This window comes from Grampus griseus (genome assembly GCF_964374135.1).
Source record: "Grampus griseus genome assembly, chromosome: 5".
Taxonomy (NCBI): domain Eukaryota; kingdom Metazoa; phylum Chordata; class Mammalia; order Artiodactyla; family Delphinidae; genus Grampus; species Grampus griseus.
In genome coordinates, this window is record NC_138998.1 from 83,637,996 (window position 1) to 83,710,084 (window position 72,089).

A 72,089-nucleotide genomic window follows, 5' to 3' on the forward strand; every position below is an offset into this window, starting at 1 on the left:
AAACTCAAAGGCTTCAGGGGCAGGTGGGTATTATGAAAGTCGGAAGCATCCTAGTGTAAAACAACAGAGGAGAAAACTGCGGCCAAAATACATAGTGCATACTCCATCTAAAAAGTATTTGCGTTCGTTTTACATAAAAGTGTGCTGGCTAAACCCAAGTTTAATGTGGCCGGGTATAATGTGGCCACCAGTTTTCAACCTCTATGCTTCTATTAATTCAGTATCCTAGCCTGAGGCCCAAGCACTGATGCTTTCCAAAGAATCTTAGAATTCATAAAATTATGGACAATGGAAACTGGAAATGATCTTAGAATTTATTTATTTCAACTTCATCTTTCCAAGTAAGGGAACCAAAACCCAAAGGTTGATAAACCAACCAAAGGGTATACAGCAAGCATGTAGCATAGTCAAGACAAAACTCTAGTCTCCAACTCTGATGATTTTTCAGCTGCTTGCCATCACTTTTCCTATGTGTTAGTAACATTAATGCTTCATGTTTGCTTAACATAAATATCACTATAAAGATTTATCACAGTGATATTAATAACAGTAAAAGGCTCAAGTGATAGAGGCTGGATTAAAATGTTATGTCAATGCAATAAAAGGGAATTTAGTCATTTAAGATAATGATAATGTAAAATGTGTACAAATATTATTCACAATTATTTTACATGATAAACAATGACTACAAAATTAAGGTTTCAACTACGTAAAAGTATGTGGGCATGTGGACAAGGACAAGAATGAAATTTGCAAAATGAAAATTAGAGTTGCATGATTATTGTCATTCTTTTAAAAATCATTTTAATGCTGTTATAATATTCCTTATAGCATTTTAGAATATTCTTTTTAACATGGGGGTTCATTTTAATCTCAAAGGTAGCCAGTTACCACTTCCTACCTTCTTTCTTGTTAGCAAAAACTCGTATTTTGTTCAGTTATCCAGGCTTTTCCCTTGTGACTAAAGAGAATGTCCTGATAAATCTGTCAATAGCAGTGTTTCCATTCCCTTTGTTAGTGATTGGCCCAAGCATGGGCATATGATATAAATCTGGCAAGTGAAATGTAAAAGAATTTGGTGTGGAACTACTTGGAATGGGTTTCCTAATCTTAAAAGCAGGTCTCTTTTTCCACTTCTGGATGTTGTTGTGAGAATATGAACACCTGGAGCTGCTGCAGCCATTTTGTGACCATGAGGCAAGCCAGCCTAAGGACAAGACCTATAAGCTGAGATTGGCAGAGCAGAAAGATAGAAATGATCCCTAATGAATTAATGTGAAGTCACCTACCTCTGTACATCTTCTGTGTGATAATCAACTCCTTATCATTTAATTCAGTTGAGAAGTTTTCCTGTTGTTTGCCAAAGCCCCAGCCAATAATAAACTTAATTCTCCCCTTGTATTTTGGGAAGCATAGTGGGATACCTTTGTGGAGGGGGGGCATACCCCATATTTTCTTCTCTTTTTCTCTTCCTAAGGCATAGGCAGCATGACTAAATTGAAATTCTCTGGTGTCTCATTTCAGGGGTGTGATCGAGATGGATATAAGCACAATTCTTGTGCCTGAACTACCAGTTATGGTTCTACTAAGCACCCTAATATGACCAGGAACTGATGACAATCAGTACTTTAATATGACATCTTTAAACCATACGAGAGTTGAAACCAGTGTGAGAGAGAAATCCTCTCTTAAGGGAAAATAAGATAAGAAAGAGGAGGAAATGAGCATTTCTAGGAATAGGAATGCCAGTCCAATAAATCTGAGTTTTTAAAACTTCCCCCAAGAGTTCTAGTGACACCAAATACCCTTGTTTGGATGCTTGTATTTGTCCTTTTTCAAACCAGCTACTTTGTAATAATCTGTCATTTTTCTTTACTCTGGGAGTGACCGTATTTCAATCAGGGCAGTGCAGCAGGATATCTGGACATCAATGACAAGCTTGCAAAGGGGCTGTGGAGGGGACAAAAGCTACCACTGTATGCAAGATCATTGTCATTAACATACAAAGTTCTACAACTCCTGTCTGCTGGGGAGAACTGAACTTCTGAGGATTCAAAAATGTAACCCACAGAGAATGGACTGCAGATATACCTTATACATGCTGAGAATCTTGAAAAGTCAGGTATGAAGATAAAGGAGCTCCTTTGTGCTCTAGGGCAGGGATCAAACTATTATAAAGGCACTTACCCAAGAGAGGCTTACTCAAGCCTCAATTTATGGCAACAATAATAATAGTCTATTTTTAATCTGAGAGAACATTTCCTCTTGGGAAATCCTAAAGCGTTTAAAACTTTTTCTTTTTTTTTTACAAAATAAACATATATTTTTCATCTATATTTAGGGATTTGCCAAAAAAAAAAGGCATAACCTATTCTATAATAGAATGTTGTCAACTATGAAAAAGTTAAAGAACCTCTACTATCCCTCCATCTTATTCCCCCTATTGTCCCTCACCCCTTAATGTAAGAGTTGAAACATGCCTCACCCAGTCTAGAGCTTCTAGCTCTCTTTTGGGCTCCCAGATTCCTACTTTCTTAGCCATCTCTACTTCTGTCATAACATTTCTCGTACTTCTCCCTCATCTCTCACCCCACACACATACAGCCTCCTGATTTCCAGGGGAGCAGTAACAACAAATGGAAAATAAATAATACATTGTTCATGTCGTGTCTGTAACTCTATCTCTTTTCCAGGCTTTTTCTTTACACTAGTGCTTCTCAAACTTTAATGAATAACCTGGGCATCTTGTTAAGATGCAGATTCTAGACTCAGCAAGTCTGGGGTGGTACCCAAGATTCTCCATTTCTAACAACTTCCAAAGCGAAACTGTGGCTGCTGCTCCTGGTCCATGGCCCATACTTTGAGTAACACAGTTTTATAAAATCAGCTACATAAACAGCATCTGAGATTCAAACAAAACACACTAAATAATTAAATGGCAATTGCTTCAGAATGGGATTTGACAGAATTTGAGATGTGCTCTTCTGAACACTAAATGTGACAAGTTCTAGAAAGATTGAATCTACCTGTTGCTATACAATATAATTATTTGCTTAAAACAGTATCAAACATTTATTGTGCTAATGAATCTGAAATCTGGGCAGAGCTTTGCAGAGACGGCTTGTCTCTGTTCCACATGGCATCAACTGGGACAGCTCAATTGGAGATTGGAGGAGCCACTTACAAAATGACTTACTCTTAGGTTTGGCAAGTTGATGCTGGCTTTCAGCTGGAAGCTCACCCAGGGCTGTGGGGCAAACTGTCTTGGTTTCTCTCCATGTGGATCCCTGCAGGGGTTGCTTGGGCTTTCTCAAAGCATGGGGACTGAGTTCCAAGAACAAGTGTCCCAAAAGAACAAAATGGAAGTATGTGGCATTTTTATGGCCTGACCTCGAAAATCACATAGCATCACTTCTGCCATACTCTATTAGTCGAGGGAGTTACAAAGGCCTACCAGGTTCAAGGAGAGAGACATACACTCTACTCTTGATGGTGGAGTGGCAAGGTTCTAGAAGAGCATGAAAAATGGGAGATGTAACTGTGGTCATCTTTGGGAGATACAATCTGCCACACTCAACAACCCAAAGTCCTTTTTGAATAAATGATAAATTAATTAAGATATAGATTTCTCTAATTCCATCCCATCTCCATTCCCTTTTATATGTAATTTGGGGAAGAAGAAAAGAAATAGAATATTGGGGGAGAAAATGAGAAAAAGGTAAAAGAATAAAAGATTATCTGATGGAGAGTAGGAAAAAACAGGAAGAAAATAGGTGGAAAAGTGAAGATGAAAGTATAAAAAGCAAGTAAGATAGATGCAAGCACACAGAAAAGTTGATATAAATATGAAGACAGATATCACTTATTTACTTCCTTCCCTACCCTTACTCTGCTACCTGTAAAAGAGTGGAGTGGGTACTAATCTGATTGGTTGGGAACCTTCCACTGTAACTTGGTACCATTCTCTGGTAAAAAAGAAGAAAGGTTCGAGCCCAGTACTAGACAATAAAAAATGAACTGACCTATTTTTCTCTTTCATACATTTATTACAGCAGCAGAGTGAATTCAAACATAAAACCTAGGGCTTTCTCATCTATGGCAAGACCACCGTGTCTTTGGTGAGGAATGGGGGCTGGAATTAGGAAGATGCCATCATACTACCTGGACCCCTTACTGCATTTGCCAAATTACCTTTGCACTCTACAACTTGAGGTCTGATTCTAGTGAAAAACATACCAAAGGGCTATTCTTTGATGGTATTTATGTAATTTATTATCGTCATGCGAAGTGAGAGAGTAACACTGACATATATACACTACCAAATGTAAAATAGATAGCTAGTGGGAAGCAGCCGCATAGCACAGGGAGATCAGCTTGATGCTTTGTGACAACCTAGAGGGGCGGGATAAGGAGGGTGGGAGGGAGGGAGATGCAAGAGGGAAGAGATATGGGGATATATGTATAGCTGATTCACTTTGTTGTACAGCAGAAACTAACACAACATTGTAAAGCAATTATACTCCAATAAAGACGTAAAAAAAAAAAATTGGGGGGCTTCCCTGGTGACGCAGCGGTTGAGCGTCCGCCTGCCGATGCAGGGGACACGGGTTCGTGCCCCGGTCCAGGAAGATCCCACATGCCGCGGAGCGGCTGGGCCCGTGAGCCATGGCTGCTGAGCCTGCATGTTCGGAGCCTGTGCTCCGCAACGGGAGAGGCCACAACAGTGAGAGCCCTGAAAATTGGCTCCCTACCCTGCCTCATTTGGTCTCCACACTGTCCTGCTGAGTGTGAGCTCTGTGGTGGCTTAAAGTGATGTGAGAAAGTCATGTTGCCCTCAGTGGTTGGTGCTGAAGGCAAGCTTCCTGTGATGAAACCGAAGAACTGCTACCCTGGAGCAGCATTTCAAAGACTAGAGGGGAATATTTCTACCACAGACTTCACGCCAATATCCTTTCAAACAAAACCACTGAGCATGCCTGTGTATCAGACACCCACCACCTCTTAACTCTTGCTCTAAACCTCCCAGTTCAGGTTCAGAATATGAAGACTTCCCTGAGGAAGCACTGTTGACTGCAACATAAGATGTTCCAGTCATGCTACTGAGACGGGTTCCTGGAAGGAAAATGAGAATGATCTATATTTTTCTTGGTTTCTGCCCAAGCTTATCGGTTTTGTAGGCGTCCTGGAGTCCTTCCCAGAAGGCAGGTCTCCAAATCTTCAACGCCAATCACGAATAAGAGTTCTGTTTACTTAAAAGATTGAAACTTGTTCAGTGTTATATGAATGGAAAGTGCCAGATTAAAAGGAGCAATTGCTGACTGTCATCTACACTGAAGTCCTGAGAGAAAGGACCCCCTTATTCACCGCCCACTTTCCGTTCCCTAAGGCAGTCAGGGAATCTACTAGGGAGACAGTTCAGTCAAGACTGAGTTGAGTGCCTAGATGGGTGACTTGGGGCATGTCGGTTATTTTCCCTCTTTATCTTCCTTTGAAACTTGCCAAAGAAAGACATTACAAAAATGCTGAGGAAAATTCTGCCAGCAACATTTATAGCTGCTCTGTGAGGATACACCATGTACTCTCAACACAGAAAGTTGAGAAATGTGACCTTTCCTGCTACATTCATGCATTATCAGGACAGCATTATTATCAGATATGATATCATCAAATGTTAAAGAAGGGCTTCCCTGGTGGCGCAGTGGTTGAGCGTCCGCCTGCCGATGCAGGGGACACGGGTTCGTGCCCCGGTCCGGGAAGATCCCACATGCCGCGGAGCGGCTGGGCCCGTGAGCCATGGCCGCTGAGCCCGCACGTCCGGAGCCTGTGCTCCGCAACGGGAGAGGCCACAACAGTGAGAGGCCCATGTACCGCAAAAAAAAAAAAAAAATGTTAAAGAAAATAAACATAGGATACTCAAAGTGGAACCATGATGCTGAAAATGAGCAAGAAGACCCTGAGCTCCTTAATATGATTCTGCTAAATTCTACTCGTACATTCTCTGCTGTCACATATCAGACATGCCACACCTGACAGTGCATATTCTCTTGGTCCCCAAATCCAAGGGAAGAAGAGCCTAGAGGTTTACATTCAAGCTGGAAATTCCAGTTTTAGGGCATATTCGATGTATTTATGCCACATAACAGTACATTTATGCCCCATAAATCATGAGCAACCTTGGATATGGCACCTAACCTTCCTAAACTTCTGTATTAGTTTGCTAGGGTTTATGTAACAAAATACTACAGTTTGGATGGCTTAAACAACATAAATTAATTTTCCCACACTTCTCGGGGCTAGAAGTCCAAGATCAACTTGTTGACAGGTTTGGTTTCTCCTGAGGACTCTCTTCTTGGCTTGCAGAGGGCTGCCTTCTTGCTGTGTTCTCATGTGGCCTTTTCTCTGTGTGTGTCTCCCTGGTGTCTCCCCCTCTTCTTATAAGGACACCAGTCAGATTGTATTAGGGCACACCGTAATGGCCTCATTTTTACTTAATCACCTCTTTAAAGACCTTATTTCCAAACATAGTCACATTCTGAGATTATGGATTTGGGGAGGATACAATTCAATCCATAACAGCCTCTGTAAAAATGGGCATCATGAGAATTTATGTAAGATGCAGTTGGGAGCATGAATTAGAAAATGCCTTATAAACTATAAGTCACCATAGCATTATTGTATCATTGATATCATCATTTTTGTCATCATAATTATTATTCTCTATGACATATTGTCAGTCTCCTGGGAAATCTAAATTTTCCATCTTTGGAAGAATTGTAGCATAGCAGTTAAGAGAACATGCTCCAGAATTAATTGCTGTCAAATCCAAACCCTGGCTCTACTACTTGTTAGCCGTGTGACCTTCAGAAATTAGTTTAACCTCTCTAAGCCTCAATTTCCCTATTTATAAACTAGGAATGGAAAAGCAGTACCTACCTTTTAGGGTTGTTGAAAAGATTAAAAGAGAGAATGCATTAAAATGACTGGCTACTAGTACATGCTCAATAAATGATGGCTGTTATTAATAGCAATATTTAGACCTTGTTTTTGCTGCCTTTCTCAGCCAGCAGAGGTCTCTGTCATAGTTGAACTGGGACTAGCTTCCCCATGACAGTCTGGACTGCAGCTGCCAAACATATCCACTGTTGGCAGAAAAAGTAGTAAAAGCATTACAACCCTTTCTGAAGGAAGGAAAAGAAATCGAAAACAAGAACGTAGGGAATAGTTAGGATTCCATGGTTAAATGTTATATGAACAGGTGACAATGAATTAAGATTGTTTAAGTTCTAGTGCTGCTTCAGAAACTGACTTTCACTGACTGCCCTTCATGGCATCTCCCTTTAGCCCGTTCTAAAGTTGAGTTTTAAAAAATTACTCACATATACCTCAGAAGAGCAGTTAGAACGAATTGGCAAATGTTATTGTAAAGTTCTCTGAAAACAAGGAGTGCCACTAAATAAACATTTAACATTTCTCACAGTATTAAACTTATTTCAACTTTATCACCAGTTATTCTTCATGCCTCAGTTTTGCTTCTGCTGTAATATATTTCCTTTAACCTTCTTCTCCAAGACAGGCTTACACCTCCAAGTTCAATTATTCTGTCAATTGTGTTTTAAAGTGTACTGATTTCTATTAACCACTTGTGGTATCAATTTGTTGATCTGCTCATTCTTCTGAACCAATCATCTTTACACCCACCAAAAGCTGGAATGACAATTAAACTAAGGAAGGTGAGAATTATTCAAGAGAAATTAAAGCATAGAAGTAAAGACAGTGGGAAAACTGAGATTCAAAAGAGCACTGAGGGGAAAATACACATATACTAAAAAGCATAGCACAAAGCACATAGAGGCACAGAGGGAAAAGAGAAGAGAGAGGTGGAAAACGGATCCTGCTACACCTCTCTTTCAGCACCAAGGACAGAGCGTCTGAAGGGCTGACCCAAGCAACGTTCAGTTTAGGGTCCCTCCCAAATTCTCTAGAGAAAATGATGCATTCGAAAGCAGCTATGAAACATGCAGTAAGGTCTAATAGGGAAGCTGGAAGAGCAGCACACAAGTGATTTCACCTGAGAGGCAAAAATGGGTGATTTTCTTTCTGTTCATTTCCACAGTTTCTGTGTCTTGGGAAAGGCAAAGTTTGCTTTGCTTGGGCATGTCTGCTGTTAGTAAATGGCTGCAGGAGCTGAGGTGCTAAACCCCACAGTCTCCAGAAATCAGAAGAAATTTTCAGGGTAAGTAGTTTTTCTTTTCGTTTCTAGTTTAATACACAGTGTTTTCCTGAGAGGTTATTTAAGCAGTTTGGGGTTCTGTGGTTCTCTGAGAACATGCATTAAAACTCTGTACCCTCTCTTATTTAAAAACCTGAACCCCTGAGGAAACTGTTTTCATTTTCTTCTCATTTTTGGGGCAGTAGAAACCTGTTCTCTTTCTCTTTTTTTTTCCCCCAAATTAGATCCTCATGGGCTCTAGAAGCTATATCAAGGCAGAATTAAAAGATGGAAAATAAAAAGCTGTTACTATTCCTGAGATTTTTATGGAAGTTGATTGTTTTCCTCTTAAGGGTTTTACTTAATTGGAAGGGTCTGTTATTTTAAATTCCCCAATTCAGCACCCTGGTAATCCAGGGCTGAGGGTTTGGAGAGGCACTGTTTTCAATGGTCTATTTTAAGTCAGGCTGTTTCCAAGTCAGAATCCAATTATTCCCAACAGAGATATGCAGTACTTGAGATGATAATTGTGTATATTTTCTTTACTGATGGCGTATGACTTTGAGGGTATTGTTGTTGTTTAATTGTAGGACTTTCATTACTTACTGTAGCTCATTGGGTCAACGGAAGTTGTTGCAATTAGTCATTTTTCCAGTTCATGCCTTTAGTTTAATCAAATACTACCAAAATGAATGCACAAACATTCATTTCTAAACACATTCTGCATGCCTGTTTGCACTTTACAGGTGAAGCAAAGGGTTGCTTACTGACACTAAAAGGTCAGTAAAATGTCTGTCCATGGGTAGGAGTGAAGAATCGCTGCTTGACATAGCATTGGATCTCGTAGCCAAAGAGAAGCAGATACCATATGAGAAAGATTCTTACTCAGACACATGTTTATTTATAGTTGAACATTTTCAAGGGTCTGCTTGGCTAGCAGTGTGCAGGGATGTTGGGCATAGAAAACACTGACAGTATCCGAATGCATGCCTGATATTAAAGAATCTATACAGAAGCCTGCTTATTATGGAATATGAATTTAAACAAATACAAAGTAGCTTTTACCGAATACTAAATTCATTTTCTAATGTATTGAAGTTTGTCATCAATTAACATTTGCTTATTGATTGATTGACTAATCCATTGAGTTCCCCATTTTATCTCTGAATAGAATGGTAGGATGTTCAGACATTAGAATTTGTGATGGAAAGTAGGGATGTTCTGCTTTACTGGGAAAGTTTAATGAAGAAAAACTATATTACCTCAGCTACTGGATCTCAGTAACCAGATATGTTTTTTCTCTGTACATTTACCAACAATGTAGATGTGCCCAAATATATAAATAGGCTAGGTATTTCAATGCACTCGTGAATTTTCAGTAGGAAAATAAACTAGACAGCAATTTTCAAGAATAAGGTGCCATAGAAATGCTAAAGACTACCTCTAATAATAATGACAATGTAACTCCCACTGTTTCTATGTGCAGTGTGCACCTGCATTGACTTCACTGAGCTTGGTCTGGTCATGTGAACAAGATACTCTGAAAAGGCGAGATTTTAAAATTAGCCCCCAGGGCTTCCCTGGTGGCGCAGTGGTTGAGAGTCCGCCTGCCGATGCAGGGGACACGGGTTCGTGCCCCGGTCCGGGAAGATCCCACATGCCGCGGAGCGGCTGGGCCCGTGAGCCATGGCCGCTGAGCCTGCGCGTCCGGAGCCTGTGCTCCGCAACGGGAGAGGCCACAACAGTGAGAGGTCCGCGTACCGAAAAAAAAAAAAAAATTAGCCCCCATTTCAGGCTTGTCTCCTTCACCTGAATAATGGGGAAGTTAAGAACATGGAGCTCTGGAAACAGACAGATCTTGGGTTGAATCAGCTCCATAATTACTGGTGTATGACCTCAGCAAGATACTTAACCTTTCTGTTACTTTCTTCAACTGCAAAAATGGGGATAATAATAATAATAAGCACCTATTTCCTTCATCAGGTTGTTGTGAGGTTTAAATAAGATAATGCTTATAAAATGTTAGCTATAATTATTAATTTTTTCAGGCAATATAGCAAGTTTGCATAGAAGTCCCAAGCCAGAAAAGCTCTGGAGACTAGAGATCAGGATGTAACTGAGTGAAAGTTTAGAGGTTGCAAAAGACAGAGATCTATGATATAAGTAGTTGGTCTTGTGACCCTGCTATCAAGGCATTTTGTTCTGGGTTCAGGAAAAACCATTTCTATCTGGAAATGACTGCCCACATCACCTTCCACCCCCAGCACAGACACATTAAATAAGTCACAAGTTTTGGATTTAGGGAGACACAAGATGAAAGCTAGGCTCAACATAGCCCCCTACACATTGTGTAATCTTAAGAAAGTTACTGAGTCTCAATTTTTTGACCTATAAAAGGAAGATATCAATATCCACCTTCAGGGTTACTATAAATATTAAAACGAGGTAATATCTGTACAGTACTAGTGCCCGGCACACAGTAGCAGCCAGAAGTGGTAGTGAATATTGTCTTTAGAAGGAGGTTGAGAACTCAAGATGTTTCTGTTTTTCTTGTTTGTTTTTTGCTTAACTTGATAGCCTTGAGAAAAGAGAACAAACAATTAAAACCCTGTAAATCTTAATAAATAACTTCTTAACAAACTCAATGGGAGCCTGGTATGGAACCAGGAGCCCAGACGAGACAACCTACAGATAGATGTTCCAGGCAGACTGTGGTTCCACACTGAGGGACTGAATATCATCAAATCAGGATGTATGTCATAGCTGATGGGGGCCTGACCATGCTCTGTCCCTCTGTTTTTTAAAGTAGATTATTCACTCACTCTAAGAGATGCTAGAATAAACTATAAAGACTGTGTAAGAAATTCAAAGGCTCGTTAAAATTTGTAAGTAGTATTATATATAATGATTCTTAAAAGAGTAAGACCACCGATAATCTTCTAGTCCTTGCCTTCTCCACTTTCTCACCTCCATCCACTCTTAACTAACACTCTTTGCTGAGGTCATCAGTAATCTCCCAATTTCCAAGTCCATTAGACACTCTGCAATTGTAGTTTATTTGACCAATGCACCTATTCCCACTTGCCCTTAAACAATAAAAGCTACAATATTTTAAGTGCAACGTGCCAGACATTATGTTAGAGCCACGAATCTCAATGGGGAGAGCAATTTTGCTCCACAAGGGACATTTGACAATGTCGGAGACTTTTTTCACTGTCACAGCTGGGGCGAGGGGAAGTGCTGCTGGCATCTAGTGAATAGATGTCAGGGATGTTGCTAAAAATCCTACAATGCAGATGACAGCACCCCCTGCCCCAAGAAAGAATTATCCAGCCCCAGTTGTCAACAGCGCCAAGACTTTACGTATATAATTTTAGTTGACTGCACAATAACCCTATAGATGGGTATGATTATCCTGATTTTGCTGATGAGGAAACCAGGCTATCATTATGAATTACTTAGAGAGTGATTGTCAAGTTAATGAATTCTCCAGGCTCTTTACTTCTCCTACCTGAGACCAGTTTACTATCTGATAGCATATCTATCGAAAGGAGAAAGAAAGGAGAAAACCCAGCCCAGTTCTGTGTTATATAAGCAATGCTGGTTAAAAAAATTTTTTTTTTAATCTAAGGAGGGAGGAAGTTGAAACAATGAAGCTGAAAAGTGGGGAGTAATCTAGCATCTCACTCATTTTCTGCTTTCACACCCACAACTCATCAGGAACTGCCTGGGCAACCAAGGCTTACCCCCACCTGCTGCTCTAAAGAATCTACGAGCAGAGACAGTGCAATGCAAAAAATAAGTAAATCAGAAACTCATGCAATGGTGATTACAACGTCAGGCTCAGAATTGATTTTCAGAGTTGAGGGTTTCCTTTCATATAGTTTAGTCATTGACACTTAGCTGTACTATTTTTAAGTAGCTGTCAAACCTCGGCAGAGTAAAATGTCCAGCAAGATGGTAACAAATATCCCAAGGTTTAATGCCTCCCTCCTACCTGACAGGGAAGATGAGGCTAAGACATCATAAGCCAACTACAGACCCTAGGAAAGAGTGATTTCTGGCCATTGATTTCCAACGTGGCCCAGTTGCAGAAGGAAAGGCGTTCTGGGCCTGAGCCTGCCTCGAAGGTGAAAATATCCTTGAACAATCAGAAAGCTTTGTGTTTTTCCAGAAGCTCTTGGCAGCAACAGTGCTATCTCCAGGGTAGTGGCTGCCCTTCTCTGAATAATGAGAAAATTATAATTATTATCAAAAATTATTATTATGCTTTAAAATATATTTAGTGCAAACAGTGTGCCAAGATAAAGAACGATTTTTTTTTAAACAATTCTCTGAATTCATTCCAAATCACTCGCCCCTTACAATTATTTGTTCATTTTAACACTTTCACATTCCAGGCTGAAACATTCAAAATAGCATACAAAATGACAGCCAGGATTAAGCCAATCTCCTAATCAAAGGAGAGCAGCAGTTAGCAGAATTGAGAGCAAATCCTGGCCACCAAGCCAGCCTCTACCTCTGCCACAAGCCTAGAGCAAGAGTTCCCATGGAGGCCCATATACTCCATGTCTAAATATTTTAGTTATAATTAACAAACACCATTGAATGAAGTGTTTACTCCTCCTGCCTTGATAAAGGCGCCTTCTTAACAATCTGGAAGGCCAGATCTGAATTTAGGGTTCCTGGGCCTTAAGAGTTCCACACAAAATGTGAGAGGGCAGGAGAAGCTGCCCCACCCAACCTCCTGTCCCAGGGACTCTGTCCTCTTCTCTCCACACCTTGGGCTACATCCAAGCTATTCATCTGAGCTCCTCCAAACAGCTACCCCTGGAGCCATGGGTCCCACACACACATGCCACAGTCTTCCTTCAGGGTGACACATCCAAAATGAGGCTGGTGCTCCCCTAGAAATAGGCTCCAAGCAGTTTGGGCAGAGAATCCTGAGACCTTGGTACGAAGAGAATGGTCTAGAATGGGAGTGTGGACTCGATGGATCTTCTCCTTGGTGCCATGGGAGAGCACGACCTCATCCTCTAGGAAGGATACGACCAGATGGGGTCCAACGTGGAGCCCTCGGAAGCACAGCGCCCAGGGCAGGAGTCACTCTTACCCAAGTCTCAGGGTCCTACCATAGGCTATAAGCCTTGTGCTTCCCCCAGCATGTGGCTTTGATGCACTGCTACCCTTGGCACAAAGTCATTTCCACATTTTTCTTCAGGAAACAATGACTTTTGTCCCCCACAGACATGCACAAACCTGGCTTTAAGAGCCCAGAGTCTCTTCTGGCCCCAACAGGTTGGTGTCATGGGGGCAACCAATGGGCTCTGTTGCTTTTCCCACGCTATGTCCAAAGTCCCCACGGTTGGAGGATTGGCTTTTCCCAGTGGGCTAGTGATGTGACAGTTGCTATGGCTTTCAGATGTCAAAGGAGGGCGTTGGAAGGCCTGCGTGCCAGTTCTGCCGCTAAGAAGCTGTGACTTAAGATTTGTTAATCATCTCTCTGGGTCTCAGTTTCCCTGTTTGAATAGTGAGGGCATTGGACTAGGTCAGAGATTGAAAACTGATGATGCGTGGGTCATTGGCCCATGGATGTGGGATTTTGGGGTGAAGGGAGATGGGAGACTTCATAAGGCTTAAATATTTTTTAAATTAGTAATGAGTCTTTAAAAATTAGGAGGTTTCAGGAATTCCCTGGTGGTCCAGTGGTTAGGACTTGGCACTTTCACTGCCATGGCCTGGGTTCAATCCCTGGTCGGGGAACTAAGATCCCACAAGCCACATGGTGCAGCCACAAAAAAAAAATTAGGAGGTTTCAAATAAAGTTCGGTACATGGATTTTCCCTAAATATAAAAACCACTGTACTTCCTCTAAACCCCATTATTCTTGAGATTTTCTCCCACAGCCCAGTCTCCCAAACCCACCATGTCCTGCTACATAAGACCCAAGAGAGAGGATGGGAGATTGAAGGAAGTGAAGGGAGGCATGGGAAAGGCAAATGCGGGCAAGAGAGACAGGGAGGGAGGAGACAAGGAGAGGGGCTGGGAAGCTAAGAGAAACAGACCAATCAGAGAAAAAGAGCTAAGACTTGAATAGCTTTCTAGGTGTCAGGCATGACTGTCAACATCTTCCACATGTAATAGCTCATTTCATCTTCACAAAATCCCTGTGGGACGAGCTCCATTATTTCCCCCATTTTACAGAGGAGGAAACTGAAGCTCAGAGAGGTGAAGTTACATGCCCAAGACCCCAGAGTTTGGAAGTGGTAGAGCTGGGATTCTAATGCTGCAACAGCTCCCCATCTCACTCAGAGTCCAAGCACGGTTCTTTCAATGGCCCAGCACGACCTCTCAACCTCACACCCTTCCACTCTGCCCCTGCCTCACCCGGCTCTTTCCACTGGTCTCCCTGCTGTCCCTTCCACCTGCCAGCCGCCCTGCCGCCCTGCCTTCGTACCTGCCATTCCTCCTGCTTGGCTATCAGCACAGTGGGCTTCCTCAGGTCCTCCAGTTCGTGACTCAACTGTCACCACCTCCACGAGGGCTTCCTGCTTACCTAAGTACTCACACACACACCATCCTCACCCTGTCCTCACCCCCTTCCCTACTTTTTTGTTCTCCAAAATACATGTCATCATCGAACATACCACATCTTGGATTTATCTTGTTTATTACTGCCTTCTCTGGAATGGAGGCTTCATGAGGGCAGGGATTTTTTTCTATTTTTTTCATTGCTGTATATCCAGGGCTTAGAATAGTGCCCAGCATATAGAAAGTGCTCACCAAAATATGTATCGAATCAAAAAATGTACCCAAAGCAGCCAAGCTCCAAAGAGTCTGACTTGACCAACATTGTTTTCTATCTCCTCTCAGTAAACGTGTCGGGGTCCCTCCTCTCCCTCCGGGCTATGGCGCCTCTCAGCCAGCTGGGGGGCCACATCAACACCACGTGTGCGGCGGAGAACTCCACCGGGGCCAGCCGGGCCCGCCCACATGCCTACTACGCCCTCTCCTACTGCGTGCTCATCCTGGCCATCATCTTTGGAAATGGTCTGGTGTGTGTGGCCGTGCTGAAGGAAAGGGCCCTGAAGACCACCACCAACTATCTGGTGGTGAGCCTGGCCGTGGCAGACCTGCTGGTGGCCACCTTGGTGATGCCCTGGGTGGTGTACCTGGAGGTGAGTAGGTCGCAAGTGCAAGCTGCCCATGTGACCGTGCTTGTCTTTGTCTTCCGTGAGCTCCTGGCATCTGGGGTCAGAATGCTCCCTGCCATGATCCAGGGTCTAGGGAGGGAAGGACAGCTCCTGCCATTCGCCCTTTCATGAGGGACCTGAAGGTCCTGAGAGCATCATTATTCCAGCATCACTTGCCCACGTCAGAACCAGGGAGCTGGGAATGATTCTCTCCCCAGGCCTCCAGCATCCAGGTGACTGGACTTGAGTGATGGGACTTGTCCTAGAAATGCACAGGCTTACTCTCTGTGCCAGTCATGTTGCAAAGATACGGGGGCTGGGGTGGGAGCAGTCCAGTGGCCATCCTCATCAGTGTTTCAATGTATATAGGGGTGACGACGTGCAGGAGGCATGTAGGGGCAGAGGAATTAATTTTTAAAAAAGCAATTTTCTTTTTTAACTGAATGAGAGGAAAAGAGAGCAGGAACAGTCTGCAGATAGATCAGACTTCTGATGGTTCAGTTGCCCTCGGACTCAGCATTTTCCTCCTGGGTACCAGCTCTCCGCAGACTCCGCTTCCAAAGGAAAAGACCAAATTTATATTTTTGGTGCCTCCCTCACCAGTTAGATAATGCAGCAGACCCTGGAGAATTCTGCCGGAGAGAAACATTTCTTAAATTTGAAAGTATTTTCATTTGAAAGTGCAAAACAGAGTCAGGAGGTGATCAAGACAAAACATCCATTTGCTAACAAGGAAATCAGGGTGCCTACACCTGTTCAAGAAACAGATATTCCTACCAGGAAAACATGCAATTACTAAAGAGTTTTTTTTAAACCCTTAATATCCTATTAATATTTCTCCTCTGCACTGTGTATCATTCTAAAAAGGTATCCAATGAAGGCTCAAAATGATGCCATGATTAAGAGAAATTAAAATTCATCAAATTAATATCTCAGTTAATATTAATAGTGAAGATGACAGTTAATTAAGTATGACATATCACAGGAGAACAAAAACCTCGAACATAGACTGCTTAGGCGAGTAACCATATTAAAGAATGACTGGGAACTAAAATTAGACTTATGATCTCAATGGGGAGACATTAAGGAAAGAAATCAAGGAGATAGAAAAGGAAAGGAAAAGAATAAAAACAACTAGGCTGATTGGGATAGATTTAAAGCCTAAAGGAATACTCAGAGAAAAAAATATGCGTTAATTTTTCCCAGTTAGGATTATCTTGATGTCAAAGGGTCTTGTAATTATCTTGACCTTTCTGTCAACCCAATTAGGCCGAGACATCCTTGAAGTCAGAAGCTATGTCTTTGTTCTTTTTTTCCCTGTAGTCCAAACATACTACCTGGCACATAATATGTACTAAATAAATATTTGATGTATGAATGATTAAATGAATCTGGTCTGCAATGTATGCATTAGATGGGCCATTCCTGCTTATATCATCTGCAGCTACATCTATTGTTACAATGAACTATTTGCTTTTATTTTATTTTTTAATAAGGATACTGAAAAGGAGTTAGAAGTATATGATATTTCTGTTCAAGAGTGAGGCAGACTTTAGGTGCTACAAGCCAGTGTGGATGGATGAGTCAATGATTCAGAACATCACCACACCCTCCTCAAAAGTGTTTCTGTCCATCCCTATACATTACAAGGACTCTTATGTCTGCCAGAGGATGAATGTCAGAAAGAAAGGCAGGAAGAGAACCTTCACTCTGATAAGCATTTTAATGGCCTCTGAAATAAAACCAGGCTTTTGGTGTCTGTGCACTCAGGGTACTCATTTGCTGTCCATTTGTGATTGCTTCCAGGACTCTGAATGGATTATATTGGAAAACCTCTGTAGATACGGGTATAGGAGATGGACACTGTGACCTTCTCACACTAGATACCCCTGGCATCCCCTTCTAGCCACACCTGCCAGTATGGGTGGTACGCTCGCTCTACTGCTGAGCATAGAGGAGCAACTGAGCAACAGAGGGCCAGCATGAAATCTTGCAAAAGGCCTTAGTGGACTCTCTGCAGGTTGTATCTATGGGTTTTCCCCTGTGAGAAGAGCTCTGCTGGAGCTCTTGTCTTCCCTCATTAAAACCAAGATGCCCTCTGTCCAACAGGTTATTTATAACAGGTAGGTGTTCAGTAATCAAGAGTATGGTCACATAAGTTTAAAATCATACAAAAAAGGTGTGGGGGAGCAGAGACATCTCTCCACTGGGAAATGGGCTTTGTGACCTCTTTTTGGTCCTACCCACTTGCTTCAAGGCTCCAGTAATTGCAGCTTAGTATCTCTACGTCACTTTCCCCAACAGTCAACTAAGGGTCTGTCTCAATAAAAGACAGAATATGACGTTAGGTAGCCATCATTAACAGACAACCAGTTAAGATAATAGAAGGCTCTATTCCAAAGGATCAGGTCTCCCTATCCCACCCCAGTCTGTATATTTCCCTTAGTCTTAAATGCCTGCCTGCTTTCTGTGGACCTCAGAAGTAGACTGGGTGCTTTAACGAGAGAAAAGAGCACTTTGAGCTCTTAAAGTGATCGTGAATATATAAATTCACATGTCTCAGAGAAGAGCAAAAAGTGTTACTCTCACTAACTTGTCCTAATGATGAGTAGCTGGTCTAGTAATTAGAAGATCATACCAAAGAGCTCCCTTGAAAAGAGGAAAGGATGCAGTGTTGACCACAGAGACTGCTGGAGGTTTGAGGGCACCCAGGAGGACAGAACAAACATAAGAACACCATGAGGGGGCCAAATTAGCTGTCAAGTTCCCAGCTTCCTGTGCTTTGATTTGAATCTATCCATCTTGTTTGAAGGGAATATTGGCTCACATTGGCCAGACCCCTTCCTTCAGAGGAAAACTGGCTCATCATGACAGACACCAGTATATACGAGTTATGATGTTTTGACTGTAAATATTGGAAAATTTGACTCACTGTGGCTTAAACAAATAGGAGTTCCTTTTCTCACATAAACAGAATTCTGGAGGAAGGAGTTCTGTTGGTATTGGTTCAGCTGCTTCAGGTGTCATCAAGGACCAGACTCCCATTCTTTCTGTTCATCATCCTTGGCAAACTCACTTCCTCATGCTACTCACAAGAGGGCTGCCATAGCCCCAGGCATCACGGCCATACTCAAAAATAGGATGGGTGAGGACGGCAGAAAAAGAAAAAGTAAATAAAAGCCCTTTCCTTGGAGTGGCTTGAAGCATCTCCCTAAGGAACTGCATTTGGCTACACCTGGAACATAAGGCCACTTTTAGATGCAAGGGAGGATAGAAAAGGAAAAGTGAAAATGTGGGTTTTATTAAAAAAGATGTGGGGGTGATGTAGGCAATAAAATGTCATATAACTTTGTGCTTCTTCTGGAATTCACTGGGATGAATGTTATTCTGATGCAAGGTTGTGCTGTGAGAAAGACTCAGAATTGGGAGTCAGAAGGCGTGGAGTTAAATGAATAAAATGAAAGTGACAGCTACACTTTCCCAACCTCACAAGGTTGATTTAGGCTCAACTGTCATCAACTGAAAAAAATGCTTCGATAACTAAAAAGTGTGATCTATAAATATCTCAGTTTAGACAATTTTATTGTTAAGTAAAAGAAACCTTAACTCCGATTGACTTAAACAATGAACAGAATGCATTGGCTCTCATACCAGCAAGTTTAAAAGTCCTGTGGGGACTTCCCTGGTGACGCAGTGGTTGAGAGTCCGCCTGCCGATGCAGGGGACGCGGGTTCGTGCCCTGGTCCAGGAAGATCCCACGTGCCGCAGAGCGGCTGGGCCCGTGAGCCATGGCCACTGAGCCTGCGCGCCCGGAGCCTGTGCTCTGCAACGGGAGAGGCCGCAACGGTGAGAGGCCCGCATACCACAAAAAAAAAAAGTCCTGTGGTAGGGTGGGCTGCAGGCACAATTTGAACAGGGCTCCAGTTCCATTTCTCTACAGTTCTCTCAGCTCTGTCTTCTTCCATATACTGACCTTATCCACAGGCAAAGGGTAAGCTGTAGACCTCACATGTGTCCACCACACCATTCACAGCAAAAGAGAAAATCCAGGTCCCAGAATTTCTAGTAGAAGTGTCAAGATGTACTTGGATTGGACTGGCTTATGGCACACGATTTTCTCTGAACTAATCACTGAATAGAATAGTCAGTTTAGCATAGGTTATGTGTACCTTCCATAGACCACATCAACTGCTCAGGAATCTCAGGGATTCCCAGTGGAATCCAAGGACTATTGGAAAGAGGAGAGAAGACAGTCAGCAAGTATGCACCACAGTGGCCTTCGCTGGTACCATTCTCATCATGAAGGTACACAGAAGACTGGGCCTGGACAATATATTAAAAGGGACTAGCGGGGGCCCGTCACTGACCTTCTTCAGTTTCCTCAGTCCTCAGGCCTAGCAGAGAAGTTGAGGACAAGAGCCATGCAGGTGACCTCAGAGTAAATTATATTCCAGAGAGCCCTGGTCTGGCCATCTCTGTAATTCAGTTTGCAGCATTTTCATGAAAACTCTTTTCTGTTCTGTACCAAAGAGTTCTATCTCAGATTGGCTCTCAAGTTTTTAATTTCCTGCTCTAGAAGCTGCAATCTGTTTGGAGCTCCCTCTCTAAGCACCAACATTCCATTTTGTTCCACTTGGTTAAGCACCTTTTGTGATGTTTAATACACTTGTATCAGGGCAGAAAGGCAGCGTAAGCAACCAGGGGGACATTTAGAATACTAAAGTCAGAGTACTTGGGTCCCAGTGTGGACTGGAGAAAAGATTTGAGGGTTAGGGAATATAAACAAGCAAAAGAGTGCCAAGTGGGTTCAGGCAGGGAAACTCGCCATAGAGAGCCTGATCGAAGGTCAGAGAATGATGGCAGGAAGAAGCAGTGCTGTTTTGGGAGACAGGTGCCTTTGGACTCGTAATGATGTTGATTATTAGAAATAAAGACTGTTTTAAGAAGAATTTTACCATTGTTCAAAAAACCCCAGATGATAGCAATTTAAAAGCTCCCTACTGGAAAACAAAAGCAGGGGGTTCTCACAGTCTCTTCACCAAAGTCTGGATTTTTCTGGAAGTCATAGACTGTGAAAGCTGGAAGGGCTTGGAGAGTATTTCTGCCGTCATTTCTAAAGTATGATCCAACCTCAAGAAATTTCTGGCCACATCCCAGTGACCGGGATTCTCTGTGGGCATGGGCCTCAGGGTCTGCACTTTAAAAGAGCTCCTCCATGACTCTCATGAACCTAAACTTTGAGCTAAACCTTTATGATGGGGAGCTGCTTGTTCAAAATACAGACTGATGGGTGTACCCCAGATCTACCAAACCGGAACTTCTAGGGGTGGTCCTGAAAGTCTATAGCAACTGTAACAAGTCCTTAGTCCCAGGCCCATTCCCACCCCAGCTGATTTGTGCAGCCAGCTGGCCATCTGCTACAAACTGACAGGTAGGAACCACTAAACTGTAAAAACCCCATTTCACAGATGAGGAAATTGGGATTCAGAGAAGTGAAAAATCCTTATTTAGTACCCTATTTTGTCCCACAGCAATCCCCTCCTGCAAAAAAAAAAAAAAAGAAAAGGAGGAAGGAAGGAAGGAAGGAGGGAGGGAGGGAGGGAGGGAGGGAGGAAGAAAAAAAAGGATTTCAAATGTGGCAAACAAAAATGGAATGAAGAGGTTAATTAGAGAAGTAATTCCATCTTTGCTCCTTGGATATCTCCCACAAACAACTAAAAATCCATCCCTTAGAAAAGGAGTTCTTAACCTGAGGAGTCCATCAACTTGGATATAAATAAAATTACTTCTTTATTTTCACTAAACCGAAATTAAGCACTTCCTTCAATTATGAATGTCAGCATCAACCCACAGCAGAAGAAATCCTTAGCGTCCCCGGTGGAAATCACAGATATTTATATTTTCAAATCGCATTACAGTTTTTGCAGACCCCTAATACCATTTACACTCATCAGTGCTTCGAAACTACTAGGTCTTGTCATTTAGTGCATTCTTAAAGAATCACATATTTTTTTAAAAAAAACTTTGGTAACTATATTTTGATATAATCACTATCCTTTGTGATCCACTGTATTTTATTTCATGCATTTAAAAACATTCTTCTGAGAAGGAACTATGAGGCCAAAGGCATCCAAGGGATAAAGAATGCTTAAGGGGCTCTAGGGACAACCATTTCTTTCTTTCTTTTTTTTTTTTTTTTTTTTTTTTTTTTTGTGGTACATGGGCCTCTCACTGCTGTGGCCTCTCCCGTTGCGGAGCACAGGCTCCGGATGCGCAGGCTCAGCTGGCTCACGGGCCCAGCCGCTCCGCGGCACGTGGGATCCTCCCAGACCGGGGCACGAACCCATGTCCCCTGCATCGGCAGGCAGACTCTCAACCACTGCGCCACCAGGGAAGCCCTCTTTCTTTTTTAATATATATATATTTTTTAAATTTACTAAAGTACAGTTGATTTACAATTTGTGTTCATTTCTGCTGTACAGCAAAGTGACTCAGATATAGATATAGATATAGATATAGATATAGATATAGATATCGATATCTATATATATATTCTTTAGGGACAAAGTCATGCCCCCACACCCCCTAGAGCCAGCATTTCCCAACCCTCCCAGGCAGCAAAAATCACTGGAGGGACATTATTCTGAGTAGGGCCTAAGAATCATTTTAACAAGAGCCTCAGGTGATTTGGGAACTGCTGCCTTATCAGAAAATTTGGGAAATGCTGCCTTAGGCTGTGTCTGTTGAAAATCAATAGCCAACTTCAGTACCTGAAGACACTCTTGCTTCTCCCACCTTCTGTATTGCCAAAGGGAGTTAGTTATATTCATTAGCAAGTGAGAGTAACACCATCTGACCGCTGTTTAATTCCAAAGTGAGTTTTATTCATTAAAATTTAGGAAGAAGGTAGAATCATGTTTCTAAAAAGCCTTAAATCAATCAGATTTTTTTTTTTTTGCTTTGCTTTGCTTCTCCTTTAATTTCAAAAATCACTTTACCTTTCATGTTCTCCCAATACTCTGTAGTACTCATCTCACTGTCAGCACTTATCATACTGTATCATAGTTATTTTCTTAGCGTCCATCTCCTGGGCCCTCAGTTCATCCCTTCCCATTCACACATGACTCCCCCTAACACACAGATACTATATTCTGAGGCCCTGGGAACAAAAACAGGTTTAATTCATTTCAGTACACCCACCCCAGCAAGGTATCAGCCCTATAATGGGCCCTCAGTGAACACCGGCTATGTGGGTGGGTAGACGGACCAATGCCAACTCTTCTCCCTCCTATGATATGAGAATGGAGTTAAACTGTACACTTCCCAGAAGCAGCGTGTCGGGGTGCTGACCTCTGAGAGGCAAAACAGAGTAATGGTTGATATTAAGGGTTTGAAATTCCAGCTACTTTTTTTTTTTTTTTTTTTTTTTTTTGCTGTACATGGGCCTCTCACTGTTGTGGCCTCTCCCGTTGCAGAGCACAGGCTCCGGACGCGCAGGCTCAGCAGCCATGGCTCACAGGCCCAGCCGCTCCGCGGCATGTGGGATCTTCCCGGACAGGGGCACTAACCCGTGTCCCCTGCATCGGCAGGTGGACTCTCAACCACTGCGCCACCAGGGAAGCCCCCAGCTACTTTTACTAGCTATGTGTCCTTAGGCAAATTATTCAACCCCTCTCAGACTCCATTTCTTTATCTATAAATTGGAAAGAACATTTACCTCATTTGGTTGCTGTAATAGTTACTTAGCATGTTCTTGGCCCTTTCAGCTCTTTATTGATCTTTCACTATTATTTACTTGGCTGGAGGACTTAAGTGTTTCCATTACACATCCCACCAATTAGGGAAAACCAAGTGATGGCACCTTAGCGAGAATTACTTAAATTAGCTAATCAGGTTGTTTTCTTCTTGACACTTAGCTGAGATCAAGGAGTGAATGGGGATTTTGCTGGCAGAGTTGGAGACAGGATGAGAGGAGAGCCAGAATGGGGTAGCACAGTGGGGGCCTGGAAGCCAGAGGGCAGCTTGAGGGCTTTGGTCCTTAGGGGCTCAAGGAACCAGGGACCAAAGAAATCTGCCAGGTACATACTTTCACTAGGCCCCAAAGTCAGTAGCCCCCACTGTTTTGCGCTGTTTTTCTACAACCCTGGGATACAAGCAATCAGAAGGGGGCGTCTCATTCCCTAGAAGGGGGTTGATGCGGTCTGTCACACAAAAATCCTTGATGGTACAAGGTTTTCTCCTTCTCCCTTGTGGCCACCCACTTCCATCCCTTTCCAACAGCTGCCCCTTCCTCGCCTGACACCCCCATACCGCAGGTGTGTAACAACCTACATTCCAGTGCCCCACCTGCCTCTATAGCCATGCCTCTCTGGGCAAGGTACTGAACCTCCCCAAGCTTTAGTTTCTTTCTCTGCAATGAAGATAACAGTAGTCCTCTCTCACAGGACCATAATCAGCAATAGAGGCCATGTATGTAAAGTTCAGACATCGGTAATTATTAGTATTAACACAGATTATGTCATTCCTTCTGTCAGAATATACTTGCAGGCTGGGCATTGCTCTAGGAGCCTGGATGCAGCAGCAAACAAGTAAAAGTCCCTGCTCCTATCAGGTTGACTAAGTTGCAGTCATTTAATCTCCTATCAAATAAGTGTATAATTTGTCTTCAAAAAGCTTTAAGAGCATATACAGTTTTAAAAAATTCAGGTATCAAGTTATCAGAATCAATGTTTCAAAGTTAGAGAACTTTCTGGAATGGGTCATATGGGTTGGTGACACACATAGATTGAGTTCTCAATAAATGTTAGCTTGTATTAATGATATTAGGATCTCATGATGATCTCTAGTTACTTTATTTAAGAATGGCTTGCTTCTCCAGTTCTCTTCAAGAACAGGGCCTGAAGATCTTTTTTAAAAACCTCTTAAAACACGTAACAGGGCTTCCCTGGTGGTGCAATGGTTAAGAATCTGCCTGCCGATGCAGGGGACACAGGTTTGAGCCCTGGGCTGGTAAGACCCCACATGCCTCAGAGCAACTAAGCCCGTGCGCCACAACTACTGAGCCTGCGCTCTAGAGCCCGTAAGCCATGACTACTGAAGCCCGCACGCCTAGAGCCTGTGCTCCACAACAAGAGAAGCCACTGCAATGAGAAGCCCACACACTCGCAACGAAGAGTAGCCTCTGCTCACCGCAACCAGAGAAAGCCCACGCGCAGCAATGAAGACCCAACACCGTCAAAAATAAATAAATAAATTTTTTAAAAAAATTTAAAGCATATAACATACCCTCCTCCAATGAACTAAGTATTAGGAGTTTCACAGTACTTGTTTTATGAATGAATGAATGGACAAATGAGCAAACAAATGAACGAACAAACAGGACATCCAGCAAGCCTGCAGTTTTCTATTGTTCTAATGATCCTCTCTCACCTACACCGTCCCCCAACATATGTACACAAACAGGCATTCACAATTTTGCAAAAAAAAAAGTGGTTTTCCCCAATTTAAGACGTAAATTGCATAGTAAACAAATGTTAAAAGAGATTTAGTATACAAATTTCACCTTTTGCAAGAAGCTTTTACAGCATACAACTGTCCTATGGATTGAGCAAAACCATCTTCTATTATCCTGGTTCCTCTTATTGTGTTATGACTATACATGTCCCTTTAAAAAAGTTTTCATTCTCAGAATTCCTTTAAAATTCATATTAAGCTTTTATTTACATAGAGCCAAATGGTTGGACTAAAAGAGAGAAAGTAAATCCACAACTAAATGAACAAAAATGATGACTTCAACCCTAATTTGAACTTTTCATTGTTGCTTTTAAACAAAATATTTTCGGTCAGAGTTTCTCATAGTAGAGCTTGGAAATGACCAAATATAGGGAAAAGATCAAATGCTGAAAAGGAAATAAATCTAAGGGGAAAGAAATTAGTAGGGAAGGGGAAAGAGAGCGAGCCTTTCAGGAACTTGCATTAGTGCCATAAAACAATGATGTATAGTCAAGTGGCCTGGTGATATAACCAGCATCTTGGATGAGAAAAATTAGACAGAGGGCCAACAGCATCTTCAGGCACTATTTTTTGTAGCTTTTTTCCTTGAGAACCTACTTCAGAGGCTACTGTACCTATGTTTCACTCCCTTTTCTCTTGAATAGCCATTGGGCCTGCCCAGCAGAGATAACATGAACACCCAGCTATAGCCTGGGGTACAAACCTTCACAGGTTTCCCCTTGAGAACCATGGTGCCCAAGAATGGCAGCCCCAAGGGCAGGAAGCTGACAAATGCACAAAAGCCTCGGGGGCCCCAAGAGTGGCATTTGTGGATGAAAGTGATAATCTCCCTAGCATATCTCTCTGGCTCAATTAGGTAATGTAAAAAAATTTTTAAAGAAAATAGAAATGTGCTAGAATATCACTTAAATTACCTAAATTCCTGACTTACTTATAAGTGTTACTCGGAGGAGTTATGGAGCTTGGAACACGTGTAAATGCGTGAGGTCAGAACCATCCTCAGTGATTCCATGGATAGTAAAGAGGATCTGGGCCCCTTTCCAATGCCCTGGACACACCTTCCCCCTGACCTCTTGGTGAGTGGGACCATGGTGACGAAGGCAGGCACACCAGCACGAATTTATTTTACATAGGCTCTTATAGATGTTGTTAAAGCTTCAAAACCGGAAGCCAGACAGATTTTCATTTTGGAGGTAAGTTTGATGAAAAATGTGTTCTCAGTTTATTTCCTGGTATATGGTGAGCTCTCCACTGGGGGGAGGGCTTCAGAGAGGCAGTTTTGGCACGGTGCACACATCTGGCAGTCACCCAAGTTCTTTTACTCCCAGCTGTGCATCTATGGGCGTATCACTTAACCACGATGACCTTTAGTTGCCTCCTGAGTTTGAACCAGATCAGCAATTCACAGACCTTGGTGTGATGGGAGACAGGGGGATTTATTTATTTAAAAACGAAGATTCATGGGCCCCAGATCCAGAGACTGTGGCTCAGGAGGTCTAAGGAAGGGTTCAGAAATCTACATCTTTAATGAGCACCCCGCTGTGGACCACACTTTGAGAAATGCTGGACTAATTGATTTGGAAGATCCCTTCCAGCACTAACATGGATTTGTCCTTTCTTGGGCGACCAGTCTTGGGCAGCCTGACAGTCCCTCGATGCCTACCTACCCTTGGTAATGATGTTGTACCAACAGGGTGGGCATGTCTGCATCTGTGCAGGGCAGCCTAGGGAAGGTGGTAGAGTCGAGTGGGTTGCTGTCTCTTCGCTGGGGGGAAATACTGACATCCTTGTCTCTGACACCCAGGTGACAGGCGGAGTCTGGAATTTCAGCCGAGTTTGCTGTGATGTTTTCGTCACTCTGGATGTCATGATGTGTACAGCCAGCATCCTGAACCTCTGTGCCATCAGCATCGACAGGTAAGGCTGGGCTTCCCTTCCAGACTTAGGAGAGAGGTGGCCTAGGTCAGGTGGTGGGGGAAACCACCTAGGGAAGCTGCTCTTGCTATATTCAAGGCACAGGCTTTGCATCTGATGGCACTGGGGTCACTGCCATGTACAACTTAACTCTGGGACATTTTCTTTTCTCTCTTTTTCTTTTAAGCGATGGTTTGTAGGTGAGAGGAAACTCCTGTGACAGGAGAGAAATAACTATCCTATAAGCTTTCCTTTCCCCCAGAGGATTCTGGTTTTGCTTTTCCACCACCCTTGGGGCTTTTGTGATTCCTAATTTTTTGTGGGGAGAAAAGGTGAGGGGGACAAAGAGGTGAGATGAGCTGACACAGTTAGGAGAGACTGTTCCTGTTGTTATTGTGTTTTGGTAAAGGGAGGGAGATAGAGCAGGGGCAAAAGACAGAGAGGGGAGAGAAAAGCTTGGGAGCTTGGGAGTACCTGTGAGGAGGGAGAGAGGAGTGGAGAATGGTAATTTTAGAAGATGTGGCTGTGCCCTATTTATTTATTTCCTTCATAGAGTTTAAGAAAAACAAGTAAAGAACAATGTTTTTTAGAATTGCCTTTTGGTTGCTGGAGTGGAGTTCTGGGATTTTGACTAGAGCCTTTGTGTGTTCCACCAGAGTAACATCATTCTCTATCCCTAAGAGTGTACCGCCTCGGCTCTGGGGACCTCTGTTCCTCTCTTCCCCTCTCTTTCAGTTTCCTCTCCTCTTCCCCTTTCCCCTCCCTGAGTCTTAGATCTGCCATGGCTCCAAGGACATCTGCCATGGCTTTCCAAGGACACTGAGCGCCCTGGGGAAAGGAAGTCGCTTTCGAGCTTATGGCCCCTGTTGCCAGTCAAGAGCCTCCAATCTAGGGCTTCCCTGGTGGCGCAGTTGTTGAGAGTCCGCCTGCCGATGCAGGGGACACGGGTTCGTGCCCCGGTCCAGAAAGATCCCACATGCCGCGGAGCGGCTGGGCCCGTGAGCCATGGCCGCTGAGCCTGTGCGTCCGGAGCCTGTGCTCCGCAACGGGAGGGGCCACGGCAGTGAGAGGCCCGTGTACCGCAAAAAAAAAAAAAAAAAAAAGAGCCTCCAATCTTCCCTTCTCCAAGTCCCCGTCCACCTCTTCTTTTCCTACAGTCTCTCCCAGGAATATTATCCATCCACTCCATAGCGCCAACAGCAAAGCCTTAACTCATTTCCTCTTCACAACAACTCTCAGGTACTATTACTATCTTCATTTCCAGCTTCTTAGACTAATTAAGGAATTTGCACAGTCACACAGCTGAGGAGAAGCAGTGTCAGGATTTGAATTCATGTCTATCTGACTCCAAGCTAACAATCTTAGGCTTTGTGCTAAGGCTCCTCAAATCTCCAGCCTCACCCCTAATTTCTCCCCTGATATCCAGACCACATTACGTCCTGGATATACCACTGGCTCCTACAAGGCAAAATGTTAAAAACCAAAACATCAAACCATCACAGCACCAAACCATCTTGACTTGATGATCTCTTACTGACAACATCATTCTTCTGAAAACTTGGATTTTGTTCGACACCTTTCTCTTCCTCATCTCCCACATCTAAGCAATCAACGCTTACAGACTCTATTTCTGAAATGCTTTCCAAATGTGACCTATCTTTCCCTTCTTACCTCACCTGCTTATTTGGGGCTCCTATGACCTCCCACCTAGACTTCTGCCACAGCCTCCTAATTGGCCCTTCAACCACTCTCAGAATTATTCCCCCAGAAGTAAAGCCCGAATGTCTATTGCCCTACTCAAAACCCTTCAGTGTCTCCCTGGCCTGTGGAATAAAAACTGAAGTTACCTTCACAGCCTAAGATTCAAAGTTTTCCACAATATGGCCTCACGTTAGTTTTTCAATCTCATCTCTTTCTGGGTTGCCCTCTAGCCCTCTCGTGCTCCAAGGCCGATCACACTGGCCCCCCTTTTCCGTGAAACCCTTCCAAATGTCTACAGCTTAATTCAGTCACCCCTGTACTCTCACAGTGCTTCCTCTGTAACCATTTGTGGCATCTCCAGGCTCCCTTTGCAGGAGTCCTAATACACGTCCTCCTCACATCCCCAAGTGTGACATTCACGTGACCCACTGTTGTGCCCTCTGTATCAACAGCCCTAAACTTCCTTGCATGTGTGTAACCAAAGAATGGGCATGAAAACCCTATCCTCTAGTGATACTGCAAACCCAACCAGACAACTCGGTGAGCTTTGACTTTTATCATTTGCTTGGCTATCACTTGACTTTTATTACTTGATTGGCTAGCCTGAGAAGGAAAATTAAAGAACGTGTCCATATGCTGAAACTAATACCATTAAAGAATGTGTTAAAAATAAAGGGATACAGTTGCATAACTGTAAATATACCCAAAAAATCCACATTGAGTTGTATACTTAGATGAATTGTGTGGTATGCAAATTATATCTTGATAAAGCTGTTAAAAAGTGAAGGGATAGTTAGTGATTTTATATATTTTTAGCTCTCTGAGAACAGAATTCCTCCAATAACATCTAAGTCTTTTGTGTGATTTATGAACATTTAGTACATGTTTTAGTACATGCTCTCAGAAATATATCATTTACAGAAGTAATAGACTGCATCTGGTTTGCTATAGCATCACCTCCACCACCCCAAACTATTATATCATCCTAGTTCCTCATTACCTGTGAATCTCCCTGCTGTGCCTATTACAGAGCTTTGAACAAGGAATATTAAACCAGGGAATTTCCCTGGCGGTCCAGTGGTTAGGGCTCCGTGCTTTCACTGCAGAGGGCACAGGTTCAGTCCCTGGCAAGGGAACTAAGATTCCGCAAGCCACCTGGCGCGGCCAAAAAAAAGGGAATATTAACTGAATCCTGAATCCGGTGGTCCCTGCCTGAGGGTAGCCAATGCTTATATCACAAATATGCACCTTCAGAAAGGACATGAGGGAGTAGGATCAGATCAGCCTTGGAGGAGGGAGGGAAGAACTGTATAAAGAGAGTTTCTAGAAGAGGCTCTGGGACAGCCCCCTCCCAGCCTTCCAGGTCCGACCCTACCCTCTACCATCTTGGAAAGTGTGGCCTATACACTCCACCCACACACATTCTCACACATGCCGCTGGCAGGTGAGGCTGTGCAGGCTGTGCCCTGGAGTGTGGGAACTGAATTCAGCCAAGGGCTTCATTGCCAAGCCTTGAGGAAACCAAGAGAGGGTGCCCTTTACCAGCCAGGAGAGGGTATCTTTTTGTAACTTGCACAAAAGCACCATTTTGTTGGCAGCAGTCATGCTTAACACATGCTTCTACTTGCACCACCTAGTAGATACAACCAACAAGAACAAACCTTGAACTGGCTTCTGTCCCATACGGGGAGAACTCCCAGAATGCATACCATTCACCTACCTGCAACCTGAGGAACAGGTCCTGCCTTAGACCGCAAAGGACAAGGATGCAGCCCTCTTGGCCTGTAGGTCTATAGGAACCAATCCTCACCAAACTTCAAATGGAGCCTCCTTTCTCTTCTAGGACTGAAAATAGGCCTTGGAAAAGCCGTCTCCATTATCCTTCACAGCAGTTTGCAGTACACAGCATTAAATTCTGTTCATGGGATGCCAAATAGTTGGTCAATTCATTAAAAATGCAGTCATTCATGCAGACCTTTGGTCTTCACACAATGCTAGTCACCCGTCTGACAAACTTGACCAAATGGATTCAGCATTTTTTGGTCATGAAGCCCTGATCTGTAATAACAGGGTGGTAAGAGATAGGAAAGAAAAGGAAATGATAAAAGGGGTTTTGAAAGCAAGTAATGCCATTGTCATTAGATTCGTAGGCATAGCTCTGGATGTTGGGATTAATGCCGCCTTTTCTTTTGTAAAAAGCAGAGTGGGTGAGCACAACCCCCTAACCCGCCCTTGGCTCCTTGCCTCCCAGTAGGCCAGCCCCCTCCCGCCACATCCTGGGTCAGAACTAGCTCGGGGAGAGGGCTGAGAAAGTGTCAAAGGAGCAGGACAAGATCCGAGCAAGCAGTGAGAATTCGAGTCCTCCGCAAGGAGCCCAGGAATAATGCAACCAAATTCATTCACCAGGGAGTTCTTTAAGTGGCTCTCAAACGGCACCCATCACACAGGCAAGCCTCCGCGTCTCTGCAGCGAGCACAATAGGTACCAGATGAGTCACAGGCACCTTGGATTTTTAGTTTGCATCTAAATAAGCACTTTATATTTGCAAAGGGCTTTCCAGTCATTTGCAAAAAGCTTTCTCCTTCAACCATTCCGTGAGGGGAGTCCACGGAACTAAAGATTTATTGAGCCCCCTGTCTGACCAAATAAAAGGTGGTGAAAAGCAGCCCTCACAGAGCTCGGGGGCTCATTAAACCCAGGCGGGGAGTTAGACTCAGGTCCTCCCACCCAGCCCAGCCTCCTTCCTCCCCCACTGCCACTTCCCCGGGACGCACCTTCCTCTTTTCACACAGACACCCCTCCCACTTGGGGACAGGGCCCCAGGCAGAGGTCGAATTCTGTGAGGATCCTGAAACCTTCAGCAGAGTGACAAGCCCACGGACCCCCGTCACAGAATTGGGAGTCTTAAGGGGCGTTAGAGTTTAACTCATTTGTGCAGAAATGAGTTAAACTAAATGCCCCCACGGGGACCCGTAGCCTCTTAGGTCTGAAACTAGAACCTGAGTCTCCCAACTCCCACACCACCAGTCTGTCTGGCCCCTTCATTGGTGGAGGCGGGGATGGGACACCGAGGGAGGGGCCTCTGGCCATGCCGGCACCCAGTTTTCTAGGTGCTATTTCCTGGGACTAAACCAGTCACATTTCCTTTGTCTTCAATGCCCTGGCTACCTCTGTGCTAATCCTAACTTGAGTGAATCTAAAGGCAACAGCGGTAGAAATAGCTACCATTTCTTTAGCATGTACTACATGCCAGGCACCAAGAGCTTGTCATTATCGCTAACCCTCACGACATCCCAGCAAGGTAGGTGTATTACCCGCACTCTACAGGTAAGGATTCTTAAGACTAGACTGTGTGGGTAACCTTGCCCAGACCACACAGCTGGTAGGTGCAGGAGAGGGGGTTCAGCCAGACTCTTTCTACTCCAGCTCACTGCCTTTCTCAGAGGCTTAGCCTACTCTGGGCCCCTAGCTCTGGGTCACACTGCATGGCTGGAAATCCTGGCTCTTTCACTTAATAGCAAGGTGAACTTGAGCAAGTCAGTTAACCTCACTGGGCCTCAGTTCCCTGACCTGTTTAGGGGAGATCAGAGCAAAAGCGTTGTTATGAAGAGTAAATGAGTTAATGTTTGTAAAGGACTTCGAACAGTTGCCTGGCACCTAGAAAGTGCTGTATACTTGTTTGTTTGAGAAATAAATAAATTTAATGTTCCCTGATAATCAGGAATAAGGGGCAGACACCCCTAAACTCACTGATACGAACAATCACAGATCCCTTGGGCTAGCACAATAATAATGACAATAATAATAATACTATTTTTTGAATGCTTAAGATGGACCGGGCATTGTGCTAAAAAACTTCCCAGAGATCATCGCATTCAATACGCATAACAGCTCTATCAGGCGGACTCATTATCCCCCTTGTGCGATGAGGAAACTGGGTCTCAAAGAAGTCACATCTGTGGTCCAGGTCACAAGGTTCAGGTGCAGGCCAAGCGGAATTCAGACGCTAATCAGTCTGTTTCCAACGTCCATTGACTTACCCACTGAGCACACTGCCAGCGTTCCGGCCACGCCAGAAAAGACCCAAAAAGCTAGAAGCTCAAAAGGAGGCGGCTGGCCAGGTAGCGATTGGGCAGCACGCGCAGCGCGCGCTCACGCTCTGACCGAAGACCCGGAAGAGCCGGGTGAGCGCTGGGCCCACGCCCAGCCCTGCCCTGGCCTGCGGTCGGTCATCTGCGATCGATTCGGGAGGAGATCAGAGGCTGAGCAGTCTGCTTGAGTTGGAATTCAGGGTCCCTGCAGGGCTGCAGGAACCAGGGGGGCCGAGCTTTCCCTCCCCGCCTCCCCACTGGGGGCCTGGAGAGCCCCCAGGTGAGCCGTGAACTTCTCACCCCGCCGCGCTGGCTGGGTTCTTGCTGCATTCTGGTGCCCTCCGATGGCCAATGCCGGAACAGCCTCTGTGTTTCAGCCCCGATGGCAAGCTTCCTGGCGTTTTTTCACCCTAGAAACAAATTTGGCGCGGGGGGGTGGGGGGGTCTCATTTATTCTAAAAGCTTAATCATGTTTTAAAACTAAGAAGAAAAACTATATAAATGTAACAGTGGTAAACGTAGTCTCATCTCTCACTTCTTACCCAAGTTAACAAGAGTTTTGACACAGAAATTTTCCCTAATGCAGACTTTCTCCAACTTGTCTAATCTTGTAAGATGCACTTGCTTGTTAAAAATACAAACTTCTGGCTTCCCCGGTGGCGCAGTGGTTGAGAGTCCGCCTGCCGATGCAGGGGACGCGTGTTCGTGCCCCGGTCCGGGAGGATCCCGCGTGCCGCGGAGCGGCTGGGCCTGTGAGCCAGGGCCGCTGAGCCTGCGTGTCCCGAGCCTGTGCTCCGCAACGGGAGAGGCCGCGACGGTGAGAGGCCCGCGTACCGCACAAAAAAAAAAAAAATACAAACTTCTGGAGTGGAACAAGTATCCAAGGGTGTGGCCTTGGAATATGTGTTTTAACAGGACCCCCGGAAATTAATACAATCAAGCTAATTGATGGGGTAACTCAGTTCTGGGTAGCCACGATGCTCTCAAAGTACAAACCACCTTTCAGTGCCACGTTTCCTGAGGAAGCCCTTGTCCCCCGTAAGGCCTCAGAGACTTGGCAGTGCCCTTGGCAGGGAGCAGGGCACCCAGGAGAGACCTGGCCTCGGAGACTGGTACCACCAGCTGTGGGAACTTGATTTCATCATGTAACCTCTCTATGTCCTTGATTCCTCCTTTATGAAATGGAGCCAATGCTCCCTACACTTACTGACTCATTGAATTAATGGGAGTCTCCAAGAAGTTGCTGAATATTAAAGCGGATCTAGGAAAGTGTGCAACGTTCAGTGGTGGGCTTGGAGTCAGCTTGTAATGGCTAGTGGGAACTGATTGGCAAAATTTTAGTTTTTTGAGCCGGTTATTAAACCATTGGTGTAACTTGAAGTGGACAATGGTGGGAGTATTTGTACCACAGAAATTGACAAATGGTATAAATTAGGGCTTTTTTTCACCTGCAGAGCCAGTTGTTAGGCATTTAGCAGCACACTACCAAATTATGGAATGGTCGGGTTCTTTTACGTCCAAGGTCATTATGTAAATGAAGGCCAACAGGTCTGGACAGGAAGAAGTGTGCCATACCTTTCCTTCCTGACCCTCATCAGCTCTTTGGCCAGGACAACTGTGGGCTTCAGGCTCAGCCTCTCCTCCACGGTGCCTCAGGGATCACTGCTGAGGGCCAGACCCTGGTTGACATATTTGACGTGAAGCCCCAGCTCACTGCCCCAGCAGAGTCAGAAGTCCTGAGAGAGTGAGAGGCCTGGAGGAGTGCCAGGTGCTGCTTGCCCTGCTCCTTTATCGCCAAGTTAGGGATTCAAGGGAGGATCTATAGTGTATGTGCATCAGGAGAAGGGAACTGGGTTGTCATGGGCCTTCCTTGAGGCTGGTGGTGGGATCGTAATTTGACCTTATTAAATAAGGACTCTATTTCTCCCTCTTGACAAAGAAGCCACCTCTGTCACATGTTAGGGTGCCAAGGCCAAGTTCTGCAGAGTCTGCCTCCATCTCAGCCCTCAGAGCTGACTCTCAGGCTGCTCTTTGGGGATACAAATGTTAACACGTGAACTCTAAGGCCAGATGCATATGAGGCAGATGAGTCAGGTGGCTGGCACATATAGGAGGAGCATCAGGGAGCACTACCCCACCCCCTCCAGCCCAGGGTCTGTCCTTCCCTTCCTCAGCCCCAAGCCTTGAGGTGCACAAGAGGAGCTAAGGGGGTTCCTGCTCTGCATCTGGCCTCCAGGTCCCCTGGACACTGACGAGACAATGAAAAATTGAGCATATGTACTATTTACAATTGCCAAGATATGGAAGCAACCTAAATGTCCATCAACAGATGAATGAATAAAGAAGATGTGGTATATATATATACAATGGAATAATACTCAGTCATAAAAAAGAATGAAATAATGTCATTTGCAGCAACATGGATGGACCTAGAGATTATCATACTAAGTGAAGTTAGACAGAGAGAGACAAATATCATATATCACTTATATGTGGAATCTAAAAAAAATGATACAGATGAACTTACTTACAAAACAGAAACAGACTCACAGACATAGAAAAATACTTATGCTTACCAAAGGGGAAAGGTGGACAGGACAGATAAATTAGGAATTTGGGAGTAACATATACACACTACTATATATAAAATAGATAAAGCAAGGACCTACTGTATAGCACAGGAACTATACTCAATATTTTGTAATAACCTATATGGGAAAAGAATCTGAAAAAGAATGTATATATAACTGATTCACTTTGCTGTATACCTGAAACTAACATATTGTAAATCAACAATACTTCAATAATAAATAAATAAATAAATAAATAAATAAATAAATAAATAAATAAAAATTGAGCATATGTAGACCCAGCTATATATATTAGATCCCTTGAGCTGGGCTAGGATTAGAATTGTTCTCTTATGAGGAAGGAAGCCTTCAGAGTCCATGAGGCAGTCAACAGCTTCTTACTACTTGCTTTGTACAAGGACCTATATGGAATACCAAGGCTATAAGATGATTTGAGCCATTAAGTAACTTAAATCCTATGGGGTCTATCTCTCTCCAGCCATGAGGCAAGTCCAGTAATGCAGGCAGAAGGGCAACGTGATTGATTGGCATAGGAGTGCTATGCATTCAGGGTTAGAGGTTCTGTAAGATAGAAGGACTGGGAAGGTTACTGGAGAGCTGATCTGGGATTAAAGGAGAGAAAAAATGAGCTACCCAGGGAAGGAAAAGGGATAATGGATTGAACAAAGACTGTTGAAGATAACCCGTCACTAGGCCAGTATGGCTGCAGTTATATGTTAAGTGTCAGGGTCCAACGGAAGGTCAGGTTGGCTGGGCAAGTTGGGGTCATGTTGAGGAAGGCTAAGTATTGACGTTGTATTTGTTTTCTGTTGCTGTGTAACAAATTATCACAAATGTAGTGACTTTATATCCATTTTTAATCTCACAGGTCAAAAAGTCTGCACCATGTAGGTAGGTTCTCTGCTAAGGGTCTCACAAGGCTGAAAATGAGGTGTAGGCTGACTTGTGTTTTCGTCTTCCAAACGTATTCAGGTAGTCAGTAGAATTCAGTTCCTTGCAGTTATAAGATTGAGGTTCCCACTTTCTTGGTGGTTGTCAACCAGGGGCTGTTCTCAGTTCACATAGGCCTTTTGCTGTTCCTTGCCAAATGATCTTTCCCCAAACACGGCAGTTTGCCCCTTGCAGGCCAGGAGGATGATTTCTCATGCTTTGAATCTCTCTGAATTAAGGAAGGGCTCAGTCCCTTTCAAGGGCTCACCTTGATAATTATCAGGCTCACCCAAGATAATCTCCTTTTTGATTTACTCAGTCTGTTGATTTGTAATCTAATCACAGGATTTCTACTAGTTCTACAGTGCATAAATCTTGGGGGCCATCTTAGAATTATGCCTATTTCAGACAGTTTTCATCTGAGTCGGGGGAAACATGGGGTGGGGTGGACATGATGAAATCTATTTGGGGACTTAGCAATAGGAGACCAGCCAGGAGGCTGTGGCCATCACAGAGAAAAAGTGGTAGAAAAGAAATGCATGGATAATGGGGAAGATACCATAATGGGTAAATTTACAGGACCTGCTGTCCTTCTGCCTAAAATGTTCTTCTCCTACCTTCCCTCATGACTGGCTCCCTCTCACCCCACTCATTTCCCTACCCACTTATGTCATTTGCCCCTTCTTTACATCCTCCACTATCCTTAAACACATCACCCAGCTTACTTCCTTCGTGATACTCATTTTATATTAGCATTTTTTTCATCTATCTACTCCACTCAACTCCCAGCTCAGTAAGGACAGAGACAATGTCCCATTTTCACATCTCTGTATTTCCAGAATAAGACCTGGTATATAGTGAGAACTCAATAAATACTGAATGAATGAAAGGCTAAATGAATGGGTGAGCAAATGATATGGAAGGGCCAAAGAAGAGTCAAAAAGCCTGAATGTTGGATGTGGATGTCTGGAAGAAAGGCAGGAAGTGGAAGCAGATTAAGAGATGTAGGGAAATAGGAAGATCTATTTCAGATAATTTGAGTTTGGGACAACCATGGAGCAATCGTGCAGGTAAGTCCAATAAGCAGCTGTAAATGTACGTGTGGATATACCACAGAAAAGACAACAATATCCAACAGGAATAAGAAACTGTGCTTCGACCGTGTAAAAGCATGTGCTGTAGAGCGAATGTTTGTGCCCCCCTCCCCAAATTCATATGTTAAAATCCTAACTGCCAATGTGATGGTATAGGAGGTGGGACCTTTGGGTGGTGATTAGGGCTCCACCCTCATGCATGGGATTAGTGCCCTTATAAAAGAGACTCCAGAGAGCTCCCCTCAGCCCTCCCACCGTGTGAGAACACAGCAAGAAGACTGCCGTCTACAAGCCAAGAAGTGGGTTTTCACCAGGCACCAAATCTGCCAGCACATGGATGCTGGACTTCCCAGCCTCCTGAACTGTGAAATATAAATATTTATTGTTTAAGTCACCCAGTGTATGGTATTTTTGATATAGCAGCCCAAGCAGATTAAGACAGCATGAAAACTTGATTTTAAAATAAGCCTTCATTGGATATTACTCATCTCTATTTACAAAATCTCTGCTACTTGGAATAGTTGTCACTACGAGGGTTAGAATTAATGTTAGGATACAGGCAGGGCTAAACATCCTCTTTGGGCACAGTTCCATCATTATCTGAAAAACTGTGGGAGAACGTAAAGGCACACAAACCAGCATCTAGAGTCTTCAAGGTTAAGGGTGTGTGAATATAAGGCTGGGATATGCTGGGCCGTCAACCAGCATTGGTAAGAAGCTCTCCGGCAACCCAGTGTTGTTATGCTATGCTTTTTATTCTTTCTCCCTTTCTCTGCTCACCTCCCTCAATGAGTACTTCATCTATCTTGTCTCAGCCTTTCTGCTATGTTCGCTCAAATACCCCTTTCTCTCTAAGTTTCTCGAACCAAGTTATTTTTCTCCTGCCACATGTTATCAACCTGAGTATTTCTCTAGTAAACTCTTTCAACTTGTCTTTAGAACCTTTCTCATCATGTCTATCCTCTCTCCCCTCCCTTTCACAGGTACACTGCAGTGGTCATGCCAGTTCACTACCAACATGGCACAGGACAGAGCTCCTGTCGGCGCGTGACCCTCATGATCACGGCTGTCTGGGTGCTGGCCTTTGCTGTGTCTTGCCCTCTCCTCTTTGGCTTCAACACCACAGGTAACAATGACGGCCCCACTTCCAATAGCGGCGTGATTCACAGCACATCTGAATGGTTGTGAGTGGTGCTCTGACCCCTGGTCAATGTAATCAAATGAGGATGCTATAGACTGCAAAGCGTTGGCCTTTATTGATTACGAATAAAATAGAAAACAAAACCTCTTCAATTAATGGCACAGGAATAATGTTCTGCCCCAATTAATGAAAAGTCTGCTTACTCCTATTTTGAAAGAAAAGCCATTGTATTCATTTGAAGAAATGTGCCAGTTAAAAAACTATGCTATATGAATAATTCAGGTGAAGTTTACTAACGAAAAGATGGTAATTCGTAATGGATTTACAATGCAAAATAACATATCATGAAAGCCCTGGAGTAGGGTATACAGTTCTAACTTTTTATTCAATAAAAATCATTTCTGGTGTTTGGGAACTAGGATGAATTCCTAAATTACTGGAGGATGTATTTTATATTTTTTAATATACAAAAATTTTGGCCATGGTGCTTGGCACATGGTACATCTTCTATTGGATGGATGGATGGATGGATGGATGGGTGGATGGACAAATGGATGAACAATGTGTATATCTGAGTTGTCTGGGATTTTAGATATGACACCAATCCAAACTGACACCTCACAGTGCCTTCAGTGTCTGTTCCATGACCATCTTTCAGCCTCAAGAATTTCATGTGTTGAATGGAAAGTATTAGCACATATAGTATAGTTACAGGTATTGAAAATAAACAGAGTGTTCACTAAGAGAGAACTGATTGACTCATGTTCTAGTGTTCATCTGGATTTCTTATTTTCTCCATTTGAATTGATTCATTCAATTCCTACTATGTTCCAGGTTCATGAATTGCTGGTATATATGTACAAGTCACGTAGCTGTGTACTTATGTATATACAGATATATTATATGTAACACATTACATATAAATACAGGAAACTCTTAACTTATATATAGTCTTCAAAGAGTCATTTGCTGGTCAATTATTTAGAAGTCAAAATACATTTAGGAAGACAGAGGCTCTGGAGTCAGAAAAATCTAGATTCAAACTCCAGTTCGGCTGCTTAACAGCTGCGTCTGCTTGAACAAGTTACTTAACTTTTCTAAGTTAAGCTTCCTTGTTGATAAATTTGGGATAACAATATAGCACAGCATAAACTTGAACAAAATCAAGTATGTGGACCAGGTCTATGTATTTAGTTAGGAAGTTTTCAATATTTATTTTTATATATGGCCTCCTACAAGTAAGTCCAGCAACTTCATCTCTAAAATTATATGTTAGGTTGAACTCTTTATAATAGATGACATATTACTGCATGTGTCATATGTCTTTACTTATTACTGTTCAGGGTTGTAATCAAACCATGCATATCTTTATATGTGATTCAGGGTGAATTTTGACTCCCTATAATTTTCATTGACTCTAGAATCTAAGCCTACATATGTTATAACTCCACTCTACCTCCTTCACAGAGTTCTTTTACAAGTAAGTGAGGATTAAATTGGGATAACATACATAGATGTGCGAAACACATATCACCTGCTCAAGGTTAGGCTTGTTTCTCTGCTGCATTAGAGGTTAAGTAGCCAAGTTATCCAACAAAGATGTGCCTGGTTAACTCAGGGTGTTCCTAAAATATGTTGTTATTGTCTTTGCGTTACTCTTTAATGCTTCCCATTATCGGTCACCAATGTCACGTTATAAACACAAACATGCGTGTGCACGCACGTGCACCAAGGCGACATTCTCTAACACGACTGTAGAAGCTGACTCTGGCGCTCAAATACCATTTCAATGAGTCTAAATGTGCTTTGGGGGTTAGTCCGATAACTAAGCCACCTTCTATATCCATGTTTCTATGAGAAAATGCCTTCTAAGTTGGAATTTGTAGTATGGGCCACTTCCTACCACTGCTAGACCAAGGCAATCCTTAACCCGGCCAGCAGCAAAGCCCCACCAACTTTTGCTGGGCCGAGTGATTCCTCTTCCTCATTCTTAGAGGCTGGCAGGGGCGGTCTTTCTCATGTGCACGCGTGGGCGCGCGCACACACACACACACACACACACACACACACACACACACACACCTGGTAACACTTAGTCAAAATCTGACGTTAGACAGAGTTCCCAGTTAAAGTCAACATATAAAGTGAAGAAGAATGAGGACCTAATGCAGTTTTGTTGCCACCAGTGAGATCATTATTGTTTCAGAAACAAAACTCAGAAAAATCTTTCCAAAAGGATTTTCAAATATAGAATTGAGAAGGCAAAAAAGGCTCATGACTTACCACGTATAGGCTCACTTCTTTCTCATCTCTCTCTCTCTCTGTCTCTTACTTTTAAATTTATTAATTAGGCTACAGAAGGCTCTCCACGTATTCATGTATTGTGCTCGTGTCAGGTCCATTGTAAAAGCCCAGTAGATACTAGCTAGTGTTATTGTTGTTATTATTATTATGTATTAGAAAATGTTCCTGTGCCTCAAAATTTAACTATGCCCCTGCTCCAAGGGATATCTAAACAGTGGTAGTCCTTGCTCTGCTCTCAGGGAATTCGTAAGCAGGACTCAAGGCAGAGAAGCCCCACTGGCCTTCTCTGCCTCAGTCTGACCTTCACAGCAAAGCTTCATTATCTTGATAGACGTGGGTTTCTCCAGCACCTCTTACAGCTCTAAGGAATTTCCCAAGTTCATTCAAAAGCCCAATATAAATGACTTCTCTCGGCCATTTTTTTCTACTCCTCCTGTGAGAAGGAGAAAAGGGCAGGATACTGCCAACAACACCTGATATTGGCAGTGGCTGGACTTTCATGAGGTGCAACACAAAACAGAACTTTCTGGCAGGGCTCTTCTTTTAAGGAATTGGGCTGCCACGTGGGACTCTGAATTGTCAGAGAACGTAACGTAGAGGAAAGTTGAACTTCAGGTTCTTCTATCTTGGAATTGCTCTTATTGCCCGAAAAAGAGTGACATGCATGTCTGGATGCACACATAAAGCAGCATCTTGGGTCACAGAGAGTTCCAGGACTGTGGGGCCTGGCTGACCCGTGTTGCCCCAGGTCCCAGCAGAGACCCAGCAGTCAGGAGCCAAATATCACATCGTCAACAGCCCCTGATGGCAGCAGAGGATGGAGTGTTAGTACTAGAGGAAACCTGAAAGATCCCTGACCCTTTTATTTTACAGAAAAGAAAAATAACTAGTATTTAAATTTCTGTTAAATCAGATAGCTATTGGGTTATTAAAAATTCCAGAATGGATAAGCAATAGCTGGTGACCAGGGTTTAAGAAACTTTCAAGGGCAGAAGAACTTAAAGTTGAGAAAGTCCTACCAACTGACTTAATTTTCCTCTGAAACAAAGAAATGGAGGAGGGCTATTTAGATTTTAGCAATAGAACGCCTCACCTGGCTTTCAGAACCCTGCATCTGGGGGTAGGGGGACTTGGTTGAGAAGAACAAAGAGAATACTAGGCTCATCCTCGATCAAATTCATTAAGATCTCCTGTCTTTGGAAACAAATTGAGGACAAATCCTTCAATGAGCTAGAAGTTCATGAATCTCTCAACTCAACTGGCTTTTGACTTTGCCATTCACATGACTGTGGGACTCAAGTTCCCAGGCTAGCCCACGAAATGTATTTAGTGTATCACCGGGCACAGCGCCTTGACTACAGCGGGTGCTCTGTAAACTTGTGTTGAATGAGTCAGTGGATGAGTCCTCATCATTCTTTCCTCCTTAGCTGTTGAGATTAGTTGGGGTAAACATCCCAGTCTCGGAGGATGGGGGGTAGCCTCCTGGCCTTCCCTATTATGCTCCAGCTAGTGACTGCTGATGCGCTTATGGAAAATGTTCATCTGTACAGTTTGCTCATTTATTCATCATTCATGTATTCGTTCATTCAATAACTGTTATGCTGACAGCACACTACCCTTTCAGTTAAATAATCAAGACAAAGCACCTCATTTCCTGGGGAAGCCTAGCTCCTGGGGGCCTCACTGCCCTCACCACTTCCTCAGGACTCAGCAGAGAGAAGCTTTCAGAATTGCTGTGTGTGGTGTTTCACTCTGCACTGCCCACAGGACACACACCCAGGCCAGGCCTGGCGGAGGCTGGGGCAGGGCCCCACTCACTGCCCAACAGCCTCCAGCATCACTCTGCCTGCTGACAGGCCTCACGGGGCACATAACATGGAGAAATTCTGGGAGAGGCTGCAAAACTCTAAGGACAGGCAGCAGTTTCTTAGGTAGGAGAGGAAGGAAGGGATGACAATGCAGGTTCAGGGACTGTATACTGAAGATCATTGATCAGCCATTTCGAAATAGCTATGTGCTCTCTCTTCACTCTGTTTCTCATACATATCCTTTCAATATTTCAACGTTTCAATAGTTCAATGCTTTTAATGGAAAAATAAATACTTGCACATGATAAAACATAAGGTATAATGAGGTATATATACAGACTTACCTGTACGTCTCCCTTCTACCCTAGATTGCCAGTCCCCCTGTCCCCTCCCTAGAAGTGAACACCCATATTCTTAAAAGATAATGCTCGGGACTTCCCTGGAGATCCAGTGGTTAAGACTCCGAGCTTCCACTGCAGCGCGCACGGGTTCAATCCCTGGTCAGGGAACTAAGACCCCGCACGCCATGCTTGAAGCAAGTGCATACACACACCCGTGCATGGACACATGTGAGTGTGTGTGTGTGTCCATGTTTACACAGATGGAAGCATACTATACCCACTCTGGCTCCTGGCTTTTTAAATGTCGTAGTTAATATATAAAATATAGAGGTCAGCCTCCCAAAGCCCAGAGGAGGATAGAGAAGGGTAGATGGTATATCTGCAGAGACGCATGGGGACTATCTAGCACACCAAGGATGGTGACAAGACGAATAGGCGGAAAGTGACCCTGCCACCCCTCTGACCCCCTCTCACTACAAAATGTGCTGAGGTACCTCCTCATTAGAGGAGGCATTTCAATCATAGTCAGACGCTGACAGCAGGGGAGCTGACGGCAGGGGAGGGGTGATCACTGCCAGCGTGGCTCCTTACAGATTCAGAAGGACCACCAGCCGCCACCCTATCCTTACTCCCAACCCCACTCCCCTAGAAGACCAGAAGATGCCATTTTGGTGACCACTGTTCAGAGTTTTATGAGTCATTTCCTAAAAGATGATGATATAGGCTTTGGTGAGATGACATTAATTTTACCTGAATTTTACCCTGCTACCAAGAGAATCAGAGAATTGGGAGTAGCTCATAAAGATTCTGGTGGCAGTGCCGTCATTAAAAGGCCTGACTGAGCACTGAATACATGCTTTATTGTTCATTTTGTTTTAATTCTTAGCTGTTGCTCCCTTCTCTCCCCCACAAATATTGTTCCCTATAAGTCTCTCTCCAAATTTTCATTCCAAGTGATACCTTCCCTTTCAAGTTCAAAGAGCTCGGAGGAAGTATATAATAAATAATAGTAAAGAATAAATGATAATAATAGTTACCATTTCGTCTCACAACCACTACATGAGACAATATTTTTGTCCTTCTTTTACAGACCATGAAACTGAGGCTTGGCATAGCTAAGTAACATGCCCAAGGTCACACAGTTAGTGAATGGAGACCTGGGTCTCCCACTTCAGGCTGCCTGGCCTCTACCTACCTCCGTAGACCAAGAAGCAGAATGAGGGGCCCATGTGGCCACGGCCCTCTCCCCACCAGTTCACATCTGAGGCTGCATCTTCCGAGGCCAGAGTTTGGGCTGGAGAATGCCCATCCCTTTATTAAGATTGGCTGGATGTGCCAACACCTGTTGCTGACAGGACAAAGTGCAAATTTGTCGTGCCCCAATAGTAGAGGGAGGTGGAGAGTCAAAATCACAGAAAGAACATTGGTTTTGGGGTCAAAATGACTGGAGGAACACATCCAGGCTGTGTGTTGTTAGGTCACTTACTGAATAGCTCTGAGCCTTAGTCTGCTCATCTGAGAATAGAGACAGTAATGGTACCTGCCAACATCATGTTGCACATTTATTAGGTAAGATAATGTGTCGAAAGCCCTTGGAATCACCTGGAAGATATTAGTTTCCTTCCACTTTCTTTTTCAAGATGGGGCAAGTTGCAGGCCTTACTCTGGCTACTGGAGGGATCTCAACATCTGCTAGTGAAGAAGACAAAGTTGCAGGGCCCCCTAAGGAGGAAGGGCAGGAGCGTTTCAGGACATAAAGAAAGGATGTGCCTCGATTCACATTGCCCACGATGACAGTGGGTTTACTGGCCCTTTTCCCATCTCAACCCTGAGCAGTACTGGGATTCGCTGAGAAATAGACTTGCCTGCATTCAGCCACCACCTGCCCGACAACTCAGATTCAAAACCGGGGACCTGGCATTCTCAGCAAAGAAGCCTTCCTCCTTTCTTTCATTGCATGCAACAATCCTCTGATGCCTCCACACAGGCAGGCCCTTTTCTGGGGGCCGCACCCCTCCTGGGAGCCTTTGCTCTGTTGCTCTGTGACACCCCCCGACCCCCGCCTCCCAGGCCGCGTTCCTCTGTGATGCTTAGCGCAGCATACGGAAGGGATCGTCTGTCTGTCTAGACTGGGAGCTCCTTCAAGGGAGGACACTGTGTCTTATTCATCTTTGCAGCCCCATTGTAGAGCAGTGTCTGGCATGTGATCATCGGTAAATTTTCTTTTTAGTGAACTGTGCGTGACATCGGGATGAATTAGACCTCCTACTCTCAGCGAGAGGACGACGTAGGTGTCTGACATGACACCCTCACGAGTTAACAATCAGGCCATGTGTGCTAACTGCACAGTAAAGGGCTGTGGGGCACAAAGGAAGTAAGAGTCGCTCCTGACTGAGAAAATCAAGCAAGGAAGCCTCCACGGAGGAGGCAGCACATAGACCAGGACATGATGAGGGGGTAGGTGGGACAGACCAGTGCTTCTCGAAGCTCCACTGTGGATTCGATGGTGGAGACACCACACATGATGTGAGGTCATATTTTGTGCTCCCCACCGAGGTCCCATCCTTGGCCAACTACTTTGCTCTCTCCCCTTCTCTCACTCACAGGAGACCCCAGCATCTGCTCCATCTCCAACCCTGACTTTGTCCTCTACTCTTCAGTGGTGTCCTTCTACCTGCCCTTTGGAGTGACTGTCCTCGTCTATGCCAGGATCTATGTGGTGTTGAGACAGAGGAGACGGAAACGGATCCTCACTCGACAGAACAGTCAGTGCATCAGCGTCAGGCCCGGCTTCCCCCAACAGGTAAGCACCCTGGAGGGGCAGAAGGAAGACAACACCCAGCCCCGTGGCCTCCAGCCTTGTGCCCAGCAGTGCATGCTTTTGCCTGTTCTGCCACATCGAGGATCCACATCTGATACCCACCTTTTAATCTGCAGATATTGGCTAGGCTTTAAAGGTAGGAAATCCAATCTCAAAAGTGCACTGATAGTCTTCCCTAGAGCACACTTGACTTAGCAAGATGATAGGATAGCTTCTGGGCTTCTTCTGCTCCCCTTCAAAGTCTTTCATTGTCCCTAAATGGCCAGCTGTTCAGATGTCACACAGGTATGAAGTTTTAATGTGGTAGCTTTACCATTCGCTGATGCCGGGTTTCCAGGAATGACTTTTTGGCCAGATCATTACATCAGGAATCACTGGGGGGGTCCATTGAAACTTCTTGTCCTTTCTAGATCTGCCTCTGTGTTGAGGCACTAACCAGATGAGGGAATGGGAGATGCTGATGACACATTTTACTAGGTCTTTCAAGGCTCTGAAAAGGAAGGTCACTGAAATCTTCTGATTGCTTGGGCTGTGAATTCTGTTCATTCCAGTGTCTGGCACATGCTTCAAGGTGTACTTGAAGCATGAATGGATGAATACCAATCACTTGCAATCTTCTAGGGAAGAGATGGCAGGAATATTATACAGCCTCTGCCTTCATGTAGCTTAGAATCTTAGACAAGCCGATAAAACACACCTCCACCCAAAATTAATGAGCAGCCCAACACTGACTGGGACGTTTGCCAAATGTGAGATGAAGACAACTAAGCATCTAAATATTAAATGCTGGAGAGGTTATAAAAAGATGAAGGTCAGTATGCTCCGGAAAGTCTTCATAGAGTAAGAATTGAGTTTGATGTTGAAGGAAGGTACACATTGGATGTCTAGATCAACCTATAACGACTTGAATGAGAATCAGAACCTCAAACTCAAAGTCCTAAGACTTGCGTAGAGCAAAAATATTGGCCCCTGTGAAATAGGAGGTCAGGACCCAAGACGGAGGATATGAACACACTGTATTCAAAGCATTGTCACCTATATGGTCCAACTATATAGAGCTTAACCCACAACTGTTTCTCCTTCAACCCACCCTAGTCTTCCTGGCTACGGTTGCACCCTATGTGACAGTTTTTCAATAAGGGCCAGATTTCCATCAGATGCCATGGGGAAAAATGGTGAGTAAGCCATGCCTTTGACTGTAGGAAAAGAATAAGAGACACTTTCTCAAGACATTGGCTTGACTTAATTCCACTTCCACCCCAAAATCAAATTTAGCGCCAAGCTCACACTTGCATCTGTAATAAATAACAGATCTGAGACTCTGCCTGATAGCTTCAGAATAGGCATTATCAAATAATATTCCAAAAGCATAGGACTGTTGAGGCAGATCCCAATGACCAGAGCCAATGACTCTTGGATGTGTTGTGAAGATACCATCCAGAACAACCTGCATTAGAGGAAACAGGGCATTGCTGAAACAGACATGGGCAGATCCAAGAAACGCCGAAAAGGGACACTAATGGGAAACCTTCAGGTGCCGTATTTGCCATTAAATATGGGGGAAAACGAGACAATTTCATAGTCACCCTGATTCTTATCCTTCCAATTCAAACCAGCCCCAAGAAAGCCAAGTGCTGCATGGAGCCTGAAGGTGTTAGATAAAAGACCAGTGTTCCTCTCCCTGAGCTCCAGAGCCAAGTAAATATTAGGAATGAAGCTTCAAAAACCCATAACGATGAACGTCTAAGCTTTGTCTAATCTCCGTACAGTTAATTAACCACTTTTACACGGGCCGGATGTAGCTGTTACAGACTCTTGCTGTAAATGATTTTTTTTAATAGATAAGAGATTTAAAGTCCAAGAAGGCTCCAAGGCCAAAAGAAGGAAAAGCGTTGACTACGGAGGAGAGATGGAAGAGTCAAGAAGCTAGCGTTGCCTGGAGTGTGGAGAATTAGGTTCTGTCCTGCCATCTGGGAGTGGAGGGCTCTGCCAGGCAGATCCAACGCAATCCAATGTTTCTTCATGTCAGTCATGGAGCTGGTGATAAAAGTTTGCAGAGAGAGCTGAAAAGTACACTCATCAATATAGAATTTTGGAAGAATCACTTTCCTTCTACATGACTGAATTTCCAAATCTGTGAAATGGAGACAAGCTGTACTAGATCAGTGTTCTCAAATAGGAGATTTCATAAATTTTTTTTTTTTTTTTTTTGGCTGTGCTGGGTCTTCGTTGCTGTGTGGGCTTTCTCTAGCTGCAGCGAGCGGGGCCTACTCTTCGCTGTGGTGCATGGGCTTCTCATTGCAGTGGCTTCTCTTGTTGTGGAGCATGGGCCCTCAATGCACAGGCTTCAGTCGTTGCAGCACGCAGGCTCAGTAGTTGCGGCACGTGGGTCCTAGAGCGCAGGCTCAGTAGTTGTGGCGCACGGGCTTAGTTGCTCCGCGGCAAATGGGATCTTCTCGGACCAGGGATCAAACCCATGTCCCCTGCATTGCCAGGTGGATTCTTAAGTTCTGCGCCACCAGGGAAGTCCCAAATCTGAGATTTCATAAGCACTCTCAAAAATTTGTCCCTAGTCCTTTAGTTTCAGAAATAATGCATCTTTTAGAAGATCACTAGATGCCAGCTCAATCATAAAATATAATCTTGGTTACAAATGGTCATTCAGATAAAACATGGTATACTTACATTAATTATTAGAAAATTCCATCAAAATGAAAACCAAATTTAAAAAAAAACTATGTTATGATAGAATTCCTACAAACACCTCTGTGGAGCACAGTTTTTAAAACACTAAATAATCTTGAAGCCCACTTACATTCATTCATTTATTCAACAATGTTTCTAAGTTTGTACAGTGTACCAGCCCTGTGTGTCTAGAAAACTATGATTCCTTGAACTAAGGAGAGACTAGTGAAAGTTCTTGGTTGTTGACACTGACTAACTTACATAAAAAAGGAATTTACTGGAAGGATATCAAGTAGCTCAGACTCAAAGAGAAGGCTGAAGAACAGCTTCAGAAGATGCTGTTCATGCCTAAGGAAGAATCTGGTTCAAATACCTGGGACACTGAACATTGACTGTCACCACCGCTAGATGAATTCTGAAGTCTCCCTGCTTCATGAGCTCTAATTCAAGGTTGTAGGTGCGAATCTCCAATTGGCTGGGCTTGGTTCAGGTACCAGAGCTCTAGCTGCCCAGTGGGGAGGTCGGGGAAAGTGAATATCTGGCTTTTATGGCTTTGGTAAGGGTGCTGGGGAGTCCTGCCTTCTACTCAAGATTGACACAGCATCTGATATTTCAAACACGGAAAGAAGTTCAGACGTTGGCACACACACGTCCTCCCAAAATACCAGAAACTTTCACATATCTTTAGTTTCCTACTCTCAGAGTCTGTTCATCCCAAACCTATTTCTTTTCATTTATTTTCTGTTTTACAAATGAGGCTCAGAGACATTTAATTAACTTGCCCAGGATGCATCAACTAAGTAGGAAGCTGAGATGAAAATCCTGGGTTTTTAAAACTTTTTATTATTGAAAATTTCAAAACTAAAAAAGTAGAAAGACAAATATAACTAAGCCTTCAGTAGTCATCAGCCAGCTCCAGCAGTTATCAACTCATGGCCCCGTCTTCTTTCAACTCCACTCCCACCTACATTCACACACCCCCACTGGATTGTTATGAAGCAAATTTCAAACATAACGACATTTCAGCCAAACATATTTCTCTAAGACTCTCTAAAGGATATGGGCTCTTTTCTAAAACACGTAACCACAATACCACATCACACTAAAAAATTTAATAATAATTCCCTACTATCATTAAATATCCAGTCAATGTTCAAATTTCCCCAGTTGTCTTACAGATTTTTTATAGTTGGTTTATTTGAATCAAAATTCAAATAAGACCCATACCTGGTAAGTGGTGGTGGTGTTGTCACTGCAATTTATTTGTTGAAGAAACTGAGTCATTTGTCTTATTGTTTCCCACTTTCCAGATTTTTCTGCTTACATCTCACTGGAGCCATTTAACATTTTCCTCTGTGTATCCAGGTCATTCTACCTTAAAAAGGCCAGGCTATAATTCTATTCTGCCCTCCTCAAGGGATTATTGTGATTCTCAAATGTTCTTTATGTGGTAGGTGCTTTTGAGTTGTAAAGGCGGAAGCAGATTTTGTTTACCTTAACTTCCCATGAGCCCACCACTCTCAGATGCACCCTCTGTAGGTTTCACACCTACAGAATGATGGCTCCTTCTTCCTTCACTGCATTCTGTTTCCCTTTCAGGAACATTCAGAAGATAAACAATATCCCCAGAAATGTCAGGACCCTCTCTTGTTACACCTACAGCCCCTCTCCCCTGGTCAGACACACATGGAGCTGAAGCGCTACTACAGCATCTGCCAAGATACTGTCTTGGGAAGACCAGGCTTCCAAGAAGGGGAAGGAGAGTTGAAAAGGGAGGGGAGGACTCGGAACTCCCTCAGCCCCACCATGGCACCTAAGCTCAGCTTAGAGGTTCGAAAACTCAGTAATGGCAGGCTGTCGACATCCCTGAAGCTGGGCCTCCTGCAACCTCGGGGAGTGCCGCTGCGGGAGAAGAAGGCAACCCAGATGCTGGTCATGGTGCTTGGTGAGTCAGGTTAAGTTGGGATGGGTTGGATTACGTTGGGTTAGGTTGAGTTCAATGGCACTGGTGGAGGATACTAAGGTAACCATATTTAACAGAAATTGGAAATACAACGACTGTAATATTTATAAATGTTTATAATGTAAATGAAAAGAGTTTGTGAATAAATCTTAACTCTGGTGGAAATTCAAAACACCTAGACTGAAATTTATGAAACCGAACAAGTCACATAATTGAGCTGTGTTTCGTGTCTATCACTTGGAATTATAATGGATAAATCAAATAATAAGTAAGATAATGATTCATTAAATCATCTAGCACATACTGGATATTTCCTACCTGCTTACCTATTTTAAAATATTAAATGAAAAATGTGAGGATGCCAAAAGACTACTGTCATATGGTATTATAACATCTAGATTATTTTAAATACAGAGAAAAAAAAGACTGAAAATTAATTCACTCAGATGTCAAAAGTGATTGATTGTCTTTGTGTGGTGGGTGATTATTTCACTTCTTTCTACTTTTGCATATTTACCCAGTTTTCCATACTGTATAAAATCAGGGCTGGTTTTTATAGTAGAAAAATGTAAATTTATTTAAATAAAGAAATTAAAAATTGATAAGTTGCGGTACCATACAGAGTTAGTGACTGTGAACATATCCTGTTCCCTGTCACAGACAAGCCCCAAACTACTCATGTCTTAGGGACTTCTCATGTCCAGGGAACCTCTATGTTAATCCCCTCAACAACCTTAACTATATGAATTGCATCTTTAAAGTTTTTTTTCCTATCAGTACCTAGGAACATGTCTTGCATGGATAGACATAAAATAAATATTTGAATTGAACTGAGAAGTAGAAAAGACTAGCGAAGGACTATCTAAAGATCAAACCAGAAAACTGATTGAGGAGCAAAGGCTTGGGATGAATCAAAGATGTTAGCATCTAGTTTTCTCACCTAAAAAAAAAAAAAGTGACTAATCACACCTGCTTCATAGGGTTGGTGTAAAAATTAAAAGGGTATGTGAAACTTCCAGCGTAGTAAAGTAGACAACTGTGACTCATTTCCACGTTACAACAAAGGGAGTAAACAAACCCCTGACCCAGTTTTTCTCTTCCTTTGCAACCTAGGGACCTTCATTGTCTGCTGGCTGCCCTTCTTCTTGACCCACATTCTCAATACCCACTGCCAAGCATGCCACGTGTCCCCAGAGCTCTACAGTGCCACCACGTGGCTGGGCTACGTGAACAGCGCCCTGAACCCTGTGATCTATACCACCTTCAACATCGAGTTCCGAAAAGCCTTCCTCAAGATCCTGTCTTGCTGAAGGAGGAGGGAAGACTCCCTGTGCCCACCTTTAGCTGCCAGGCCACCGGGCCACTGGCCAGGGCCTGCTCAAAACACAGTGCGATGTCTGCTGGCATGTGGCGGGAAGAAGATTCCCGAAGGCAAGATGTCCCTGAGTAGCAGGTGTAACGAACTGCTTCCTCCAGAACAGACAGTTCTACCTCCCCAGCTAAACTCTGACTTCACTCTGGCAATCTTCAAGTCGTTCGGAGGCCCCCAAGTGATAAGCAGTAATTCGGCGAGAAGATGATAGAACACGACTCCACACACAAACACAATTTTCATCAGAGGCATGATTCATTATAGCGAAGGAAAAATGAACAGATCTCATCATTCTCAACTTGCCAAGGGTCCTTGAAATCTCAGCCAGTAAACCGTCTTGCAGACAGCCAGTCTCACTTCTTTCAAACTTCTAATTAACTGTCAGGCCAACCTTGTACTTTCGTGGGCCCACTCTCTTTGGTCATTCCTTTCATTCGTTGCATCCTGAAATACAATAGCAAGGCCAATGCTTCCACCTCTCTGTAGAATCTGATTGGCTACATTTGATTTGGGAAATTCCTCACCCTGAGGGAAACATGGTCCCACACTGGGACCTGGGCTTCCTTTTCAAACCTTGCTCCCCCTGTATTTTAGCTCTAGCTAAGAAGCCCCTTTGATGCCATTTCCTTACTCTCAGAGTCTCAGTTCCAGAGTAATTTAAGATGGGGATGTTAAGTGACAAAGGAACGGCAATGCCCACTACAGTATCACTGTTGAATCTTGTGGTTCAGAGCGTGCTTTAGATGTGTTTTCATAACTCCGTGAGGTTTTCCTACCCAGGCATCTCCATCTCCTGCTTAACAGAGATCCAATACTTTCAGACCCTGAAACCCATTAACTATTAAGTGTCTACAAGGTGCCATTCACCTCCCAGGTTCTGGATATATGACATTGAATAAGACAGCTCCTGCGCTCAAGGAGCCCACCGCTTGCTCCTGTATTTGGCAGGTTACTTGTCTAAGGGTGGTAGGGACCCACCTAAACTGCCAGAGGACACAAGAACTGAGACAGACTAGCTGTCCAAAGCCATCATATAGACAGTCTTTGTAAAGTCCTAATGCAGATGCTAAACATCATCCTCTCACAACTGAGATTAAAGGTATAATGGAAACAATGTGTAAATGTCATTCAAAATTGCATTTATAAGAAACTTGAATATCCTCACATTTACCTTTTCACCTACAGAAGCTATTTCTTCTTGATTACAGAATCAAGATACAATCTGTAGATAATTTATGAAATGTTATCATCCTGAGCTTCAATAAATTTACTGTTAAGACCTGTTAGGGCATAGGCGTGACAGATACCTGCTACAATGCTGTTAAAACCTCACAAAGGAATTTTACATGGAATCTGAGGTGTCCCTTGCCCCTTCTTATTCCTCTAACCCTTAAGTATATAAAGAGGAAATATATATCCCCTCCCCAGTGAGTCAGTTACGTTACTCCTGAATGCTTTTAATGCCAATATTTTTAAATGTTATCGTTGACAACAATGCTGTCTGCCCACTAGTTCTTGTACCTGGAGCCGTCTAGCTCAACAGGTTTATGGTACAAGAAGAACTAGGGACCGAGACAATTAAATATCAGAAGAAGTCAAAGTACGTGATTCCTAAGTTTTTTCAAGCAAAATAAACAGCAAATGGGTGGGAGAGTGGGGTGAAAGTCCACAGAATTTCATGTCAAAATCAGAGTTTTACAGAGAGAAATATAAACAGCATCAGTATTCATATATTTGTGAGGAAAATTGATAGCAAATATTTTGTTGCATTTCTTTCCATCAGGTCATCAACCCTTATGATGATTTTTGGAAGATAAACATCATTTTGTAGGTGAGGAAACAGACAGAGGGAGGTTAAGAAATTTGCCTCAGGTCACACAGTCAGTAAGTGGCAGAGCCGGGATTCAAGGGCGTGCCTGCCCGATTCCCAAGCTCATGCAATTAACCACTATGGTGCACTGCCTCCCACCAGAGTGGCAAAGGGGTGGGGAGAAAAAGATGGAGCAAGATCTCTGGGAGAGCCTCACCCTGCCCCACCTACCTCCGCCTTAGACTTTCCTGAGAACCCAGCACAAGGCATTACTCTCACTGTCCTGCCATATTCAACCTCTGAACCAGTCACATGGGATATGCATAACCTATATTTATAGAATCATGGAACAGACCCGAGGGAGTAGTTGGTTCTACCCTCTCCTTCATTTACAGAAAAGGAAAGCGAGGCCAGGAATTGCTGTCCCATGGTTGGATAATGACACACAAGTATTCAAATCCTCTGAATCCTAGTTCAGTGCTCTTTCTACGTTACCCTACTCCCTGAGAAGCCCATAAAAACTATAAACTCCATACAGATACAAGGATAAAATCATATTGTCATCTCCATCGTTAAACTGAGAGGCACTTTTTTCCCTAGATAGTATCTGTTAGGAGACAACATCTCTTTCCCGGGATTTTCTTCTGATCCAGGAAGAGCCTCCTAGGGGAATCCCAAACACATCCCCCAAGCACTCACTTCAGCCTCTTCATCCTGGGATTCTGCATTCTATCTCTTCCAACTCTACATTCCCAACATGAATCAGTACGCTTGACCTCAGAGCTCTCTACTTTCAGAGCCAGTATGACTCTGGAGAGATGTTGGCCTGAATAAAGCAGAGCAGAGTTCTTGGGGCAAACCAGGTCTGGAGCCCAAAGACACCTCACAGCAGTCCATTCTACTTGGGTGAAATGCAAACAACATCGAAATCCAAACAGAGTACAATCAACCTTCAACTCTAGACCTTAGTAAATATTTTCTTCTTCTAAGACACCATCCTGAAAAAATTCCATTCATCACTCATTTATTAAATCAGTCCCTTATTCAATAAATAGATTGATTACCTTCTATGTGTTCGGCATGATGCTTGGTGCTGGGAACATGATCAAGGAAGACATAGTCCTTGCTTTCAGAAGCCTGTAGACCACTGGGGAGGTAGAATTCCTGTGTACAGTGATGACTTGCTTGTCATCTATAATAAAGGTAATTCATGGTGTCTGGAAATCCCATATTCTGCCTTGAGAAGGCTTTGCAGACGTGTTGCCAGGGTTGAGACATAATGAAAAGGTAGGAAGAGTGTTCTCAGCAGAGAAAACGTCTGAGAAGTTAAAGAAACAAACAAGTAAGGAACATGCAAGGAATTTCAAATAATTCCAACTGGCTGTAGAGAAAAGATCTTACAGATAGCACAGGAAAGGAAAGGGCCGCATCTTTGGAGACATCCTCTGGCTCTGCTCAGGTGGCAGCTGAGCTGGTGGTGACACCTCTCACAGAAAATCTCAAGATTTTGCCCCCACTTTCCTCCAGGTGGGCAACACGCATCACAGAACATTTATCACTGACTAACTTAACTACCTCTCTCTGAGCTGCAGTCAATTTCAGCAAATGCAGAATTCGATTCGAATTCTCTGCTCTTTTGTCTACAAGAGGAGGGATGGCTGGTTGGGTGTCTGTAGAGTCAAAGATGATTAAAATAAGGCAGTTCAGAGAGTTTAGGTCAGAAATCAAGGCAGGTCAGGCAGAGAGATTTGTTTTTCTGAATGCTTGGGTCAGAACTAAACAGAGAGACAGGTTAAGGGATTCGCTAAAAACTGGCTGTTTCCTGGAGATCCTGACTCCCAGGCCTGTGCTCTGATCGTATGGTATCTGCTGACATCAGAAAACTGAAAAAACTTAATTTGAATCAACACACAGAGAGCAGAGAGCGGATGACAGGCAATTAATTTGATTCCTCCTTTCTACCTAATTCTCTCCTCATCAGCTTAGAAAGGGAGTGAGTTTCCATGACTACCTCCTGCCACGGAGACTCAGTTGAGGGTGATGCCAGGCAGCTCAGCTTCGTAGCACACACTGGCAGAGGCCGAACCTGAAGTCTGTGCCAAGCACAAGACCTGGGGCCTCTCGCCCCACCTACCCTCACCTCAATTAATCACCCAGCCTCCACCACTGTGCATCAAGTCCCTGCTTTGTGCAGTCTGCTGGGTACTGGGACGAGCGGAGAGCCGGCCATAGGCCACTGAGGATGGATGTGCCCCAGAGAGAGGGCTGGGCTGAACCCAAGGTTTCTCTGACCAGCTTATGGGAAAAACAATGGACAGAAATGAATCAAAAAGACTGGAGGACTAGCAGGGACAAGCAACCTTGGGCAAGTATTTCACCTCTATTAGTTCCAACCTCCTCATTAGTAAAATGGTGACCTGAAGACCTAGCCTTCTACATAGGCCATTGAAAGATTAAATAGCTAATATTTTATTTATTTATTTATTTATTTATTTTGTGGTATGCGGGCCTCTCACTGTTGTGGCCTCTCCCATTGCGGAGCACAGGCTCCGGACGCGCAGGCTCAGCGGCCATGGCTCACGGGCCCAGCCGCTCCGTGGCATGTGAGATCTTCCCGAACTGGGGCACGAACCCGTGTCCCCTAAATCGGCAGGCGGACTCTCAACCACTGCGCCACCTGGGAAGCCCTGAATAGCTAACATTAAAAGTGCTTTATTAACTACAAAGCTCTAACAAATGTAAGAGATTATTATTATCATTGATATCATTATTATTATTTCCCCCCAAGCAGCTGTTTCTATGCTAACTATCTGGTTCACAGCCCACCTTTCTTTCTCTTTGCTGATTCTCTAATAGTCTCAAGTTATTAGGCATAATCTGTTCAGCCTCCCACTTGAAACTGATTTTTCTCTTGTCTTTTATTCCCCAAATGTGCCCAAGATACTTGGCTGAATTTGTAGTCAGATTGTTAGGCAATTGGCTAGTCCCTTTCCCTGTTCACACAGCCAAGTACACAAGTGTGGCATGATCTAACACCAGACTGACGGCAGATGCTCGCTTGCTAAAGTGACCTCAGGGCCTCTCTTCCTCTCCTGGCCAGGAAAAAAGCAGCAGAACACATCTATTCCTTAGGACTTTCCAGCTTTGTTCCTCATGACATCTGAGCCAAACATGCTTTTCTCTTTCTCCATCTCTTCCCTCCTGAGACAAGTGCATTGGATCTGGTGCAGTAGTTTCCTGGGGCTACTGTAACAAATTACTAAAAACTGGGTGGTTTAAAACAACAATAAAGAAGTTTATTCTTTCACAGTTCCAGGAGCTGGAGTCCAAAGCCAAGGTGTTGGCAAGGCCATGCTCTCTCCGAAGGCTATAAGGAAAGATCCTTCGTCGCCTCTTCCTAGTTTCTGGTAGCTGCCAGCAATCTTTGGTGTTCCATAGCTTGTGGCAGCCTGACTCCAATCTCTGCTTCCATCTTCATATGGGGTTCTCTCCTGTGTGCCCATGTCCAAATTTCACTCTTCTTATCAGTCACTGAATTAGGTCCCACCCTAATCTGATATAACCCCATCTTAACTCAATTACATCAGCAAAGACCCTATTTCCAAATAAGGTCACCTTTACAGGTTCTGGGGAATTAGAACTTTGACATATCTTTTTGTGGAAACACAAATAAACCCATAAGCTATGGTGAAAGTGATCTGAAAGCCAGGAGGACTTGGAACTTGGATGACTTGGGGAAGTGTACAAAGCTCTGTCATTCAGAATATAAGAGGTCTGATTTCAGCCTTGGCATATAGTCCTTTTAGTGGCCCTGAGTCAAATCGGCAGACTTCCTGGAACTCAACTTTCTTATCAGTAAAAGTGATAAGTCTGAATTCCTAAGCTATGATGAGACAAGTTAAAATAATTCTAGAAGGATATGAATTATCTTCTGAGCCCTAAAAGCCTATAAATATGCTTACTAATAAAAGTCAAAACTGTTCAGAAACAACTTAGTTGCTTCTCTGTGTCTTAAGAAAAAAAACTAATTCAACAGCAATTAGGGGCTGAGGAGGAAAGCTGAGGGAATATCATGTAGGTCTCCTACTCCATGTAGCACCACTTCAGACTGACTAAGGTGGACGAGGGTGTTTTTTCCTTTAAGAAAAACAAACATAATTGAGTCTTGCATTATGGTTTGAGCAGACTCCATAAAACTCCATAGTAAAGACTTGAAAAGCTTACAGTTCGGGCTTCCCTGGTGGCGCAGTGGTTAAGAATCCTCCTGCCAATGCAGGGGACATGGGTTCGATTCCTGGTCCGGGAAGATCCCACATGCACGGAGCAACTAAGCCCATGCACCACAACTACTGAGTCTGCGCTCTAGAGCCCACAAGCCATAACTACTGAGCCCACGTGCGGCAACTACTGAAGCCTGCATGCCTAGAGCCCTTGCTCTGCAACAAGAGAGGCCACTGCAATGAGAAGCCCACGCACCACAACGAAGAGTAGCCCCAGCTCACTCCAACTAGAGAAAGCCCACGCGCAGCAAGGAAGACCAAACACAGCCAATAAATAAATTTATTTTTTTAAAAAAAGCTTGCAATTCATCACAGTGTATAATTATGGGATTTAAGAGTTGGAGGGGACTTTACTCCAATCCCCTGGTTATTGTAGAAATTCTCTCTAACATCTCTGATTCGTTATCACCCAGCTATTCGTTATCACCCAGTATTAAGGAGCTGGCTCACTTCTTTCCAAGACATATAACAAATTACCCTTTAGAAAATCCCGCCCTCTTTTAAGCCAAAATTTGCCTTCTTATAAAATCCACCTTTTGGTCCCTATTCTGTCCTCTGTTCCATCTTCTCAATGATAGCCTTTGTGCGATTAAGACAATTCTCCAAAGTTTCAATCCCTATATCTCTACTTCAAGGTACATTTTCTTACACTCTCTATCTTGGTTGCTTTCCTCTGGATGTAACCATGTTGTTAGTGTTTCTCTTAAAATATGAGGCCACAGGGGCTTCCCTGGTGGCGCAGTTGTTGAGAGTCCGCCTGCCGATGCGGGGGACACGGGTTCGTGCCCTGGTCTGGGAAGATCCCACATGCCGCGGAACAGCTAGGCCCGTGAGCCATGGCCGCTGAGCCTGTGCGTCCGGAGCCTGTGCTCCATAATGGGAGAGGCCACAACAGTGAGAGGCCCGCGTACCGCAAAAAAAAAAAAAAAAAATGAGGCCACAAATAGAATCCAATCTTCTAAATATTGTTTAACCAGTTCAGCGTACCATGGACTCATTATTCCACATGACTGGTATATTCCATTTTTAATGACCCAACTCAAATTGCATAGACTCTTAGGGCTCATATTGAAACACTAAGAAGGAAATTTGCATCCTAAATGGATAAATGTAACGGGGTATGCCTTAAGGAGCAACACCTATACTTGAAGGAAGTAGGATTCAGCAGAGGAAGGAATTGAACAGTGTTGTAGTCACACAAAAATCTTAGATGATCCTACAGGGAGTTCTTGAGGGAGCAGGGTGTTTATGGTCCCAACCAGTAATTGGATGCAGGCTACCTCTGGGAAGGAGGCATGACTTAGGCCAGGAAGCTCTCTTCAGTTGAAAGGTTTCAGCTGTCAATACTCCTAGCAACTGGGGGAACAAATTCCTCATTCCTGAAGAGTGATCTGGGTGGCACACCACAGGATCCACTACAGTTCACCCTTTATACCATTCGGCTTCACTTTTCCTCATATAGTAAGTTCTAGAAACAACTTCCTCAGGAATCTAGTTGTCCTCTTCCTATGGAAAGTTAGTGGAATGGACTATAATCTCTGCCACAGCAAATGGTTTCAAAGACAAGGTAATTCTCATCATTTCCCTTTCTACTGTCTATTCTAGATTCCCCTCACTATTGATTATCGCTCTACTGGTCCAGGTGGCTTACCTGGTACAGTGATCTTGAGGGACATGACAACTTTCTCAGGCCGTGGCTGCTACACTTATCCATTACCATCAAAATACACGAAGGAATACAAAGAGATACCTCAGTGGATTATCCAGGTAGCAGATGTATTCTTCCCTGTCCCCATTGTGTAACAACATCCCTAACTTCTCCTAATGATCAGGGTGCAATTATCCAGAATGCTCCATCACTTGCCTGTTGGTCTCCTGGCACAAGGAGCTCTAAATGACTAGGTGGAAACTATAACTTAGAGCTTAATGGGATTCTCATCCCCTAGTGGACATGTTCCCCCTTTAAAAACAAGGACTTTACCTCAGAAAGTTAAATATAGCATTGCTATATGATCCAGCAATTCCACTCCTATGTATGTACCCCCCAAATTGGAAACAAATGTTCAAATCCTTGCATAGAAATGTTCATAGTAACATTATTCATAATAGCTAAAATTACATGCGATATATATATATCACATATATAGTATATATGATTCCATTATATAGATAATATATATACCACATATATTATATATAATTCCATTTTACATATATATATGTAAAATGGAATATTATCCAGCCATAAAAAGGAATGAAGTACTGATACATGTTAGAATGCAGGTGAACCTCAAAAACATTATGCTAAATGGAAGAAGCCAGACATAAAGGTCACATATTGTATGATTTCATTTATATGAAATATCCAGAATAGATAAGTCCACAGAGACAGAATAATGATTGGTGGTTTCCAAGGGTAGATAGGGAGGGAATGGGGTGTAACTGCTTAATTGGGTACATGATTTTCTTTGGGGGTGATGAAAATGTTTTGGAACTAGATAGAGGTGGTGCTTGCAGAGTTGTTAGATGTACTAAACACCACTGAATTGTTCACTTCAAAATGGTTAATTTTATGTTATGTGAACTTCACCTCAATATATTTTTTTTAATTTTAAAAAGAAATAAAAATGAACAAGGACCTAGAGATCCCATGTTCTTGGATTGGAAGACTCAGTATTGTTAAGATGGCAGTTCTTTCTCCAAATTTATCTATATATTTCCTGTTATCCATCTAAAAAGTCCAGCAGACCTTCTTTTTTTTCTTTATCAGAAACTTATAAGCAGATTGTAAAATTTATATGGAAATGCAAAAGATTCAGAATAGCCAAAATTATTTTTGAAAAGAAGAACAAAATTGGAGAATGTTTACTTTCCAATTTCAAAACTCACTATAAATCGACAGTTATCAAGGTAATATGGGGCTTCCCTGGTGGCACAGTGGTTGAGAGTCTGCCTGCCAATGTAGGGGACGCGGGTTCATGCCCCGGTCTGGGAAGATCCCACATGTCGCGGAGCGGCTGGGGCCGTGAGCCATGGCCGCTGGGCCTGCGCGTCTGGAGCCTGTGCTCCGCAACAGGAGAGGCCACAACAGTGGCCTACCGCATACCGCAAAAAAAAAAAAAAAAAAGATTATATGGTATTGGCATAAGAACAGATATATAGATAACTGAACAGAATTAAAAGTCTAGAAAGAAATCCTTACATTTATGGTTAATTGATTTTCAAAAAAAGGCAATCTGTTAGCGAAAGGAGAGCCTTTTAAACAAATGGTGTTAGGACAGTTGGATATTCATATGCATAAACATGAAATTAGACCATCCCCCCATATTAATTCAATATGGATCATAGAGTTAAATGTAAAAACTAAACAATAAAACTTTTAAAAGAAAACCTAGGTAGAAATATTTGGATCTTAGGATAGACAAATATTTCTTAGATATAACACTATAAGCACCTTAAAAAAGAAAAAAGTGATAAATTGATCTTGTGAAAATTTAAAACTTTGCACTTCAAAAGACACTAATTAGAAACAGCAGACTGGCTTGCAAAATATTTGCAAAACACATATCTGATAAAGGACTTGTATCCAGAATATATAAAGAACACTTATAACTCAATAATAAGAAGACAACTCAATCTAAAAATGGCAAAATATTTTAATGGATATTTTACTGAAAAAGATAGAAAAGTTGCTTATAAATACATGAAAAAGACACTCATCATTTTCATTAGACAATGACTAAAACATTTTTAAAAAGACAGACAATAACAAATGTTGGAGAGGAGGTGGAGAAATGAGAATCCTCATACATTGTTGATAGGAATGTAAAATAATGCAGTCACTTTGGAAAACAGTTTGGCAGCCTCTTAAAAAGTTAAATATAAATTTACCGTATCATCGGGTGATTCTGCTCCTGGGCATCTATTCAAGAGAAAGTAAATAAAACGAATATCCACACAAAGACTTGCACATTATGCTCTTTGCAGGATTATTCATAATAGCCAAAAGTTAAAAACAACCCAAATGTCCATCAACTGGTGAATGGATAGACAGATTGTGGTGTATCTGTACAACAAAATGTTATTCAACAATGGAAAGTAACAAACTGGTTGTACATGCTGTGACGTGGACAAATGTCAGAAACTTTTACTAAATGAAAGAAGCAAGCCACAAGAGACTATGTATCATATGATTCTGTTTATATGAAATGTCCAAAAAGGCAAATTTATAGAGAAAGAGAGAAGATTCGTGGTTGCCTGGGGCAGGGAGATGTAATGGGCATGAAGATCTTACTGGAATGATACAAATGTTTTAAAACTGATTTATTGTGATGGTTGTACAACTTGGTAAACTTACTAAAAATCACTGAATTATACACTTGAAGTATGTGAATTACACACTATGTAAAATATGCCTCAATAAAAATGTTTTTTAAAGAAAGACCTGTAAATCTGCAGAGTCCCGAATAGCATGGACAAGAAGTGCAAAATTCCTCAGGCGCATCAGAGAGAATAATGTTAGGCAGTGGTGCTTGTACTTCTACTTCTCATTTCCCAGATCCATGTATTTTACTGATTGGATTGGCATCATATAAGGGTCTTTGGTTTAGAGTATATACTCTGTCTGAAGTCTGGTGCCCATCATCAGAAGGCATCATCTCCAAGCTGATGCCTCTATCGTGCATCCAAAAAGCTGTTGCACATCCATTAGACGAGCAGCTTCTGGGAGGTGTAATATGTGACAGAAACAGTGGATCACATGGTCATGTGCATACGGCCATCCCTCCATCCATACAAGCAATTACCTGGGTCTGAGGTAACGTTTGTCAGGATTCTATTCCAGTGGCTCAAGTACCACATAAGCACTGTTGGGCTAAGATTGTATGAGTAGGAAAGGTAAATCCGTACTGGAAAATGTGTCAATTCCTATCAAGAGGAATCACAAGATGGAAGGTCCCATTGTAATAAACTTTCCATTAAGGAGCTGATGGGTCTCTTCAAGAGGTGGAGCCGTATTGGGGGCTCATTGCTGGTGTTTTTTGGTGGTAGGCCGGATAGTCAACAGTGGCAATAATTAGATCAGACTTAGATAGCTGGAGCCCATGTTTTGGGGCCACACGTAGCCTCCATCCTTGCTACCATTTCACAGGCCATAGTTGTTGTACTTGTCCGTTACCATCATATTTGGGCAACTGAGTATTCTTTTCTGTCTCCATTATGTAAGAGCAGAACTGTCTTCTCCTGGTGATAAAGGTCAGTGAGCCTTGCTAGGATGGTGGCTCTATTTCTTACCTACTAGTGCATTAATGTGCCTTTTGTGCCAGCACTGATAGAAGTTGGCTGACATCAACTAGCTAAGACATTCTGTTTCTTAGGTTGTAAAGCATCAACTGGCCAAATCATTCCCTACTGCCCATGAGTGATATATATTCTTACCTCAAAGTATTTCTCTTGACAGGCATACTACCTGAGGCTTTGTCCCTTAAAAAGAATTCCCCTCATCCTTGGATTAAGTCTGTAACCCTCTAAAATCCATCCTGGCAAGGGGAATGGAATACCATGATTGGTTTAGCCTTAAAGCATCATTTGCAATGGAATCGATGTCAGGCTTCCTGATCCATAGTTGGTAGAATCTAATCTGTTGCCCTGTGTGAAAAGCCTTCAGACTTCAGGCACCTCTCCCTTTTGCTGTAACCCCCAATGGATTACTGATAGAGGCACTGGGAATCCCTCTGCACTGCACATTATTTCAATTTCCTGGCATTTCATTCCTCCAGCTCTAGAAACTTAAATCCACTAAGAGAGGTTCCATGTTTTCTTAATTTCTCACTTATGTGGGACTTCAATTCTCCTTGCACCTTCCTTTCAAAATTGAATGTGGTATATCCTGGTACCCCCTTCCTCTGGTTCCTACATTTGAAAGTTGGTTTTTATTTTCCCCAGGGCCCCTAGGGAACTGAGCTGAGTTCCATCTTCTATTTCCATAAGAAGTCCACTCACACTAAGCAATTAATAAGCCTTAATGGAATTTACCCAAGATCTGAGCCCAGTGGGGAAGAGGGAAGGGGCAGATCACCATCTTCCTGGGTTGGTCTTTCTCCTGTATCTTCTCACCACCTTTCTCTCAAATTTGGCCTCGGGGCTTCCAAGTCTTCTCCTGTCCTTTTTTTTTTTTTTTTTTTTTCTTCTTCTCCTGTCTTTGATGCCCAGACTCTGGGAATCTTCATTCCTTTTCCAAGTGGGATAATATCAATATACTCCTTCCACACTAGCTAAGAGAAATACAATTTTTTCCCATCTTTTTGCATGTCGGTGAAGACAGAGCAATATAAACAATAGAAAAAAGTAAGAACTACTTAACTTACGTTAACATTATGCCATCTCACTGACTGAAAGAGCAAGTTGCTCCCTGTTTGGGCTTCTCCTCACCATAACAAAGCTTTTGGGGTCCTTACAGCAGTCTTTAGCACTTTTTGTAAGGCTAGGTTTATTCCCAACTTTAGCCTCCTTTATTCTGTTTTTGAAGGTTCATGACAGTCTTTTGTGTTCCAGCTCATCTGTAATCCACTTTCCCTGTCTCTTGTGCATGTCCTTTTAAAAGCTTGAGCTCTGCAGAGAGCTCCCTGTACAACCACCTCCCTCTTTAGATGTCTCCCCTTTTATCCCTGGATTATTTCCTATTATATTATAATCAGGATTTTATTGTTTAAATCTCCCACCTCCCCCAAGTCATATTCCATTCTAAAGTCTCACATCACAGAATCACACCTGTGGTAAATATTCTTTTGAAGTGAAGAGTTAATTTGTAATGCAAATAATTTATCTCATTTTATTATTTATTTATCTCATTTTCAAGTAGGGATTGTCATATATCAAAGTTTCATAAAGACAAATTAGGAGTAAATTCTTTCACACCTTTTTTCTTCTCTGTTACTTACTCTCCTTCCCCCTCCCCCTTCCCTCCTGTATTTTTCCCCTCTGTTTTCCTGCTTCCTTTCGAGATCTGTGTAAGACCCCTGGGCTTCTCTTCCAGACACTGCTTTTGTTGGACTGAAATACCTTCTGTTCATGTATTGGAGTGAGCCTCTGTTGTACCAGGCAAACTCAACTACCACCTGCCTCCAGAAAACTCATGAGTGGAGGTAAGTGAAGAAAGCACTTCTACGGGGAATTGGTTGTCTCCGCCTGTAAACCCTGACAGCTGGGGATTTCCATCTCCTAACTGTTCTGCTTCTATCAACTTCAATTAAAGTCCACCTTCTTCAGCTGACAAACTCTAAGGGGTAAATCTCTGCCTCAGCCTCCTCAGTGAGGGCAATGAACTCTGTCCTGTCTACAGAGCTGTTGAAAAAAAATCACGTGTAAGAAAATATAAACTGGAAACCATGATCTATCTATACAAGAATATCTACTACTTGTGCTTAACATAGATATGCTGCCTGAAAATATCAAGGATGGGAGTTATGAGTTGGAAATGGGTAGAAATTAACCATTGTTAGGGAGAATTTTGAGCAAGGAACTCTGAGAACTGAGTTTTTTAAAAAAATATTTTATTGAAGTATAGTTGATTTGCAACGTTGTGTTAATTTCTACCATACAGCAAAATGATTCAGTTATACATATATATATACATTCTTTTTCATATTCTTTTCCATTATGGTTTATCATAGGATATTGAATATAGTTCCCTGTATTATACAGTAGGACCTTCTTGTTTATCCATTCTACATATAATAGTTTACGTCTGCTAATTTCAAACTCCCAATCCATTCCTCCCCTACCTCCCCCTCTTGGCAAACACAAGTCTGAGAACTGAGTTTTTTAAATCAAGAATTGCCCTGTCCCCACCTCTCCCCATGGGGGTGACCCTGGGTTTGTGAAAACCAGGGGTGGCCTGTCTGTATTGTATTTGTGGTATCTGGTTGCAGTGCCCCTCTACATACCTGACTCCAGGGATATCGCAGAAGAGGGGCACACCAAGATTATAAGGATCATGCAGGGTATGTAGGGGTGGAGTGTGTGGTCAGGCTGTTCTCTTGCTCTCCGTACATCCCCTGCCTGACCAGTGCCTGCTTCACCTGTATCTTACTCATACGACTGACTTTCCTACATACTTACCTCAGGCCCCAGCTAGTGATTGTTCTTATCAAAGGGGCGGTGAAGGGTGTGACCCTCTATTGGTTTCTCTGGTAACTAATGAGCCCACCTGACATGTCAGTTCCCCTATAACTGGTAATCTCCCCCTCCGCCCCCAGCGAAGCCTGCCGCCACCTGCGGCCACACACAGTGGGGTGTCACTCCAGGACCTTTCTTCAGATGTGTAAGTTCCCCTATCAATAAAACTACTGATGTCCCCCCTCCAAAAAATGCCCTGTCCCCACACATATGGGGATTAAAGCCTGAGGACATAGGAGAGTTTCATGAGATAAAAATGTTACTGCCTCTTAGATGATTTGTCTCACTTTTTTTTTTTTTTTTTTTTTTTAGAGCTGGGCAGGCGGTGGGAGAGAAGGACTGGGAGTTTGGGATTAGCAGATGCAAACTATTATATACAAGATGGATAAACAACAAGGTCCTACTATACAGCACATGGAACTATATTCAATATCCTGTGATAAATCATTATGGAAAAGAATATGAAAAAGAATATATATATGTATAACTGAATCATTTTGCTGTACAGCAGAAATTAACACAACATATAGTTGTGTTAATATACACAAGTACAGTAAATCAACGATACTTTAATAAAATTTTTAAAAAAGAAGTGAATGGATACTGTGATATAGCTATACAAAGAATTATAGATACATGCCACAACCTAGATGTATCTCAAAATTATTATGCTGAGTGAAAAAAGCCAGAGGGAAAAATAAGAAGTATATATTATAGGATTTAATTTACAAAAAGTTCTGTAAATTGAAAACTAATCTATAGTGACAGAAAGTGGATCATTGGTTGCCTGGAGGTAGGGGGAGCGGTGTAGGAGGGGAGAATGGAAGAAATTATCAAGAGACAGAAGAGATTTGTCTCACTTTTGAAAATACTATAAAGACAAAACTGTCCAGAAGACTGAGATAGAGGGAGGGGAGTGGAGACAAGGGCAAGTCTTGCTCAGGATTTGCAAAGGGAGGTAAAGTGAGGGAGCAAAGATTCTGTGAGATAAGGGAAGTTGTGCTGTGTAGAGTAGAAATTGAAAGGAAGTAGGAAAACAGCTTGATCAAGTGAAAATAAATTATAGTTTAGGAAAGAGAGAGAAGCTGTGAGATACGTTAGTAAGAAGTAAAGAATTCAGTGAGAAGCTAGAAAGAAGCTAAGAAAGCTAGGAAGAGTAATTCCTTTCAGTGAAGAAGAAAACAAAGCTTGCCTGGTAACGCCATCCCACCCATATTCTCATTCGGCCCAGCACCATCACCTTCAAACTTTATTAGGTTTCACTCTGAAGAAATGTAGGAGAAACCTCAAAGTTCTCGTTCGTTTAATTATGTCAATCCATGAGCAACATCAGGGGGGTGGAAATAGAACATGAGTTTTAGTTCTTGTCAGGAAAAAAAAACAAAACCATAGGGAACAAATAAAAAGTTGGTTCTCGTTGGACTGCCCTGGTGGTTACACAAACATGACCTCATACGAACTTCCTAAAGAGGAGACAGGGAGCTCAGAGAGGGGAACTGGAACATCCAGCTGGTAGAAACACTAAATTCTGCAACCCTGGGAGTGGTCCATGAGATTAAAAATGTTGTCTTCTTAGATGATTTATTTCACTTTTGAAAATATCATAAAATGTATCAAATACTCAGAAAACTTTAAAGAATAATGCTACACCTAATAGCTATATCAGATGTTAACATTTTGCTATATTCATTTCAGATCTTTTAAAAGAAAGAGTACATTATAAAAACAATCATCTTTATAGCATTTTTCTCCTTCTATGCCCAGAAGGAATCACTATTTGGCATTAAATGTTTATCATTTTCATCATGTTTTATGCTTTGCTACACACACATATATCCATATTGCATTTTATTTTATGCTTTCAAAGTATATATAAGTACTATTCCCTGAAAATTCTTTTTTTTTACATTAGTTGATACATGGAAGTTTAGTTCAATCATTCATTTTAACTCTATATAAACATACCATTCTCCTGTTGATACTCCTGTAATCTGTTCTGAAATCTTCATTGTTTTAAAAAGGTATAACGAATATTTTTATAATACATCCTTGAGCATTTGTGCTGAATTTTTTCTAGGATATAAACCTATAAGAGAAATTATTGGTAGAAAGATTTGCACATCTTTTACTTTCGTAGATATTATCAAATTTTTCTCCAAAGTGGTGTGTTAATTTCCTTCCCCATCTTTAGTTTATGAGTTCCCATTTATCCATATTCTTTCAAACCTTTGAGTTGTTAACTATTTAATTTGTTAATCTAATGGGTATTATTTGTTCCTAGACACTTTATAGGTTTATGGCTATCATTGATGGAATATCATTTTTATAATTGCAATTTGCTTATTACCACAATATAGAAATACAAGTGATCATTTTATATTGATATTGTATCCAGAAACCCTCAGTGACTCTCTGATTAAGTCTGGTAGTTTGTAGATTCTCTTAGATTTCCTATGCATTCAAAAATGTTGACTGAAAATAAGATCTATTTTGGAACTTCTTTGTAATTTCTGTACCTCTTACTCTTGAAAATAGCACCAGCTTGCTGTTTAGAGTTTCTGTCAAAGAATAGCAAGGGTCTTGTTTATTGAATACACTGCAAAGGAGATAATGGAATCAGGGCTAGCTGCTATAATACATGTGTGTTTTTTTTTAAAGGGAACTTTATTATTTTTATTTCTTTATTTTTGGCTGTTTTGGGTCTTCGTTGCCGTGCAGGCTTTCTCTAGTTGGAGCGATCGGGGGCTACTCTTCGTTGCGGTGCATGGACTTATTGCGGTAGCTTCTCCTGTTGCGGAGCACGGGCTCTCAGCGCATGGGCTTCAGTAGTTGTGGCACACGAGCTTTGTTGCTCCGCGGCATGTGGGATCTTCCCGGACCAGGGTTCAAACCCGTGTCCCCTGCATTGGCAGGTGGATTCTTAACCACTGCACCACCAGGGAAACCCAGGATTAGCTGCTGGTTATGTCAATCACAGAAGTCAATCACTTCTGATTCCAGGAGAGGTTGTAACAGTGGCCAGAATACCTCCCCTGGCTTTAAAGCAGACACCCAATTGTGGGCAGTATCTCCCCACGTTCCCTCTGCTACCCTACATCACCCCCAATGCTGAAATTTAAAAAAGATTGTGGGACTTTTGCCTGGTGGCACAGTGGTTAAGAATCCGCCTGCCAATGCAGGGGACAGGGGTTTGAGCCCTGGTCCGGGAAGATCCCACATGCCGTGGAGCAACTAAGCCCGTGCGCCACAACTACTGAGCCACAACTACTGAGCCTGCGTGCCACAACTACTGAAACCTGCGCATCTAGAGCCTGTGCTCTGCAATAAGAGAAGCCACCACAATGAGAAGCCCAAGCACCACAATGAAGAGTAGCCCCCGCTCGCTGCAACTAGAGAAAGCCCACACGCAGCAACGAAGACACAATGCAGCCAAAAATAAATAAATAAAATTTAAAAATAAATAAAAAAGATTGTGGATCTAAAGATTTAGATCATCTATGTGAAAAAGTGAAGAAATTCCAACTGCTGTCAGGGAAGGAGACAAATGTTTCCAATCCAGCTTGAGCCAGCGTTCCTCCAGGAGAAGCTCACATGATGGAGACAGGGCTAACTTGAATATGAAACCTCCAGAGGGAAGTTAAATCCCAGCGGGAGAACACTGGGACGGCTGGAATCAGTGAACCACCCCTTTGTGGAATACCACCTTCCTTCCAGCTCTAAACTTCAGGGATTCTGGGTTTCATTTTATCAGAGGAAACAACATTCCTTTCTTCTGTATCCCTTGCATTGCCTGCCTAGTCAGTCAGCAAATTGGGGGTGAGTAAGGGATGGATAATGGAAGGGTAATCAGAGGCAATATGGCACTGTGGAAAGAGCACAGGCAAGTCTGGGAGGAATTCCTGGACCACTTGGTTAGTGGCCTGGAATCTTCTTCCCTTGGTAAAACTCTATACATCGTTTTTTAAATTACCAACTATTTTCCCTGTTGTCCCCATAAGTAGATTCACATTCATCCAACTACATGTTCCTATTTTGGTTAAAAAAAAACATGGTGAGTAAAACTTTCATACCATGGTATTATACTTTGTATATCCCACCAGCAATGTGGTTACTGCGCTGTTTTGCACAGTAAAATGTTTATTTTCTCCACTAAGCTGTGATTTCAAAAGCAAAACCCCTGACATTTTCACCTTTCAATCTCCACCATCCAGCAAATGTGGGACATATAAGCAGGCAATACATGTTGAATGAATAGACCATCCATCGACAAATATTATCAGGCATCCAAACAGGTTAACAGTATGAAATGGCAACTTCTTTAATTTTTTGTTTTCTGGATGAACACTCCAAATGTGGCTTTCTAGCTAGGATCTTTTTACTGACTTCAAAAATCACACGAGAAAACCAGTAGTAGTTAGCTTTGCAGCTACTCTGACCCATTTACCCACACCCTTTAAAAAAAAAATCATAACCAGAATTACTTAGCTTGACCTTCTCATGAGACATGGATTCAAATGACCTTCTGTTATTTTCTAAAATGTAAAGCACATATACAATGCTGTCATTACGAACACTCAGCTGGGTGTGCTTTCCAGTCTGAACTCCTTTCCCAAACTCTGTTTCCAAATGTTGCCCCAAGAAGGTTTTGAATAATTGCGGGGTCATTAGGAAAGGCCTCTACTCCCATGATTATCTTCTAGACATCAAGAATAGATCACTTCTTTCAAAATTCTGTTTTAAAAAAATCAGTGACACGTCTCTGTAGAAACACATTTATTAAAAGAAGGCAGGCTATATATCCATTGCAGTGCCCTACCCTGGACCCCAGGTGCCAGTGAGTGAGAAGGGGGTGAGGTTGAGATTATAGTGTAGGCTCCAGAGCTAGATATTCCTGGAATCAAGGTACATAATTGTAAGTAGTTATTTGATAGTTCCAGCCTGTTTTCTCAAATATAAATGGGAACAATTATACTTTTTTGAGGGATTGTACATTTGTTGGGAGCCTGAAAATGAAAAACACTCAAATTGAATTAGTGTGAGCCAGCCCAGGCAAACTCAGCTCACTAATTTGGCCCTCAGTTCTATTTCTTCATTAACGAATAGTAGAAAACTCTTTAACATTTGTATTTTCTTTTTCTATAGGTATTATCCTCTGGTGATCTTCTACATTCTCTCATTTCTTAGGATAGTTTCATAGTCTTCTTTCGTGGTTGGGATATGATTTAATAGATTATTGAGCAAAGTGAAATTTTCTAACTCTGTAGAATGTATGTAATTTTGAGTTTGCTCCTGGTCTATAAATTCCAAGAAGGTCGGTGCTCTCTGTGGGGTGTTTGTCATTGAACCCCAAGTGTAGAGAGTGCCTGACACTTAGTTGGAACTGGATAAGTTTTTCCTTGACTGACTGAACGAATGCTAGGTATTGGAAGAATCAGGATGGTGAGGATATATATGACTGAACAATGTCCCCAGTGCCAAATTATGGGGAAGTCCCTCAAGATTTGTTTTTATGTATTGATTTAGCTGGACCAAATTCCATAGATCATCAAGGACACATGAGAAAAAGATATGATCACCTGATGAGGCCCTGGATGATAAACACCATTGCTCACTCCTTCCCCTCTCCTGACACAAAATTCATAAAAAGCAGTGGGGTCCTTTACAATTATGAGAAGGGCATAGGCCAGAGAAGGGATTATAAATGGCATAATGTAATATATTGGGAAAAGCTTGGTCTATATGATCTTTCTGAACTAGGCTTGAGACATCTTTGCCAACACAACATGGTGCCCACAGTCATAATGAGGTCAATGCAGGCTTTTAAAAATGTATCTACAAACAGAATGACCTTTGTGTTCAAGAATCACTATTATCCCAACAGCTGGGGAGGCTACAGCCACTGCCAGAGTGGTAAAATCATGCCTGTCAGAGTTCTCCAGAGAAACAGAACCAAAAGGAGATAGAGAGACGATAGATAGATAGATAGATAGATAGATAGATAGATAGATAGATAGATAGAAGACAGATAGGAGAGATTTATTCTAGGAATTGGCTCACATGATTATGTAGGTCAAGAAGTCCTACAATCTGATCTGCCATCCACAAGCTGGTGGCCCAGAGAAGCTGGTGGTGTCGTTCCAGTCCAAACCCAAG

At 42.9% G+C, this 72,089-nt stretch overlaps 1 protein-coding gene across 1 annotated transcript; it reads left to right on the plus strand.

Moving 5' to 3' along the window:
- Nucleotides 1-8,171: 8,171 nt before the first annotated feature.
- On the plus strand, nucleotides 8,172-51,609 carry DRD3 (dopamine receptor D3; the record flags this gene model as incomplete). Its single annotated transcript, XM_082654165.1, is given in 10 exon segments — nucleotides 8,172-8,233; nucleotides 15,083-15,387; nucleotides 26,720-26,832; nucleotides 38,220-38,362; nucleotides 45,437-45,633; nucleotides 46,747-46,773; nucleotides 46,775-46,816; nucleotides 46,818-46,826; nucleotides 49,936-50,281; nucleotides 51,413-51,609. Coding segments are annotated over 9 exon segments (1,344 nt in total). The 5' UTR covers nucleotides 8,172-8,233; nucleotides 15,083-15,117.
- Nucleotides 51,610-72,089: the final 20,480 nt, after the last annotated feature.